This window comes from Adiantum capillus-veneris, chromosome 24 (assembly GCF_014529385.1).
Source record: "Adiantum capillus-veneris isolate H3 chromosome 24, ASM1452938v2, whole genome shotgun sequence".
Lineage (NCBI taxonomy): Eukaryota > Viridiplantae > Streptophyta > Polypodiopsida > Polypodiales > Pteridaceae > Adiantum > Adiantum capillus-veneris.
In genome coordinates this window covers 102,634,984-102,707,072 of record NC_140954.1, presented here as the reverse complement: position 1 = coordinate 102,707,072, position 72,089 = coordinate 102,634,984, and the positions used below count along the sequence as shown (strand labels likewise).

Sequence of the window (72,089 nt, the reverse complement as noted above, 5' to 3'; positions counted from 1 at the left end):
CAAAATTGATAACATTAGTATTTCCTTTGGTCATAAGTCTTTAAGTACTAGTAAAAATCTGGTAAGAATCTGTAAGGTCTCCACCTTTCTAGCTACCGGGAATGAAATCAAAGCTTTAGGAAAAAGCATTGGTCATACAAACAAGTAAAAACACTATCTCAAAAACAATTAAAAATGGTATTTTTGGAATCTTAAGCACAACAAACCTAGGGCTAAAAATGTACAGAATTAAGTTCCGATAAAAACTGACCCCTCTAGTCCCTATTCAATGTCAATGAATTTGCTAAGAACAATTAGATGGTTGTAGTAATCATTCAAGCATAGATTTTTACTAAGGCCTTCTACATATTTATGAAAATAGCCTAGAAAATTAGCAGGGTTTATTTTTTTATCAGGCAGGCTATAGGAGGAGATAGCAGGAGCTTCTAGGACCTCATTTAGCAGTAGATGGTACCTTCTTGAGGATGGGCGACTGCTTGAGTAGCAAGGAACTACCAGATGCAACCAGAGAGAGCCTGTGTGTGCCTGAAAAACTATGAATAGGACCCTAGGCCTCTCATTTTCACTTAGACTCAGAGACCTAGCCATTTCTCTCTCACATAGAGAGAAACTCTACTCAAAAATCACTAGAGATCAAAAACTTTAGCTGATTATCAACGATAATTATCCTAGTCCTTTTTTAATTAGTAAAACTATGCTAATCTACCTCTATTTTTCTAATTAATCTAATTAATTAAGAAGATTAAACCTATGTACATTATAAACTACTCTCTTAACTCTTAATATTCTATTGATTACTTAAATTAAGATTAGGAATATTAATCTAATTAATTATTAAGCCATATTAGGGATCAAATTAATCTTTTTAGTCTTAAATTAAGGGTAAATATACTAATTAATCTTAGATTAATACAAGATAACTATCAAACCTTGATTAGATTTTTAAGAAGCTAAGAAAATTATATCATAATTTTTTGATTAGTTTCTATAATTAATTAGGCAAAAATTAGATGTTTTAACCAAAAATAAATGGGAAACCTACTTAATTAACTCAAAATATTTCTAAGTTAATTATCAAGTTAGAAAACATTGTTAGAAACATGGGGTAGTTATCTCATTAACAAAAAATTATTCTAAGTATTTTATTTATCCAAAATAAATAGATTTTAGCTGAAAATAAATAAAAGAAATTAGCTAATCAAGTTAGATAATTATGTGCTATTTATTAGAGTTATTATATATCATACCTAAGCCATAATAGTTAGCTTATGGTCAGAAAAGTAATATAGATATTTGATTAAGCCAAAACAGAATGATTTTAGTTGAAAATAAATATGGGAAATTATCTTATCAAGTTAGATAATTTTGTGCTATTAATCAAACTTAGTATACATTATAAGTAGGCAGTGATGATTAGTTTATGGTCAAAAAGTTAATCTAGCTATTTAGTTAAGCTAGCTAATCAAGTTAGATAATCATGTGATATTTATCAGAGCGATTATACATCATAAGTAAGCCGTGAGAATTAGCTTATGGTCAAAAAATTAATCTAGCTATTTAAATAAGCCAAAACAAACTAATTTTTTTAGAAACTAAAAGGGAAAAATGAGCTAACCAACTTGGATAATTACAAGGTAATTACCAGAGTTATTAAATATCATTATCTACTTGTGATAATTATACCATAATTAGTTAAATAGTTTAAGTTATTACATTAGATCAAAAACTCTATTTTAAGCTTAAATTTAATTAGGATAATTATAAATTAATGCTAAAATTCTCCAAGAAAATAACTAGAAGTATAAACCATTGATATGAAGCTGAGGAAATTCCATCTTTAAGAGATAATGAATATAATAAATACTAAGCAAAAAAAAAAATCAAGATTAATAAAGATGGGAAAATAAGAAAAAAGATGTAGAAATTTATAAGAAAATTAAGAGAGCTTAGAAAACCCTTAAGGAAGCTATGATAAAGTTATCTTGTTCATATAAGCAATTAAGAAATTATTGGGTCAAGAAATTACCATCTATGACTATAAATTTTAACCTTAATTGGGTTCAAAAGAGGAACTAGATTGAATACAAAGGTTAAGTCAAGTTTTTGGATGATTTATCTAATAAATAGATGTCCTTTTTTATAAGGACAAAAACCCATGGCACCAAAAAGGACCCGAGCCAATCCTCAATGTGATGATGAGGGTAGTGTTCCTAAAAGAGCTAGAGCGTCGCACGACAATGAGGCCGATCCTAGTAGTAGGCCTATTGATAAGAGCATTCAGGCATCGACACTACAACAAATGCACGAACAGTCCAAGGTGGGTCTTTGTTATAGTTAAGTTTGAATAATTCAAGTTTTTCTTTAAATATTTACATTGCAACTAAAAGAGGGTAAGAAAATAGGAAAAGTAAAAGTGGCCAAAACGGAAGACATCTTCCCAAAAACCAACATGCACTTGTTTGTAAATTAAGAAGGAATCGTTTGGGATAAGTCTGGTTGAATTAGGAAAGAATGATTGGTCATCCTTAAGATAGCTTTTGTCTCAAGACACCTGTGATTCCTTGGAATATTTTCACTTCAGGTGATGAGTAATGATGGCTTGTTAGCCATGGATGAGTCGGTTTTCCCCATGTACGTGGAGTTTGTACCTTCTACTTTTGTATATTTGTGGATACTACTTAGGATACCGTTTCTATCATGGAGGAACATCCTAGTTGTATGGTCAACTGGTTTTGGCGTATGAGCATCCCAAACTTTGGGTGATGGGTTTCCACCCTATTTATAAATAAGGAAGGGTGTTGTTTGTTTCACCCATGTATACGTGTCCTTGAGACAAGTGGAGTACGTGTTAGGGTTTTCAAGATATATTATAAGTGATCGTACCTTGTCTTAAGTCTAAAGATGTTTGTTTTCTTAAAGACTGTTTTCAATGCTGATTTCAATGACTTGTCTTAATGAATTAGTGTGACAAAAAATTAAAAACGAATCCATTATTTTAAATGTTAAAAGACATGTGGTAGTAATTAGGAAACAAAAGGATCATGTGTGAGTGTGGGGTAGTAAGTGAGGATTGGCTAAGGTTTTCAATCATGGATGGGTGGACCTGATTAGTCAGGTAACTATCCATTCCCACGCACTAAAAAAATTTAGCAAACTTCTCCAATTGGAAGAGGAGTTCACCAGTGAGCGGCTATGCCCTCACATCTCTTAGGGGGGAAAAAGCGTTGCTCGAGACTACCTTAGTCCAAATTGTGAAAGTTATAGGGCTGAAACAGTCTTAGATTTTGAAGATGTTGTCCCATTTTTTCTGTGAGATAGGACTAGGTCTTCTTCTAGGGCTATACACCCAAGCCATTGTCACTTATAAAGGTCTTGTCATAACATCTAATATCTAACCAACCGAAATGATTTTCTCATATGAGGAGTTCATCAGCGGCGGCTGTGCCCTCACATCTCTTGGGGGGGGAAAGCGTTGGTCAAGAATACCTTAGTCCAAATTGTGGAAGTTATATAAGTGAAAAATTCTTAGATTTTTAAGATATTGTCCCATTTTCGCTGTGAGACAGGACTAGGTCTTTTTCAAGGGCGATAGACCCAAGCCATTTTCAATGGTAAAGGTCTTGTCATAACATCTAATATCTAACCAACCCAAATGATTTTCTCATATTAAACTGATCATTTAATGTGGGAGAATAAACGGAAACAAGGGTTAGAATATAGACATGTGCTTATGGATCTGTCTCAACACGGGGCCAAGGTTAAAGGGGTCCAAATGAGAGATGGTATGTTAAAGAGCAATGATACCTAATGGAGCTTAAAGACCTTAGGGTTAGCTTCACTAAAGACCTCCAAAAGTTAGTGTTAAAAAGTCCTTTGACCTTAGCCAAGGACCTTAGGCAAGATAGGACTGACCTTGAGGTGGGAACCCTACCCAAGCACAAGGTGCTTGTCGGCTTGCTAACTAAAGTGCTTAAAGTGTTTGTGGGAACCTTGCCGAAGATTGAGGTGCTTCTCATGCTTAAATGACTAAGGTTCTTGAAGTGTTCAATTCAAACGTAAACTCTCAAGAGGCATAAACGGTTTCCATGACTAGGTAATTGACTAGGTGCTTAAAGTGTTAAATTCAAACGTGATATCTTAAGAACATAAAAGACACATGTCCAGATGATCCTCCACATGTGGCCCTCATGATGTGCTTGAATCCTATTGGATAGGCTTTAAAGGGATCCAATGAGAATTTAGATGCATAAAAATAAATAATTAAGTTCTTTCTCTCAAAGAGGGAAAAGAGGACACATGTCCAAATGAAATAATTAAATAATACGAGAGAGAGAGAGAGAGAGAGAGGGGGGGGGGGAGGCAAAGCATGAGAGGGGGGTATAATCTCCTACACACGCGTGCACACACACACACACACACATTCTCTCATTGCCTGGAGTGCAAAGGCAAGAGCTCCATCTCCTTCTCCAAGCTTGTTGAGAAGATGAGAGCCTACACCAACACTCTTGACTATGGAATGCAAATCCAACCAAGAGCCATGCTTCAATGCTTAAGCTTGCCATCTTATTCATCTTCATAATTCTACTTTTGTGCTATGCTAAGCAAGAAGAGTGATGTTAAGTGAGGAACTATTTCTTTCTCCTATGGATGATTCTTCTTCCTCTTCCCTACCCTCATTCCCCGCTAGCTCTCTCCACCTTCGAAGGTGTTTGAGGGCTTGGGATTGAGGCTTGGGATAGTTAATGCTTTTTGAATCGTTTATGTTATGCTTGTGATGCATGAAGCTTTCCATCTTCATTGCATCACCTAGGTAACAAGGAGGAAAAAGATTGTATTGTATCAAGTCTCTCTTGATGGGAGAATATATAATACAAACGCCTTTTGGAGGGGGGACCGGCTCCAAGTAAATTCGGTCCTCAACTATTGTTATGTTCTCTATTACTCTCTCTCTCTCTCTCTTGAAAAAGTATTGTTCATGACAAGTTTATCAAGTACTATGTTTATGTTGCTACCATCAATTAAGTTCACCCTCTATGTTCTCAAAGTAATCTCCCAAAAAAGCTCACTCCAATTCTCTTCATTCCGCTATTCTCAAAGTTCATAGGCCATTTCCATTACATTGGTATCAAAGCATTTGGTTTTTTTTTCTTGCTTAAGAATAGAGGTCCTTAAGTATCCTATTAATGGTTGATTTTGCTAATTATATTAGGGTAAGTGGGATTGGGGTCTATTATCGGTTTTGTTGAGCCCACTATGTGGGATAAGGTGCACACCTCGGGAGCTTTGGTCTTAATAATGGGGTCTTTTTAGACTTGCCTATGGACTTACCATAATTGAGCCATAAGAAGTCCAAAAGGAGCTATCGCTCAACAATTCTACTATGTTAAACCCACCCCACTACTTTCTATGATTAACCAATTCGAACCAGGTGTAGATACTTAAGTGCTTATTTGCAAAGGCTAAGAGGAGTAGCAATTTAGGTTTTGAATTGCCAAAAAATACACTAAGTAAAAAAAATTAAGTATAATTAGCATGGTTGACAATAACCAAGAGAGTATAATGAACATTGATAAATTTGACTTTGCACATGAAGGTGCTAATGATGATGCCCCCATTTTTATCAATTATCTTGTTACTAGGGTTCATCAAGCTATGGGAAACCCTACTTTGCAAGCCGAAGTTACCCAACAACTTCATGCTTATGCGACTTCCCTTCCTTTCCAAGAGGAGAGAGAGCGTAGGAGGCCTCTTGATGAGACCCCCAAAATAAGACTCTCTCCCATATCAGAGGAGGAATCCGAAGAACAAGAAAATAATGAATCCCTAAGTTACTCTGAAGATGTGTCTCCACGAAGACGACGGTTTAGAGGATCGCCAACTCCTCCCATAAGGAATTGGTCAACACACACTCCTTCTCCTCCTCACTCTAAAAGGGAAGATACAAAACAAAGAAAGAAAAGGACAAGAAAGAGGTCACCCTCTTTTTCTTCTTCTTCACCTTCCTCCTCTCCTGATGAAAGCTATGGGTATTCTCCTAGAGAATACAAGAGGGGAGGACGTCACAAATCGTACCCTGCATGGTGAAGATCACAAAAGCTCAAGAAGTTCAAAGAGGGAGGTAAGAGTATCTCTTTTCTCACCTATGATGGCACCTTTGGTGCCATCGACAAAGTATTGACCTTCATCCAACAACTTGATGCGGCCTTTGGAGACGAGGGCTTCACGAAGTCTTCCAAGTTATGCCATGTAGCTATGCACTTCCAGAAATCGGCTCCTCAATGGTGGGCTAGCCTTCGTGGAAATGGTGAATCCCCAAAGACATAGAAAACTCTACGAGTTTCCATCATGAAGCAATTCCTTGCAAGCGATGCAAAGGACAAAGTACTTACCCCTTGTAGAGTATGCATATAATAATACTATCCATACTACTACGGGAAAAGCACCTTTTGAGATCATAGAGGGAAGACCTAAAAGTCCCTTGCTACTTAAAGTACATGGGAAGATCTTCGCTATTGACGAGTATAGCCGTGACCTACAAGAATCTTTTCATAATGTTAAGGATGCTATATCCATCTCTCAACAAAGGCAAACAGTTGATGTTGACAAGCACATAAGGGCCTTAACATTCAAAGAAAATGATTGGATCTTACTTAAGTTTCCCAAGGCTCGATTGAGGCAAATGACGTGAAAAAATCCTATGGGCCATCAAAAGTATTATGCTAAATTAACTAAACAATACTATGGTCCTTTTCAAATCTTGAAGCCAATCAATGACATGGCTTATCAACTCAAGTTGCCCAACCATTGGCTCATACACAATGCTTTTCATGTGAGCCTACTTAAGCCCTAAAAAGGAAAGCCACCAAGAGAACCACTTATTGAAGACCCTCCAGAAATCAAAGACCAAGAAGACGTGCTACAACCCGTAGCTATCCTTCGGCATGAAGACAAGGTACTACGACAAGGTAAGATTATTTGGTGGTATCTTATTAAGTTCAAAAATTATCCTTTTAAAGATGCTAGATGGATGCAAGGAATATAGCTTAAGGATGGTATGAACCTTGTCAATGCTTACAATGTTGCACTAGAGTAAGCAAATGTAAATGCTTTCTAAATAAACAAGGTTTTTGTTTTATAAGACTAATCCTATTTTGTGCACATATTTAAATAGTATCCATGCTTAGAACCATGTTTGTGATGACGATGTCACTCAAACACCAAGTAGAATTTTTCACTCTGCTTTGGGAGTATGATATGGACTAAAGAGCACACATGCTTGTGGCAGCTACGACGCCCAAGCACCAAATTGACTAGTCATCCATTTTGGAATGATGTCGCAGTGTGAAAAGGGATCCTCTACCTGCTAAGAAACATAGACTAATGACTAAGACTTTATCTCTTCTACCTCATAGTCAAGGACGACTATGATTTCAAGAGAGAGGTAATGTCATAAAATCTAATATCTAACCAACCCAAATGATTTTCTCATATTAAATTGATCATTTGATGTGGGAGAATAAACAGGAACAGGCGTTAGAATATAGACATGTGTTTATGGATCTATCTCAACATAGGGCCAAGGTTAAAGGGGTCCAAATGAGAGATGGTTTGTTAAAGAGCAATGCTACCTAATGGAGCTTAAAAACCTTAGGGTTAGCTTCATTAAAGACCTCCAACAATTAGTGTTAAAAATTCCTTTGACCTTAGGCAAGCTAGGACTGACCTTGAGGTGGAAACCCTACCCAAGCGTGAGGTGCTTGTCGGCTTGCTAACTAAAGTTCTTAAAGTGTTTATGGGAACCTTGCCCAAGCTTGAGGTGCTTCTCGTGCTTAAATGATTAAGGTTCTTGAAGTGCTCAATTCAAACATAAACTCTCAAGAGACATAAACGGTTTCCATGACTAGGTGCTTGAAGTGTTAAATTCAAACGTGATATCTTAAGAAGCATAAAAGACACGTGTCCAAATGATCCTCCGCATGTGGCCCTCATGATGTGCTTAAATCATATTGGATAGGCTTTAAAGGGGTCCAATGAGAATTTAGATGCATAAAAATAAATAACTAAGTTCTTTCTCTCAAAGAGGAAAAAGAGGACACGTGTCCAAATGAAATAATTAAATAATACGAGAGAGAGAGAGAGAGAGAGAGAGAGAGAGAGAGGGAGGGGGGGTAAAGCATGAGAGGGGGATATACTCTCCCCCCCCCCCCACACACACACACACACACACACACACACATTTTCTATCATTGTGTGGAGTGCAAAGGCAAGAGCTCCATCTCCTTCTCCAAGCTTGTTGAGAAGTGGAGATCCTACACCAACACTCTTGGCTATGGAATGCAAATCCAACCAAGAACCAATCTTGTCATCTTCTTCACCTTCATTACTATGCTATTATGCTATGCTAATCGAGAAGAGTGATGATAAGTGAGGAACTATTTCTTTCTCCTATGGATGATTCTTCTTCCTCTTCCCTACCCTCATTCCCTGCTAGCTCTCTCCACCTTTGAGGGTGTTTGAGGCCTTGGGACTGATGCTAAGGATAGTTAATGCTTTCTACACAGTTTATGGTATTCTTGTGATGCATGAAGCTTTCCATCCTCATTGCATCACCTATGTCACAAGGAACACAAATATTGTATTGTGCCAAGTCTCCCTTGATGGGAGAAACTATAATACAAATGCCTATTCGAGGGGGGACCGGCTTCATATGAATCTGGTCCTCAATTGTTGTCATGTTCTCTAAAAACTCTCTCTTGCAAAGGTATTGTTCATGCCAAGTTAACTAAGTACCATGTTTATGTTGCTACTATCAATTAAGGTTACTTAAGGTCTTGGACTCAGAGGAAAAACATTGAGGTACTAGGGGGAAATGGGTTTTGGCAAAAAGTGATTAAAAGTGTGTGTAATTGAAATATGAGAGAGAAAGAGAAAAGAGAAACATTGTCCCCATCTGTGCAAGAAGAATTCCATTAGGCCTTCCGCAAGTTTTTGGTCTTCAACATCATGTTTATGGGAGCATGCACATCCCAAAGATACACAGACGGAAGAGTGTAATGAAGCTATCGGATTACATGTTTTCCCCACCCACTCGGGGAATTAGATGGGGAAGGTCTGGTGGAGTTTTTCTCATAGATGCAGGAGAGCTGGAAGGGTTTGCTTTAATTATAAAAAGATTGAAGTGGACCAAGGAGCTTTGAGTAATTGAAGTATACTTTTTCATAGGAACATAGGATCCAAATGAAACTATAGCAATAGATGGTGGTATTTTAGTGTCACAAAACCAATGGGTATTTGATCAAGTAACTACCATAGTCTACCCAGGAAAAATTAGGCCTATGGGTGTAAGCCCTAGCTTTAGAGGGCCAAGAGATGTTGTATTTTAAGATCATGTATCCGACCCACCCATGGTGCATAGGCTTTTTATGTAGGAGTGTTGATGTCCTTGTACATATTATTTTTCTTGTATCAATCATTGTATATACCATGAGTTTTCTTGGAATACTGTATGTCATGTTTATTGGAATAAAGATTAGTGGATTTATTGTTTGATCATTGCAATGTGAATGATTACTAAATGTTTTAAATAAGTAAAGTAGAGATTTTTTTTTTTTGAAAACAATAAACTCTCTAAGTTAAATCACAGGGTAACCCTCGCATAAATAGCCTCTACACTGTTACACAAGAAAAGAAATTACTACTAAAGTAGGTCCACCTCACTATCTTTAAGGGAGAAGGGCCCAATCTAGAGCGAGATGCAGAAGCATGGTTAGAGGCTATGGATGATTATTTCATAGCCGCAGGAACTGCTCCAAAAAACCAAACAATTTTGGGTATGTTCCGTTTCAACACAAATGCCAAGCTATGGTGGAAACAACAATGTCGAGATAATCCTACTAATAAACCAACTTGGTAGAAGATGAAGCAGGCCATTATAGAACGTTATCTTCCTCTTGTGCTCACCAAACCATTAAGATGAATGAATTCTTTGGTCTACGCCAGTTAGGACTGTCACTAGAGGAGTACTATACAAAGTTTGTGTTTTTACAATATTATGCTCCTCATATGACCATGGAACAACAAATTGCCTGATTTATTCAAGGTCTCAATAAGCCCTTGAGAGCACATCTTGAAGCCATGAGACCTATATCAATCCAAGATGCCCTTCTTGGGGCCAAACCTCTTGCAGAAGAAGGAAATAACCCCACCAGAAACTATCATAACTATAACAATTATAGAGGAAGTGCTAGAGGAAATTTTAACCAAGGAAATCAACGATGTACAGTGCTATAGCAACTCTGAATCAAACCTTTCCTGATATAAGATGTTATGGATGCAGTCAAATGGGACACTACGAGCGCAATTGTTCCCAAGAGTTAGACCCTAGAGCTACGACTAGTCCTAACCACCAAACCCAAGGCAACAAGGTAACTTACAAAGAGGAGAAAGAGATGGAGGACGTGGTAGGGGAAGAGGAAGAGGAAGTGGAAGAGGATCCCAAGCTTATAAAATAGTAGGAGAGCCTACTCTAATGAATGAGGAAGATGAAAGAGCAATCCTGTTTGATTTAATTGACAATCCTGGAGTGCACCATCAATATGCGGTCATTCAAACTACTGCAAACTGGCAAGGTGAAAAGTTTGAATTATTTATAGATTGTGGTAGCACCCATTCTTTTCTTTCTCCAAAATGTTTAAGAAAACTTAAGTTAAATCAGTACTCATTCAAAAGAATGGTAGTGGAATTAACAAACAAAAAAGAAGTCTTTTCTCAACATTCAACCGAAAAAGTAGAATTTGAATAAGGAAGAGTTTCTACCTCACCTTACTTTTGCACCCTACCTATTGGAATCTACGATGGTATCTTGGAAATGGATTGGCTAATAAAAAATCAAGCACACATTCACTGTGCCGAGGGTAGTTTATCCTTTAGGAATGAGCTAGGGGAGAAAATTTTAGTTCAAGGACGTAATGGGAAGCCAAAATCCCATCTAGTTAAGGCTAGTAGACATATTAAACGTCTATGTAAGGGACAACAAATATTCATGGTCAAACTAAACAAAGCAAAAGATTTCCATGCCAACCAACTTCTAGAGTGGCTTAAGAAAATTTTAGATGTGTTTCCAGAGGACCTCTCAAATTTACCTCCCCCAAAGGAACATAGACCATGAGATAGAAACATTTCCAGGTAGTGAACCTATTTCCAAAAGACCTTACAAGATGTCTCTACCCGAAGCCATAGAACTCAAAGAACAACTTCGACAACTAATCGAGCAAGGTTTCATCCGACCAAGTAGCACATGTTTTGTTTCAAAAAAATAATGATGGATCCTTATGCCTCTGCATAGACTATCGAGGCCTTAATCAAGTATTCGTAAGGAACCAGTATCATATGAAGGAGAGGAGCCAGGAGCACAACTGAAGAGGAAGAGGAATACGCACACACACCACCATAGCCACACACACAGGTTGGAGGGGGAGAGGCAACACACATTGTGCGCCCCCTTTCTTTCTTCTCTGTCTTATGCACTAAGGCACAATACACATTGTACTTAGTGTTAGTGGCTCACACAAGTGTATAGCTATACACTTAGTGTTAGTAGCAGTTAGTGATGGGCCGTCATCCACATGGCCATTAAACCTAGCATTCTCCCACTTGATGGACAATGTGGGAGACCACAAGAATGGAAGAGAACCACTCTTTACCCACCAATGCCCATCAACTCACGACATTGCTGAAACTGATGGTCGGAGAGTGAGTGCATCCACTGTGTTCTCTGACATAGGAATCTTCACTAAATCAAGGCTCTTGTTTGCCAAGCATTCACGACTGAAGTGATAATGCACATCAATGTGTTTCATTCTTGAATGAAACATTGGATTGTTAGCCAACACAATAGCACTCTGGCTATCACAATGAAGAACTAGCGTGTCCAAGATCTTTCACTAGGCGAGCAAGCCAAATAGCTTCTTTTCATGCCTCACTCAATGCAACATACTCTGCCTTCGTGGTAGAAATGTATGTATAGTCTTGAAGAACGGATCTCCAAGAAATAGCAGAACTAGCAAATGTGTAAATCCAACCTGTTTTTGATTTACGATTGTCAACACAACCTGCATAATGACTGTCTACAAATCCTTGAATGGATGACTCTCCACGACCATAGCATAGTTGTCTATCTGTAGGGCCACTCAAGTATCTGAGAATCAACTTGATAACATCCCAATGCTTTTTACCACGGTTAGAAATAAATCTATTGACAACTCCCACTGCATGTGCAATGTCAAGCCTTGTAGCCACCATGGCATACATGAGACTACCACAAGCTGAAGCATAAGGAACCTCAGCCATTACAGCTTTTTCCTCAGCAGATTTGAGACAATCGTTCTTGCTGAATTTCAAATATGTAGGCAATTGAGTACTCAAAGCCTTCCCCTTCTGCAGGTTGAAATGATCAAGAACCTTGTGCACATACTCTTTTTGAGAAAGCTACAACAACCTCTTCTTGCAGTCACGAGTAATGCGCATACCCAAAATGTGATTGGCTTCACCCAAATCTTTCATGTCAAATTGACTTTTCAACTTGGTTTTCAAGTCAGCAATGTCCTTCTTGGAATGACCAACAATAAGCATGTCATCTACATAAAGGATAATGGAAAAATAAGTTGTCCATTAGGTTGTCTTTTCACGTAAAGACATGATCCTCATTACTGCACTTATAGCCTAGGCAACACATAAATGCATCAAACTTTTGATACCATTGTCTGGATGATTGCTTCAAGCCATAGAGACTTTTCAGAAGCTTACATACCAAATGTTCCTTGCCCTTTAGCACAAACCCTTCAGGCTACTGTATATAAATCTCTTCCTTGAGATCACCATGTAAGAAAGCTATAATGACATCCATTTGATCAAGCTCTATATCTTCAGTGGCAAACAAAGCAAGCAACATTCTCAGTGTGGTCTAGTATAGGGCATCCGACCCTTACTATCCACTCGTCAATTACATATGCTCATCTTCTAAAACAAACTTCGGTCCTTTTATGGACCAATGGCTTCGTCGTAATGAACACGACTCTCCAAATTCTTAATTGTTTTGGCTTCTTACCTTTATGTTCGGTGAAGGATTTAAATATTTTTAGAAGCGGTTATCAAGTTAAAAATCCACGCTCGGCCCAAAAAAAAGGATTTGTGACTCTATAACCTTAGGTCATTTCACAAGGAGATGATTGTACCCGATGCTCGGATACACTCCCTAATGATTTGTCTAGTCAAAGTGCCAAAGTTAGAAGAGATTTTACTATATATATAATTACGTCCGCCAGGCTTCTTTATTTTCTCGACGGATCCGTTGGATTATTATAAATTATTGGCATGCCTGAAGGAAAAAAATGAAATTCAATGGGCTGACCAACTCTATTGATTTCAAGTCATCATCAAGATCACTTTAACAATTAACGTGATCACGTCTTTTTTATATGTAACTACTAATCACACGATCATGACTAAACCTGTCATTTTGATCTTGGAGAATAATCTACATCCCATCTCGTCTCTCTTAGGGTGAAGAAAGATCAAGAGGTCAAAGAAAAGAATCAAAGGAGCAAAGAAGCCAAGGCTCTGCTTGCTGATTTTCAAGCTGAAAAGAGCTTGCCCTCAAGCTTGAGATTTTTTGCACGCTATTTTAACAACCTCTTTGTCCTTACTATATTATTGGAATCCAAAACTCTTAAAACTAATTGTACTATTTTTAAATGTCATAAACTTGAAGCCTAGATTCTTAAAGAATAACTATTCCTATTATCCCACGCTTCAAGATTCATAAACTTTAAGTCCTTAACTCAATCACCTAGGTTCAAACTCTTGCCATTGAGGAGACATTGTTTTGGGCTTATGAGACAATGTAAACACAATGAAAGGATTGTGTAATTCCTTTGACGACTATTATAACATCAAGAATAGGCATGTGCATGCTTTCTTATGTAATGAAAAAGATGAGGATATTACTCATGTTTTAGATGGAGATGGATTGTATGTATCTACATACATACATGGTTTTTTGTTAGCCATCGATGATGGCTTGATGCATGATTTGATCTTGGATCTTTAAGCATCCTATCATGTTACTCCACATTGGGAGTGGTTTGCATCATATGATGAGCTTGGTGAGCATTAGAAGATTTTGGAGATAAGTCCATTTGAAAGAGGGAATAAAACAAGCGCGTCCAAATACTAAAAATGCTTCGTTACATAGAAAATGAAAAAAACAATAAAAAGACTAAAATTACCATCTACTTATTTGTATAGAAGTACTTTTTCAGAACGATCACCTTTTCATTCAATGCAAGTGTCTTGTCCATACGATAGATGACAATCACTTGATAAGGTGTACGTCATCAATTAATTCATACACAATCATAGAAGTGTCGTATAGAGGTGGAATTTGATTATTTTGGCATCATTGGTGTTTTTAAATTTTCAAAAAACCTAATAAATGATTGTCTACTTACCTTACTCAAACATCCCAAGAGGTCAAAAAGACCAAAAAACGCCTATAAGGGGGCTTTTGACTCATGGCACATAGAGGGCTTTTGGCCTTTTTGAAGCTAAATTTTTGTGTATAGTAGTTTGAAGCATTGCATTTAATTTATGTACCCGTATGGTGGTCACATTCTCACAAGTTGTGATAGATACATTCTATGTTTAGTCTACTATAGGTTTTATATTGAAAAAAATATTCTTTCCAAACACGTATAACTATGATGGAATCAATGCTATTGTGAGTGAGAGGCTAAACAAGAACAACTTTTATACTTGAAAGTTCATCATGATAAATTTCCTAATGGGAAAGGCTATTCGGAGAACATTGAAGGTGGACATGAAGATGTGCAGGTGTTGCTCGAGCAGAACCCTATTCCTCAATAGGTGGAGGCTTTTAAAAAGTGAGCTCACAAGGTCATGGATTGGTATCTATCAATGTGGATAATACCATGATTGTTCATATACACCATGTGAATTTTCCAAAGGAGGTGTCTAAGAACTGGGTCTCTCTAGATGTGGCCAACAATAAGGCAAGGAAGATGTGATTAATGATAGAGTTCAATATTGTGCAAAGAAGGGCATGTATATTGGTGTCGTGGTTGATGATAGAGTTCAAAATTATGCAAAAAGGGCATGTCTATAAAGATTAAGGACATATGTGAATCCCTTGCATCTATTGATGTCGTGGTTGATGATGATGACAAGAATTAGGACAAGCATGCAAGCAATTTAAGACCTCTATTCAGACTTGGAAAAATATTTGAGTTTTATAGATCTTATGTCTTTGATGATTGTGGAAGAGAAGAACATTGGCAAAGAATCATCTTCACAGGTGTAGATAATTTTGAATAGAGATTTTATAATAGGAGAAGTAGAGGTAGAGGACTTGATGTAGGTCAAGGAGGTGGCAGTGGTTGTGGAAACTAGAATCATGGAAATCAATAGATGTTTGATGATCAAAGGAAAAATACTAAGTGAAAGAGGAAATTTTTGAGGTAGGGGGAGCTAAAGAGGCCGAGGAGACTTTTGCAAAAGAAAATTGTGTTGAATAATTGCAATGTATGCTAGAATCAAGACCACTTCAAGGGTGGATGTCCATGAACAAGGTAAAAAAAAGGTTTTGCAGGTAGTAGCAGGGTGTCTAGAAAGATTATCTATTATGCCACATATGATGAACGATTTGTTTGAAAATGTATCAAACTATGGTAATAATGTATGGTATGTAGATTTTGGTGCATGGAATCACATGATCAATTATGGTGAATGGTTTAGGGACCTCCAGACTTTGGACAATCCTAGTTAAGGCATCCTATTACGCATACAAGGATGTTTCGATGTCTTTGACAGATAACAAGGTGAATTATTTTGGCTAATGTATTGCCTACAGCCAATATTACAAAGAACTTGGTGTCTATTGGGCAAATGGTTGAGTAGGGCTTGTAAGTCGGGTTCAATTTTGATGGTATGTATATAGAAGAATACAAGAAGAATGGAAGGCTCATTGCAAGAGGTAAAAAGGTTGGCATAATGTTCACTCTTGATGTGGATGTACTTAAAATGGAAACTACCATGTTTACACAAGGATACGAAGGTGTTGAATAATTGACATTTTGCATAAGTGTGTTGGATGATAAACAAACACGAAAGTATTCACAATGCTTGAGGTTAGATGGAGGGGGAGAGTAATTCTTTAATAGATTTAGCAATTTTTTGAGAAAGCACAAAATCAAGGCAATTTTCATGCATGTATACTCAACATCAAAATGATGTTAATGAGTGGAAGAAAAGGTGGATAATAAAAGTTGCAAGGGCAACAATAGAAGAACATGCCTCATTATTATTGGGCTAAGGAAATATCTACAACCACCACATAATGAATAGGAATTTCAGTGTTGTTGTACATACAATGACACTCGAGGATAGGACTTTCATTGTTTCTATACAAAAATTGTCACCTAATGAGCTTGACTCTCACTGTTGTTGTACATAAAATGTCACTCAAAGAGAAGTTTACTGGCAAAAAGCCTGATTTGGCACACCTGAAAAGTGTTTGGATGTATTTCTTATATGCATTTTCCAAATATTTATGAATAAAATTGAACCCAAAAGCTGAAAAATGTGCGTTGATCAATTATTTCCTTGAGAAAAAAGGGTAAAAATGTTATAACCCTTGCCATATGTGTCAAGTGAGGTGAGCAAGGGTGTGGTTTTTGATGATTTGAAGGGTTGGTACATTGATATAAAAGATGATCTTGGGATGATTTAAGGGAATGTAACTACCAAAAAATGCAAGTGCACAGTCATAGGTTTTGAGTTGACTACAAGGGTCAGCTAGTTAACGTCTTGCTCAAAATTCATGGACTGTCATGTTGTGTGAGGGAGTAAGTCCTCCAAATTCATCAAATATGTTGTCAAGGAAAGGGGGGAAAATGATTGATGATTCCCCAAAGGTTTCGAATTTGAGTGCAAGTCATGATGACGGTGACTTAAGTTGCTTGGAGCAAGGTCTTGATGAGGATTTTGGTATATGCTTTGTGAAGAGTCTGAGTGCAAGAAGGATGCAAACAAAACATAGTTAACCTGGTAGTGATCTTGGACCACAAATATCTAGGAGAGTAAATGATCATGTACAAAGGTTAACTTACAACAATTATGTGGCTTACCATTGTTCATAGATGGTAGAGATTGTGTAATATGTAGAGCATACTTGCTTTGAGAATGCTATCCAACTATGGTTGAAAAGAGCTATCCTTGATGCTAATGAGATGTTAGATTTGGTTCCATTTCCAGAAGGACAAAAAGTGATTGGATGTAAATTGATTTACAAGGTGAAACACAATGAAAATGTTTTACTGAGTTAGTATAAAGCTACATTGATAGGAAAGAGTTATTCTAAGACTTATGGTATTGATTATGAGGAGACATTCAATCGAATGGTCAAGATGGCTACTATCTGTTTCATTATTGGAGTGGCTGTACCAAAAGGTTTGGTTTTACATCAGATGGATGTGAATAATGCATTCGTGCATATGAAATAGCCACAAGAATATGAGGAAATAAACATCCCAAGTATGTATGTAAGTTGAGGCAAGCACTTTATGTGTCAAAGCACCTAGAGCTTGGCATGAGAGGATTGCAACCTATTTGGTTACTACTGGTTTTGTATGACTGATGTGTACCACTCTATGTACGTGTAGGAGTTGAGGCAAGTATTGTGATCATATACATCTATATGGATGGTTTGATTGTTGGGGAAAATATTAAGGCTGTGTACCACTCTGTGTACGTGTAGGAGATGAGGCAAGTATTGTGATCATATACATCTATATGGATGATTTGATTGTTGGGGAAAATATTAAGGCTGAAGTTGAGAAAGTGACGAATCTCTTAAAAAGCAAGAATTTGACATGAAGAATTAGGGAGCGTTGCATTGTCTTTCGGACATTGGGATATGGAAGAGGGCATATGGCTATCACAAAGGAAACACGCATTGGATATGCTGCCAAAGTATGATATTGCTAGTTCTAAGCCTATTTCTATGCTCTTGTATCATAGTTTGATGTTGTGAGCTGATGTTGGTGATGTGCTTGAGAATCTACCATGTACAGGAAGATTGTGGGTAGTTTAATCTACTTGACAATCTTGCGACCGAATTTCAATTATACGATTGGGCTTGAGAGCAAGCTTATGCAGCTTCCCAGGAAGCCATGTTTGGATGTGGTGAGGTGCCCATTGTACTATGTGAGTGGTACCTTGGATTATGCACTCTTTGATGAGGATGGTGTGGATGTGCAACTGTATAGTTACTGCGAATTGCAATGAACAAGCAATCCCCCTCATCTCTACAAGCTCTGCCTACCACCCAAATCTCTAGCTTACTAAAAGCTCCCATCCACTGTGGAGCATGCAGCTCAAGGTACATGCTAGTATATCAAAAGCACCACTCGTGCATAGCATGAGCCTTTTCATGCATGTTATTGTGAGTTATGTTGAAATTTTTCATCATGCAATCTCTTGTAATGTTTTTTGAGATTGTAAGGGGCTTTGGGTGATTTGGTTTGAGGAACTCGTCTTGAGGTGTCTACTCATAATTAGTAGTGGATAGGTGAGAGCAAGTGTGTGTCTGGTAAGGTTTTTGTTTTAGAGAAAAACATAACCATATTTCTTTTGTGAGCATATTTTCTTTTATTATGGTGATAGTGGGTGGTACATAGGCCACCCCCTAAATCCATTACACAGATGAAGGCCCGAGCCGACTAATGCTTTTCCATATAGGGACCATGTTGGACAAGAACAATACAAACATAGTAACAAGTTGGTCTTTATAAAGAAGAAAGAAGACAACAACACCTAACATCTTCTCCATACCAATGTGGTACTTTGAATCACCAAGACACCCAAATCTTGGCGCCTCTAAAACAAGCTATACATGGCCATTATGAGCGGAGGAGGGTGCATCTAATGCATTGCGACTTCGCGCATCTGCAACAAAAGACTACGACGAGAATGGTGCTCCACAACTCAAACGCGATAGGAAATTCGAAAGCTTTGTAACAAAAGAAGGGTCATAAGCATACCTTCAAGGCGGTAATTAGAGACGTGCATGCCCTCCGCCTACGCGAATGAGCACCCGACACCTCTACAGTTAGCCAACTAGTTTTGAGGGCGTTGTGTACTACAACTGGTCCCAATTGGTATTAAAGTAAATTTTGTTTTGGGGGGGGGGGGGGGGGGGGGCACAGGGACTAGTCCTTAAATTGGACCCCTGTTTTTTTTTTAAAAAAAACTGGCGCCTCTACCCTAGTTTTTTTTGGTTTTCTAAAACAAGCCTTAGGGAACAAGGAAGCTAGAGATACTTTTGAGTTTTGCATGTGAAGCATTAAATGTTTAATATCTTCTTCAGTACTTTAGTTTGTAGATAGGCCTTTCATTAAAGAGCCTCATATGGGTCCTTTTTGTTTTGTTTTAGAATTCCAATATGACCCTTCACCACAAATAATCTCCACCCCCCCAAAACAAACACACACACACACACACACGCGCGCGCATGAAACATAACCTCATGAAAAATGAGACATCATTAAATACTAATGAAAGATATGAAATTTCATGGAAGCTAAGAGATTAAACTAATTTTTAAATAAAACAAATCAATAAAAAAATTATGTCAACCTTGCCTTTTTATTTTAGAGATACAAAGAGAACATTGTAGTCACTGTTACAAACCTTTTCCCTATAAGACCTAAATGTCAAAAGATATAGACTATATTTCGAGATTTTACATCAATTTTTTTGCGAAGTGTGGGTTCTCACCTTCAAATACTGAACTACCCCTTAAAATTTGTGGGAATTCCCAAATTACATCTCATTAACCTCACAAACATCTCTACGACAATTTTATTTGGAACTCTTCATAGGAAGATTGGTTCTCCTTCAATAAAAGATGATAGAATTGATTTTACGTGGTGGCGTGGGCTCTCAAGAGGTAATCGTTCATGATTTTGACACAAATGCCTCATGTTGTGAGATCGTTGGTGAATAGTTTTGTCTACGACACTTAAAGATAGATCTCTATTGTCAAAAAGATTAGACTATGCAAAAATTGGCATCCAAAAATGATACAAGGGTATATTGGAATATTTGAAATTTTTAAGTGGTCTTTTGGGAATTCCCAAGGATGTTTTTGGTTGTTTTTGCTTGGAATTTAGTGGTGGATGTCAATATTTATTGGTGGGGTTAAACTTGTTTTTCAAGAATTGGAGTTCACCAAAAAATTCTTAACTGCCATCATCATTAGACTTAGCTTGCCAAATGGCAAGAGGCTATATGAATGCATATTTTTTTGGTAAGAGAAAATAAGAAATGAAAAAAAAAAATTCCTTCTGTCGTTTTACTATGGGCAAGCTTCTCGAAGATTTATATCGATAGATTACACTAAAGAAAATGAGTAGCCAATGCCATCTTTCAATTGGGTAATTGAAGCAAATTTGTTTACTGCATGCCAACTTTTGCAAAAGATGCAAAATTGACTTGATAAGGAAAATTCAACAGCCATACTTCTATAAGAGCTTTTTGATGCAGGCCAATTTCCCAACCACATCATTTTTACCACATTTGCTACTTGGCTTTCTGCAAGTATAGTATCCATTGTGTGCCATTCATCACTAGCAAAGTCATTGATCTTACTCCCAGGTCATTGCCTTCCATTATTACCCACACCCACCCAATTGCATCTTGCACAAGTGCATGTGCGCGCACACATACACACAAGTCTTTGTGTGCATCATCTTAGACTTCTGAAAGAAAACCCTGAACACTTAACCCCCTCCCCCCACTTTTTTGCTCGTCCGAGTAAGTCTATGTATGGGAAAAGTTTGGGGTTTTGCAATGGTTACTTGAAATGAGTATTACTTAAGCTAGACATATGGGTGCTGAAGGTATTGCATTGATGTGCTATGCACAAACAACCCAAGGGCCAAGTGATTCCAGTTAACCTCTAAATAGAAAAGAAACATACTTGATGTATACAAATCAACTCTCAAACAGACATGACTTAAATCATTTCTAATCAACATCTGATACAGCCTGTTATATGGCACCCTTCAACTGTCGTACTTTACTGGGACGAACATATGCACAAAATCAACGTCCACGAGAAAATTCTTTTCATTTGCCTTGATGAACCCTCTTGTATCTGAACATTGATATAGCTTTTGCACAACAGTTAATTTATTGATACTTCACCAATACTTTTGCTATAAGAACTGTTACAAAGAATTGCAATTGCAATGTTGTTTACAATCGTTACACATCATCAATATTTGTGCAGTCTAACAAATTCAGCAGAATGTGGCTTTGAATATTATACAAGGTTTTGTAAATGACAACCCTCTACACGTATTGCAAACCTGCTTCAGAGCACGCACTTATGTTGCATTTGACTGATCACAACTTTCTGTCACAGCGATAATCAGCATCAGCTTACCAATTGCACATGAGATAGATTGTGTGTGTGTGTGTGTGTGTGTGTGTGTGTGTGTGTGTGTGCGCGCGCGCATGTGTGTAAATGCAGAGATAGATTTTGTGTGTGTGTGTGTGTGTGTGTGTGTGTGTGTGTGTGTGTGTGTGTGTGAACGAGTGATTCCTCCTCGCTTTCGGACGCTGACCTTAATGCACTCGTACTACTATACGGCACAATGATGAAAGGAAATTGGCTAAATGGTAGACTCGTGCAAGGCGACCTGCTTTTGCTGATAAAGGTTGTGCCTCCAAACAGTTTTTCAAGCATTTACATCATTCTCGTCAATCTCAGGACATAAAAAGAGTCAAGCTTCCCTCTAGGGAATGGACATCTTCCCCGCAGCAGTTGGCAGAGGCTTTAGTTGCTCACTATGAGAATATCTTTGAAGCACCGCCCCCTCTTACACAACAAGCTAGAGAGGTACGCAATCTTTTTCTGTCGCATGTTACTCCCATCCTCTCAGTACAGCAAGCACAAAATTTGGAAGTTGCGTTCACTAACACAGAGTTGCATGCACGTTTACGAGAATTGGGTAGATGGAAATCTCCTCGTTGGGACGGGCTTACTGTTGAATTTTTCCTGTCTTTTTTGGGAGCCGTTACTAGTTATGATGAATACGGCTTGAGAGAAGCACGATGTCCCCCTTTCATGGAAGGAAGGGTTGCTCAAGCTATTGCCAAAGCATGCCTCTTGTGATCAGTTTTCTCACTGGAGGCCTATCACTCTTATGCCGGTGGTTTACAAATTGATGGCCAAAATGATAGTCAACTGTATTAAGGATTACTTGCATCAAGGACTTATCAATCCCAATATGGTTCATACCTCGTCGGCACATTATTGACAATTTCGCGAATGTCATTATTGGCATGGAGTATGCGAAATACACTCAGCAAGATGTATTTGTCATGCAAGTTGACATTGAAAAGGACTTTGATACTTTGTTTTGGGATTATATTGCAGAAACAATGCAGAGGCTAGGGTTTGGGTCAAAAATCTCATAGGTGGTCTTTCTCTTGTTTGCTCAGAGCACTTCTTCAAGTTTGCTAGGTGGTTCTCTCAAAAATGCTTGGGCTTTAGGGTGTTCAATCAAACAAGGGTGTCCTCTTAGTGCTTTGCTTTCTACAATTGCTTCGCACCCTTTGAGGTTGCATCTTGAGGCCCTCACTTCCTCAAGCCGTTTGCATGGTCTGGCTCTACCTTCTCGGAAACACTGATGGCTCTCTTTTTATGCCCAAAAATGATAAGGAGGATGTAGAGCAGATTATGTATGCTCTGCATTTATTTCGCTTGGCGGCCTGACTACATGTTAATTTTTGTAATTCCAAGTTGCTGCCTCTTAATGAATTCGATTGGCACAAGCTTTTATGGCCCCTTAAGCCATAGTACGCCACCTAGGATATCCGATCGGTTGGAATGTGTCAACGATGCAAAAACTTCACTGGGTGCTGCAAAGATTACACTTAAAGCTCAGCTATTGGAAATTATCAACCTAGCCATTACGTGTGCGTCTCAGAATTTTTCAATGCATTATGATGGCTTATGTGCAATTCTATTTACCGCTTTTATCCTAGCCTCAACGGTGCCTTGGGTCTCTTATGTCTGGTATGTTGAAGCATTTCTGGCGCAGATCCTCCCACAAGAAGGGATTGTTATTTTATCCATGGATAAGTTATGCACACCTAAACGATTGGGAGGAATCAATATTTTGGATTTTTGTCGGCATGTTTTGGCCCAGAAAGCTATGCTCTTGCCTGTTTTGGTAGATCAGCAACAGCCTTAGACAATCATGGTTTCACATTTATGGGATGGTATTGGTACGTCGTCTTTTGGTCACTGGCACCCTTCGTATTGGGATGTCATTTTTGGACAGCTTGATGGCCATATTCCACGATGTCCCTTCACTTCGTCTCTTGTTGCAGATTGGAAGGATGTTACCTCGCACTTATCTTGGCATGGTCGCCAATCCCTTCAAGGTACCTCACTACGGTTGGAGAGCATCCACTGGAGTAAAGCATTCTCTCTTACTTTGGTCCAATGCTCTCCTAGACAAGCATACTTTCTTTTGCAAAATGGGATTTGCCACGTTGCTCAAGTGGTGGATGATGCGGGACATGTTGCCGCGCTTCGTTATGGGCTGGGACCTCATTATCAGCATTTGTGGCAGCAAATTCAGTAGTTACTTGCTGATGTTTCTCCAGTGCCTCCATTATGTGGGGATTCTCGACTTTCTAATTGGCATCTTGCCCATACTAGGTTGGATTGCATATCGGTTGGGTCAAATTATGCTTTGCTGCAATCTGATGCATGGATTGTGTCTTCTGTGGTCAGTGCCTCCATTATGTGGGGACTCAACTTTCTGATCTTGTCAATACTAGGTTAGATTGCATATCAGCTAGATCAGATTATGCTTTGCTGCAGTCTGATGCATGGATTGTGTCTCATGGAAATCAAATGTGGTCACTCTCCAAGTCTCAGTTGTGGTGGCAAAGAACGCTATCTCGCATTTGGAACAATCACCTACCACTCAACGAACGCATTTTCTTATAGCAATGCATAGTGGGTGCTTTACCGGTTGGTACTTTGTTGCATGTAAGACGCATCGTCTCCTCTCGTTGTGTCCAATGTCATGGAATTGACCAATCTATTACGCATTTGCTTTGGGATTGCCACTACTCTCGGATTTTCATCAAACAAGTGTCCTCTGCTCTACGCCTTCGTTTCCATCCGGAATCTTTCACAAACTCTAGATTTTTGGAGTCCTCCAACTGCCACAGTCTTCGTTTGAGGTCTTCCTCAACCGGGTCACATTTTGGGTTATGTGGACCATATGGCACCAACGTAACTCTCAAATGTTTCATGTACTAGAAATTGACCCTCTCCCTTACTTCAAGTTTTCCCTTGGACAAGCACTACACTATGGTTATGATGTGGGAGACATCTCTCTTGAAACCTATAGGATTTTCTTTGATTGTTTCTAGCGTTCGGAGCATCACGATGCTCCGTCTTTTGTATCTCTTTATTGTGGTTTTTCCTCACTTTAAGGTGTAAATTAAATCAATGTGTGTTCCCCTGGGTGGGATGGGCTCACTGTAGGGATTTTATCTCCTTTTGAGAGCCTCTAAAAGAATCTTTGTTGTACATGATAAATGTTGTGTGGTCTAAACAGAATTTGCCATTATCTTGGAAAGAGGGTTTGCTGAGAATGTTGCCTAAACAAGCGCTATGTGAGCAGTTCTCACATTGACGGCCGATTACTTTTATACCCGTTATTTATAAAATCTTGGCTAAAATGATTGTTGATCGTGGCGTTGTTTGTTGGGAGTTCTCCCTGTTGAAACTCTCCTTGTGGCGCATTGCATCAGCTCCTCGTTGTTTCAGATGTTACCCCAGTGATAAGACTGTAAGACATCTGCTTTGGGATTGTTGCTTCACCATGGCTCTCCTTGACTGCATATCTACCTGTATGTGCCTCCAATTTCCCTCAGCGGTCTTCCACAAAAGATTCTGGGTTTTTGGCATTCTCCCAACCTCCCTTCAACAATTTGCGACCTTCTTCACATGGGTCAGATTTTGGTCACTACGGTCTTTGTGGCGCCAATGCAATTTTTGCATGTTCCATCAGCAAGAGGCGGATCCTTTTCCTTCGTTCAAGATTTCGCTTAGGCAATCCTTACATTTCACCTTTGACATTGGGGATAAATCCCTGGACATCCTACAGCTCTTCTATGTTCGCTTGTAGAGCTTTCCCATTACGGAACACTTATGTGTTCCACCCTTTGTATCTGATCTTTCTGGTGGGTTTTCCTCATTTGGAGGTTTCCCACTTGTAAATTAACCAAAATGGATTTACAAAAAAAAAAGTGTGTGGGTGTGCATGCACGTGCGGGTGCGCATGGCACCCGCATGGGTGTGTGTGCACAGTGTTTTTAAAATGGCTTACCTTTTGGAGGAACGAGGACTAGTGGACACGGACAGTGATGAGAACAGTACTCGCTGATGCTCCCATGCAAAACGCTGTTTCATCAAGATACAAAATCTCAATATTGACAGCCTTGATTTTTCCAAAAAATGGACAAATGTCTAGTGTTCAGTGCATTCATAGTCTGTAGCTCTTACTCCACTATTACAATTTTGGCTCATGCATCTAGAGGCACGTGCGAACGGTCTACTAAGCCCTACAACATGTGCATACATACACCAGGTGTTCTTGTGAGTAGAGAGGACACACAGAGAGAGTTGAAAGAATAACCTAACCTCTTAAGAAATCCGCGACTGTTTTTTCCTATCACCACTGCTATGGGGCTAATCCTTCTTGCTTCTTGAACTATTGCCTTACCAACTTCGCCCCCAGTGAGTATCAGCACCTCTGTTTTCACCTGCAACAAGCAAGATCTAGCTTTGAAATGATTCAATAGCCTACTCAAGCAGAAAGGACAAAACATTATGGATTCTGTATGTTTCACAATTTATCAATTATATAACGGTAAACAACAGCCTCTCTTTTAGCGGTTTTTGCATGAACACTCTCCTCAAGGACAAGTGCCTATTGCTTTTCATACTTTATCCTGAAATTATTCCATTAGCTGACCGTTTGAGTGAGGGTAATCGGGAGTACTATATCATGAGAAACAAAACTTAGAAAGAAGTATCCATCTTTGCCACACACCATTATATATACCTTCTTAAGCTCCGAAAGCTCTGACTTATGAGCTATACAAAAGGGCTGGAATACTTGCACACATCACATATATCAATGAGACCTCTTGGAAGTTGACTTACCATAGCAGTTTCATAAGCCTCCACTGCAAACCTTTCCATCAAAGCTGACGTAGACTCGAAAACGGCTCGAGGAGATCCCTCTGCTGTGTTGAATGATTTATCATTTGGGCTATCTGTCGGCATTAAGAAAAATTGACACGGTCAGTGAAGAGATGTCATACCTTTGTGTAGTATCGCACAGTAGAATTTCCTTAGGAAAATATTTTGCAAGCTATCAATGTATTTTGAGGGATTTTTAATTAACAAGCATAAAAGAGATAATCATAAACCTGCAAGAACTTGAGTTGTTAAAATTGATTTTTCGAGCAAATCAATGGTGAGCACACTTTAATTGGCCTTAATTTACAATCGAATTGCCCACTATGGCCGATTTCAAGTCATCAAGTTAAATCTTCCAATTATCCATAAATTCGGATTTTCTGGGTACGTTATGCAATAAGCATCTTCAAAAGAATTGAGACATCCGAATTGGTCAAAACAGATACACCAAGGGAAAATTGACATTCCTAGTTCCAGGAGAATTTTAGAGATTTTCCTCTGATTCTTCTAAATTTTTTCGACATTTTTAATGCTAAATTGACTAAAATTGGACCCAAGAAAAACGAAATTTAAAAAAATTGTACGTCTGTCATGTTCATTTGCTCTGCACCACACTCACATACTTTCCTTCTCTCTCATTGCTACTATCTTCCTCTTACGCCCTCTACACACCTTCGCGCATGAAGCCCAGCCACACACACCCCTCTCTCTCTCTCTCTCTCTCTCTCTCTCTCTCTCTCTCTCTCTCTCTCTCTCTCTCGCGCATAGTTACCCGGAACAGGAAATCAGAACGGGAACGTGGAACGGCAACATGCATGAAATGTCTTTCCTTGTTTTGGATACTCACATCTGAAACACGGGACGGGGATTAGAAACGAGAAATTGGGATGGAAACAAGGAAGGAGAACCTGAAAATGGTCATTCCCTGTAACTATGCTCTCTTGTTGTCTCTCTCCCCGTCCACCTCATTGACTAACCTCACCACCTCTTTTTAACCTCCATTTTCCCCCCTTTAACCCCTTGAATCTCCCTCCTCAACAACACACCATCTGTCATCAGTTACATCGAATAGATTCGATAGATGAACAATGCGAAGCAAATTTGGGATCAAGTTTCTTCAATGAAGCAGATTGCTTTGGAGGTGCGGTTGCGGATCCTAGATGCCAAAGAGACGTTCATGAGGGACCATATCAACAAGATGCAGGAACTCCAGCAAGAGATACTTCATATGGGCAAGAGAATCAGTTCAGAGGACAAGCCAATTTGGCTTTTGGCCCGGTTGCCTCCTTGGTACTTCATATGGGCAAGAGGATCGATTAAGAGGACAAGGCAATTGCCTCCTCAATATTTCAACTCTCTACTCTTCACTAATTACGAGTGGCCAATTGAATACTATCACGTGGGACAAGATTGTCCCAACGGTATCGGACCAAAAGGAGCGGTTTAATATGGGGAAGAAGCTAGGCTCCAAAGCCTTGGCTGGTTCGTCCAACAACAACAACAAGATGGATACTAAAAAAGAGGCTTTGACAGTTGAGCGGCATTGCAAAAATTGTGGAGAAAAAGACCATTATTTTCCAAAGCGAGTTGGTAAGGCTTCTACTTTTTTGGCTGTAGTAAAGACCCCAGCCTTTGTTCATTTAGAGATGGTACCTATAGAAACTTCTCCAAGGACATCGGAGGTTGAGACAACTCTTGCGATTCAAGCGGCCATGACACCTTCGCAGGACCAGTTAACCAACATGCGAAGACACTGTGGTTCCATTTTCATTGGTGACAAATCAGAGATTCCTATTCACAGCGAGGGTAACATGGAGTTGATTTCAGACAACTTAGGGGATATACACACCTCCAAGCTTCTTTATGCTCCAAAGTTGGGTTTCCATCTCATATCGATGTACAAGTTAGGCATGAAGATGGTCTTCACCGAGGATGTAGTGTCCATATTGGATCTAGACTACGACAAGGAGGCCAGAGGGGACACAAGCTCGAAGCTCTTTCTTCACTTATAGGTTCCCCTATAGATAATCTATCACAAATTTGCGATGGTTGCATGGCCTAACTCGCAAATTCTGGCTTGAAATCCGGCGCGGGAATTGAAGAAAAGAATGAAGATTTGGGCAAATTTTTCGACGGAGAATGTCAGGTGCAACGGAAGAGAATAAGGATTTTGCTCGGATCTAGTACTCCGCACACAAACACGAGGGACACTTTACTTCACTTGAAAGAACTGAACTGGACTGACTCAACCCTGATCATGCTGTAGCTTGTCCACGGACACATAGGGTTGGATGTGTCACGTGACATCCCCTCCTTTTCAAAGTGAGGTACTGGTACCGAACTGTATGGCGTCGAGGGAGATCGCCAATAGCATCCGAAATCCTGGAAGGAACTCTTCGCCGGCCCACTCTGATGTGTGGGTCGTGCGGTACTTGAGCTTCATAAAGGTCTGCAACGCTTGCTTCTTTGAGCTGCACCGAGAGCGACACAAAGTCTTCTGTGGCTCCTTCGATGCTTCAACTTCGTCGAGAGTCATGCTTCTTTCTTCTTCAAGAATCTCCATGGGTGAAAATTCCTGAAACCACTTCCAACACAAAACCATGAACATACCTATGCCATGTAAAGTGAGTGAAAAAAATATTGTCTTCTCTAAAGACTGTGCATGCAATGTAAATGAACCAATAGACGGAATGCCAAACCGTTCACCACATACACGCAAACAATGAGATCAAATCTTTCTCTTATGATCTAGAGCAATCAACTGTGGCGAAACACAATGGAAATGCCCACGCTTGGTGCTCATACTTTCATGTGCTCGTTCGGAAACTGTGTCATGCCAAGGAAGAGACATGGAATGTGACTTCCTGACATACATACTTTTCAGCTTTTCACGAAAAATCCGCATACATTCGTGCTCATCCATGAGAGAAACGTGCTCAACATACAATATGTCATGCCTAGGAAAAGGGATCACATAAAGATGTTGACTAAAATACAGGAAACAATCACGAATGAAACATTCGAACAATGCGTGCGTATCAATCATGCGAACACATAATACTTCCTGTGAGGGTTCTTTGGATCTAGACTCGAGAGCCAAGATCGATCCTTCGTGATTGATCGAATCTGCAACGAGGTTAGCTTCGCTAGAAAAAGCATCCACTAACACATCATCCTTGTGAACAATCACATCTTCTTCATGCAACTCATCATGCTTGTGAGAAATCACATCTTGATCATGCAAATCATCATTATCATTCAAATAATCATGCTTCTCATAATCATGCAAATCTTGTGTGTCATGCTTTGGAGAAAAAAAAAATGAGGAAGTCTCCTTCTCATGAATCCATTCAATCTTGTCCTGCATATTAGCAATGAGAGATGGAGAATGAACAATGTCCTCTCCATGAATGAAAATGGGAGAATCACTTTTGGCATTGAGAGTGAAAGTGTTAGCCTCCCAATCAATGAGAGGGTTAGCATCACGAAACCATCAAATGCCCAAAATCATATCACATCCTGAGAGAGGAGAAACAATAAATCTTTTATTGAAGGCAGCTTTTTGAATTGCAAACAACACATCAAGGCACTCCTCCGTGATGAGAGCGTCCATACCGGGAAGAAAGCCAGAGACCTCGATAGGAGATCTCTGAGTAACTTCGAGGCGGGCTCTCTCAACAAGAGAGGGACTGATCACATCATACATACTACCTGGGTCAAACAATATGACAAAACGTTGCCCCGACATACGACCATAACATTTAATGAGAGAATCATCAATGGGAGGGTCATGAGAAACTTGAGGCACACTCGTCTTATCATTAATTGCATTGACAGAGGAAGTGGGTTCTGTGGATTCATTAGATTCATTGGATTCAAGCTTAGGACATGTTCTTTTTTATGTGACCCTTAATGTGACAATGAAAACAACGACCTTCCTTAGAATAAGTGCTTTGCTCTTCCGACGTGATGTATCCTCCTACAATTCCTTGTGCTACCTTTTCATCTGGAGTCAGCTTAGGTTTAGCAATTGTGTTAGCCTTACCCTTAGATTCATTGGAAGAATTCTTTTCTGAGAGACTGTTGGAAGATTGGTTAGAAGAGTTACCATTCTTACCGTTCTGAGGGTTCTGAGAAGTCTGCGAGGTACTTGTGGAAGTCTTGTTCTCCTTAGGCTTTCCCTTGTTGTGCTTCATCTCCTGTGCGAGAGCAATCGCTACCGCTTTGTTGAGATCAATTGGATCGAGCACCTCGACATCGTACTTGATATACTCGTCCAATCCATAAAGGAATGCCTCTTTGCGTTCATCATCCGACTTGCGTACCTAGCTGCAAAACACGATTAGAAAAAGAAATAACCGGCATACTATTTTGCTTGAGAGCGCGCCAATCGTCCTTCAATCGTGCAAGGTACTGAGGTGGCATAAACCGCGCCTTGAGCTTGTCTTAGAAATCAGTCCAACTAATAGAGAGGGACGTGAATTCGTCGGCTTCCTCTAGGTGCGTGGCTAGCTGTGCCTCTTGCCATGCGTGGTACCAATTGATGGCATCACCAGCAAGGTACATAGCTGCCGTCAAAACTTTGCTATTTCCTGTCTTCTTAGTTGTCGCAAAATAAGCATTAAATTGATGCAACCAAGAATGAATAACCGTAGCATCCATCTTACCATCATACTTACTGAAAGTCAACTTCTCTGTGACCGGGTTCTTGGAATCCGTATCGTGGCTTGCACCACTTGATGAACTCCCACGATCCTTGGGTGGTTCGGATTTTGAGGCAAGTACCTGTCGAACCAATTCTTGAGTTCGTAGTTCTCTTTGAGCCTCTCGCTCGATCTCCAAAGCCGAGCTTCGTGCTGCCGTTTCCTCCTTTCTTAGTTCTTTTCTTTCTTTTCGTGCGTCGCGTTCGCGTTCTAAAGCAATGCAATTTTCTTCTTGTTGTGCGGCAATTCTTGCGTTTCTTTCGTCGCGCTCGCGGTCCTCAGCTTCTTGTTGTTCTACTTTGCTTGCAAGTTGTGCCAACACAACTCGATTCGTTTCTTGTTGTTGTGCCATCATGTCCAACATCGACTTGACCATCGCTTCCATAGACGTGGGTCCAACTCGTGGCGTAGATGGCGAAGGGGGAGGATTGGAAAAATCTCTTGGTGGGGGGAAACCTTCGTCGCCTCTCTCATGCTCATCACCCGTATGCGAAGTATCCATTCCGCTTCGGGTGACGACCATGCACTATGATCTTTGGTTCTTAAGTTCACGAGGAACTTGGGTTCTTGAGAGTCTTGAGGTTCTTGAGGTTTTCTTTTGCTTGCAAATCGCGTTTGAGAAGGATCTTCTCTTCACCCGAGTTCTACTCTTTTCCGCGGGCGCACCCCTTGGCGGCCTTGCGCTCACACCAAGGTTGCTTTTTCCCACCTCACGTCGATTGGCCGGCCGCTAAGTGCACGTTCTGCTCTCAATGAGTGAAAAGAGACACAAGGGGAGGCTGGACAAGCCCTTCTTTCTTGGGATTCCTGTCACTCTTCAAAAACACGATTAGGAATCGACACGCCCAAGCGAACTTGGGTTCGTGCGACCGCAACAAGCAAAAAAAAAATCTTGTGATTCTTATGGTTCTTTCCTTGAGTAATACAGAACACTGCCAAAACTCTGATACCAATGTCAGGTGCAGCGGAAGAGAATAAGGATTTTGCTCGGATCTAGTACTCCGCACACAAACGCAAGGGACACTTTACTTCACTTGAAAGAACTAAATTGGACTGACTCAACCCTGATCATGCTGTAGCTTGTCCACGGACACATAGGGTTGGATGTGTCACGTGACAGAGAACTTTGCTAGAGCGAAGTACAAGCGTCAATTGCAGGTTGACACGTGTGAAAAGGTTGATCAAGCACTCCAAAGACCCGAGAGATGGCGTGAGGCCATTGAGTCTCCTCTCAGGATGGGGTGGAAAGCTGAAAGGCCATACGGGTGCAGAAAAGCGAAAGCTTTACTCGCAAGAAGAGCTCGAACAAAACTGTTGACCAAAAGATGAACCAGATACTAAAAAGGACACTAAAAGGGATATTGATGTACTGACAATCAGGTTGTTTGTGACAGATAACCGGAAATAGGAGCGAGGAACTCACATCTATATGGATTGGGAAGCATGGAGCTGGACATCCACTCTTTTGCAACGAGGTGAGCCATCTCCTTGCATGTTTTGTAGGTGAAATCGAGGATGAGATGGTGAGATCGGGAGCGACGGAAGCTCAAGAATAGATCCGTCGATTCAAGATAAGAATGATGAATTTGAATGAATGGATGATGACGCATGTGAATGATTCTAGTGCATCAAGATTCCCATATGAATGAGATGATTCGATACTATGGTGAGCGCATCAAGAGTTCCTGCGGGATGAGATGGCCACACAGGGATCTAGGTGCATCAAGACTTCTAGACGGATGAGAAGACTAGATGATTGAAACATTGTGTTCAGTATGAACTAAGTGTGTGAATAAAGAACTTTGAAATGGAAATTTCCCAAGGTAAATCTGATTTATATATGAAATTAATGTTTTCTAGAAGAACTTGCTAGATGTGTGCAGATAATAGGTGAAATCAATGATAATGGATGACGAATTGGGAGCAATGAACACTCCAGAATGAACCCGATAAGTATCATGAATTTTGAATGAAACTAATGTTTTATAAAAGATCCTGCTATTTGTGAACAGATAACAGGATTAAGAATGAGATGATGATCATTTTGGAGCAGTGACAGCTCCCGAATGAACCTGATAATAAATCATGAATATTGAATCACAACTGATTCAATGGAACTCTCGTGAGTGCATCAAGAGTTCCTGCGGGATGAGATGGCCACATAGCTAGAACTGAATGATTGGACCACTCTATTCAATATGAACTTAGTGATGGATTGGGATCCCCGGAAATGATTACTCGCACACGACGATGCTTGAGGACGAATGATTACTTGCATATGACAGTGCTTGAGTGGAAAATCTCTATAGACATGATCGCAATAAGGATTACTTAATTCGACATCAGTGAGGTCCGGGATGGATCTAGATGTGATTACTAAATACGTTGCTGGCAGTCATGGTCTGAGATTTGGAATGAATTTTTCTGTGATTGATCTACCATGTGATGTGATGTGACTGTCATCTTTGTACAAGTGCTGGATTTGTGTCGTCTAGTGCATCGATACTTAGAGTCAATGTCCACTGAACTGGTTTATAGCGTATGTCTGATTTTGCACGCGTAATCGAGGCCGATTACAATTCTTTCAAGAGGGGGGTATGTCACAAGGATGACGTGGCAGTAATGCCCGAACACACACTGTGTACGGTAGGACAACTGCTGACGTGGTGGAACAACAGTAATGACCTCCAAAAATTGCGCTGACTACTGACATGGCAGACTGTACGGCCTTTTGTGATTTGCGATGACAGCTGGTGATGTGGCAGGCTGTACGGAATTCCATATTTTGTGCTGGCTGCTTTTTGGAGCACCATATGCTTTTAGGAGTTGAATTCTTTTAAAGCTTATTGCTTTTGGGCCTAAAATTTTTGAAACAAGTTTGCTTTTGAGTTTATGGCTTTTGGGGCTCTACTTTTGACATCCCTTACAAGAATAAAAGGAGCCCAAGGGCCTCACCCTTTAGAGCATCTGGACGCAGAGTCTGAGAGGCGAGGACCCACAGGAGTTGTACTCTACTCATTCATTAATATAAAAGAAATATCGAAAGGGGCGCCAGTCTTTGGGGCCAATACCTCTGGGCACGGAACTACGTTGGGCCGTGTCGACCAAATTGAACTCTGATTTTGAAGTTGTGAAGTATTTTAAGTGATTCTCTCGGGTGTCGTGCCCAATTCCCAGCTTGGGGTTTCGAAGTCTTGTGACAAAGCCGAAGCAATTTTTGCTGCATCGCTTTCGGCGTGGCTTAAAGAAGCAAGCGTTGCAGTCCTTTTTGAATTTCAAGTATCGTAGACCCCATGTAGCAAAGTGGGCGGAGGAAGAGTTCATAGATTCCTTGGAGTTGCTAGGGAACTTTTAGGAAGCCATGCAGCTCGTTACCAATGGCTCACCATAAAAAGGGAGGGATGTAATGTACACATCTAACCCTATGTGCATGTGGACAAGCTAACTCCTACTTCTAGGGTTTAGGACAACCTAGAAATGGTTATGCCACCCTTGTGAGCCTTTACAGTACCGTTTCTTTCAAATGAAGGTAATCATGTGTTTGTGCAAGTACTAGATTTGAGCTAAAATCCTTAAACCCTTCCATTGCACCTGACATTCCCATACAGTATTATTCAGCCTAGGTAGTTACCGAATACGAACCACCGCTTCATCAACGTTTAATAAGTGACGTATAGCATCCTTTCATAAAGTCGTGGGCTATTTCATGAGGTCCTTGCTCGACCGAGCTTTAAATACCTATAAGGGTGACCCCGAGGGTCACCATGAAACCGGCCCGTAGGGCAGTAGACTTTAGCTTTCACCCAATCTTTAAACTGTTAAACTTTACGACACAAAGGAACTTCACGAATGAGTTTGTGGCTGGAAATTACACTTCAAACAAAACACGGCCTGGGAGCTAGAGTGCTTCCAAGCAAACAGTGCCACTACATTGGCCCCAAAGACTGGCACCCCTTTCGGTATTTCTTTATTCTTATTGCACTTGAGAAAAACCTATAAACTTCTACAAGTTGTCCCTCTTTTATCGGCTGAAATTCCCCTACTCTAACTCGATTTCGGCACCATAACCACAGTAGAAGTCTCCACGGATCCACACACTTTACAAAACCTGGCGAGAAATTACAGCACGCTGAAATCTCTGTTTTTGGCCTCCAGTTTGTACCAAAACACCCGTTCAGTGATTCCCTAGCTTCCCCGAAGCTCCTGGGACCTGTAGCCATCAAATCTAGGCAAAACCCTAAACTTGCAAAAAATACAACAAGCTGTAATTCTCTATTTTGCGCTACAATTCACGTGTCGATCACTCATGTGGGTAGCCCTCGAATCCTACACTTGTAGGGTCACGTGCCCTTAGAATTAGACGAGATTCCTCGTAGGAAATCTCTTTAAGTTGTTTTGTACAAGCACCCATGGCTTTCCCGAGGCTCCCCTAGCAATATCTTGTCGTTTAGGTGCAAAACCCTAAACCTGCAAAAAAAACACAGCAAGCTGTAATTCCCTGTTTTGCATCATTTTGAGCGAAGCAAACACCTCTACGCGTGTGTCAAGAGCTCTCGCACGCAATGGGATAGTTCCCTTGTAAATTGGACGAGTTTTCACACGTGAGAAAACTCTCCGTTTTCGCATTCCTTCGCGATGGAAGTGTGCATACTTGAAGGGGATTAGCAACTAGCTAATCCGGTTCCTGTACAAAAGGCTCTTTCCTTGGCAAAGGCACATAAAACCCCGAGAACTATACGTGGTCATTTGAGAAGCCCAACTAGAGGGGCATTACCATATGTCCAAAGGGGGGAGAGAGATGCGCAAGAGCAAATCATCGCGCTGCATGAGGCAAAGGAGAAGGCAAGCTTTTCATTAAAGCTGTGATCACCTACACCCACTACTCACACACACACACACACACACACACACAATAGAGCACACTTTTTAAAAATCAGCCTTCAACCTCATTTTTCGGTGCCCCGGCCCCCCTCTTGGATGAGACCTTCTAGACCATGTGTTGATCTGTAGGTTTCTCTCCTATTGCCATGTTTCCAGTTTGCTCCTTTTGATTTAATCCCTAGTACCCACCAACTTATAAAGTCCTGCCACGGGGCCTAAATGACTTTAACTGAGCCTAGCCACTTCTTTACTAGTCGGATTCTAGCGCCGATCATCCCGACCATCTTGTGGCTTCCTGGCCTTGACTCCTGCGGGTGAAACTCTCAGCCAACAGCAATTTCACACTGGCCATGCAATGTCCGGGCATTTGTGATTTTAACAAGAAATTAAATAAAAATCAAGGGAAAGAAACCAGCAAATATATATAGTGGTTGTCATAGTCTCATGACATACCCCCCTCTTAAAATCGCAAACATCCTTAATTGCATGCCATATATACATGTCATAAATGATTTAGTGTGGTAAGCACCCTTTTATCATCGCATGTATCTGCAAGAAAGACTATTAAACATGTGTCCTCATGACTTAATGAGACCTTTATACTTTTGTCAAGCAATGTACACTTCTATTGCACTGAATCCTTAAACATATGAAGTGCTAGCTCTATCATCACCCCTCTTTTGAGCACGTGTCAAGCCCTTTGACCTTTGCTCTATTGAAGTAATCTGAGTTGGAGAATACATGGGTTGTAAACCAAAGCTTCAAGGTGAGGCTGCAATACACTTTCTTCCATCCAATTTGCATTCATAGGTGGATAGTTTTTTAACTTCACCCCCTTTCACGTTGCCCTAAAACCCACTGTCCTCTCCGTTCAACAAGGCATGACTAGTGTTGGCAACTTCCATAAGCTGAGTAAGGGTGGCCACTTTATTCTTTATGCAATAGTTCCTGAGCCCTTCAGGCAGCCCACAACAATACTTCTCTATCTGCTATGTCAGTGGCACAAACCTGTAGGAAGTTACTGAGAGAAACTCTTCACAAAACTTCCGATTGTACACATCTAAGCTTTTGTAAGCAGCCGCATTGAGTTGGTGCCAATCCGTCATGACATTGGCTTCAAATTCATTTGACAGCCATGCAGATGTCAACATTTTCTTGAAGTAAACCCATGTGGCGGGTGCCTGTCCTTGCATCAACAAAGTCGTCCACCATGAACACGCATTTCCTTTCAAGAAAGTGGCAGCTTTCCTGACCTTGGAGGCCTCTGTAAAATTCCCTCCTGCATAAGCTGTATCAAACTGCTGGAGGAAAGTAAGAGCCTTCGTCTTGTCCTCAAATTTGCTGAAAGTATCAAACTTCACAGGTGCACCACCTTCTTTGTATGGTTTTGGCTTATCGAGTGCTCCCAAATTATCATAGGGAAGTGTTTGCAACATGGGTACAGTGGTGGGGATCTTCTGTGCCCCTTGGCCATTAACATTTTGGTTCCCTGGTGCCATATTTACCTACTTGTCGAAAAAAACCAGCCATACCAAAAGCGTCCAAATTAGCATTGCTTGCACTCAAACCCTTGTTGTAAGCCGATATTACCATACATGGGGTTTGGCAAATTGGTATCATGTCTTGCATACCCCCAAATACTGTTCCTGGCATGTACTGTTGGTTTCCAGGCGCATAGCCAACCATGCTTTGAAACACAGATCCACCCCCGAAATACCGAGGATGGTGGAAAAACCTGACGCATAGCCTGGAAATTAGTTCCCTGTCCATTTAAACCAACATTTGGACTCCGAGAGGTGGCTAGCTGAACTGGCAAAGCCTATGGAATACGCGTCCTAACCACCTGTTCATGGACAGAAGGACTTTGTCTTGGAGTCCCAACTGACTCCATAACATGTGAGTGCCTTGCCCTGCTGGGATGCACAAGGGACCTTGGCTTGAGCCTCAACAAGCTCTTCTGCATGAGACAGTTTCCTTGTATGTTGTGACACTCGTGGCGCTTGTAGAAATTCCATAAACCTAATATTCTGCACCAACCGAGAAAACACATTCACAGCAAAACCAACTGTGTCACTCGACCTTGTGGAGCATTTAAATCAAACAAAAGGCACACACAATGGTGGCCGTGAACTCTCACCAACCCCAAACACTAGAGGTACAACCTGTCTGTACTGCAAAGAGGAACCCTCTTCCCTCGCGTCATTTGTCTTGTCAACCATAGTGTGATTCCAAGTTCTTGTGCTTTGTGTCTTCGCCGAAACAAGCCAAGGCTCACTTCTTGAGGAAAAAGTGATTCTGTCCCCGCGATGGAACCATGAAACCGGCCTGTAGGGCGGTAGACTTTAGCTTTCACCTGATCTTTGAACTGTTAAACTTTACGACACAAAGGAACTTCACGAATAAGCCTGTGGATAGAAATTACACTCAAACAAAACACGGCCTGGGAGCTAGAATGCTTCCAAGCAGACAATGACACCTCGTTGGCCCCAAAGACTCACGCCCCTTTCTGTATTTCTTTATTCTTATTGCACTTGAGAAAAACCTGTAAACTTCTACAAGCTGTCCCACTTTTATCGGGCTGAAATTCCCCTACTCTAACCGAATTTCGGCACCATAACATCAGTAGAAGTCTCCACGGACAAAATCCCAAGTAAACAGTGGCTTTCCACGCACTTTAGAGCACTTTACAAAACCTGGCAAGAAATTACAGCACGCTAAAATCTTTGTTTTTGGCCTCCAGTTTGCACCAAAACACCTGTTCGGTGATTCCGTAACTTCCCCGAAGCTCTTGGGACCTATAGGCATCAAAAATGGCCACAACCCTAAACCTGCAAAAAATTACAGCAAGCTGTAAATCTCTGTTTTGCGCTCCCATTCGTGTGCCAATCACTCATGTGGGTAGCCCTTGAGCTCCCGCACCTATAGGGTCACTTGCCCTTGGAATTAGACGAGATTCCTTGCGGGAAATCTCTCTAAACTGTCATGTACAAGCAGTGCCATAGTTACACGGAACAGGAACGGGGGCCTCCAAAACGTTTCCAGAACGGGGGGCCCCCAAAACAGCAGAACGAGAACAGGGGCTGGAACGGGAAACCTAAAATATGTCATGGGGGGGGCCTGATTTTTACTCTTGAGAGCTTGAGGGTTTGGATTATCTAGGAGAGGGTGGGAAGGATACCCACGTTCCCCCCCAATGAAGCTTTGTAGGTTGTGCCATATTGATGGCACTTGAGGCTTGAGCCATATTGATTGTTGCCCGTTCCACTTGAGCCATATTGATAGCTTTTAAAGACAAAAGGACCCCCCCTCCCCCCCCCGGGATGCACAAGGGACCTGGGCTTGAGCCTCAACAAGCTCTATTGCATGACACAGTTTCCTTGTCTATTGTGACACTGGTGACGCTTGTAGAAATTCCATAAACCTAGGATTCTGCACCAACCGAGAAAACACATTCACAGCAACAACCAACTGTGTCACTTGACCTTGTGGAGCATTTAAATCAAACAAAAGGCATAGACAATGGTGGCCGTGAACTCTCACCAACCCCGAACACTAGAGGTACAACCTGTCTGTACTGCAAAGAGGAACCCTCTTCCCTCGCGTCATTTGTCTTGTCAACCATAGTGTGATTCCAAGTTCTTGTGCTTTGTGTCTTCGCCGAAACCAGCCAAGGCTCACTTCTTGAGGAAAAAGTGATTCTCTCCCCGCGACAGAACCATGAAACCGGCCTGTAGGGCGGTAGACTTTAGCTTTCACCTGATCTTTGAACTGTTAAACTTTACGACATAAAGGAACTTCACGAATAAGCCTGTGGCTAGAAATTACACTCAAACAAAACACGGCCTGGGAGCTAGAATGCTTCCAAGCAGACAATGACACCGCGTTGGCCCCAAAGGCCCTCACCTCTTTCCGTATTTCTTTATTCTTATTGCACTTGAGAAAAACCTGTAAACTTCTACAAGCTGTCCCACTTTTATCGGGTTGAAATTCCCCTACTCTAACTGGATTTTGGTACCATAACATCAGTAGAAGTCTCCACAGACAAAATCCCAAGTAAACAGTGACTTTCCACGCACTTTAGAGCACTTTACAAAACCTGGCGTGAAATTACAGCACGCTAAAATCTTTGTTTTTGGCCTCCAGTTTGCACCAAAACGCCTGTTCGGTGATTCCGTAACTTCCCCGAAGCTCTTGGGACCTATAGGCATAAAAATTGGCCACAATCCTAAGCCTGCAAAAAAATTACAGCAAGCTGTAAATCTCTGTTTTGCGCTCCGATTCGTGTGTCAGTCACTCATGTGGGTAGCCCTTGAGCTCCCGCACCTATAGGGTCACTTGCCCTTGGAATTAGACGAGATTCCTTGCGGGAAATCTCTCTAAATTGTCATGTACAAGCAATGCCATAGTTACACGGAACGGGAACGGGAACGGGAACGGGGGCCTCCGAAACGTTTCCGGAACGGGGGGGCCCCGAAACAGCGGAACGAGAACGGGGGCTGAAACGGGAAACCTAAAATATGTCATGGGGGGAGCCTGATTTTTACTCTTGAGAGCTTGAGGGTTTGGATCATCTAGGAGAGAGTGGGAAGGATACCCACATTCCCCCCCAATGAAGCTTGTAGGTTGTGCCATATTGATGGCGCTTGAGGCTTGAGCCATATTGATTGTTGCCCGTTCCACTTGAGCCATATTGATAGCTTTTAAAGACAAAAGGACCCTTCCTCCCCCCCCCCCATGTGAGTCTTGAGAGGTTTGAAACCTCCCCCAAACGGCCACTACTCTCACTCTCTCCCACGCCCGGAATCAGCTGAAAATTCAATATAGAAAATTGGCTACTTTTTTTGAATCTTGCTGCCTGTTCCATCCGCCAATTCCGGCTGCCCGTTCCGCTATTACGTTCTGGTTCCAGAACGTTTTGCCGTTCCCGACATCGTTTCGGCACCCAGAATCGACTGGAACGCCGTTTCGATACGGTTACCCTCCGTTCCGCGCGTTCCCTGTTACTATGACAAGCACCGACGGCTTTCCCGAGGCTCCCCTAGCAATATCTTGCCGTTTAGGTACGAAACCCTAAACCTGCAAAAAAATACAGCATGCTATAACTCTGTCACAAACTGCTGACGTGTCAAAGCCCTGAAGAATGGAGCCAACTTGCAGATCCCAACCGAGGGGCCTAAACCCTAAGAAGAACAAGTAACAGAAGAAGTCCTACCAACTTATGGGGACCCCGTCCGATGGGGCCCCAGTGACATGAAGGAATTACAATAAAGCAGAACCCATCCACACACACGCAAAAGCTGATGACGTGACAGCTGTACGGACACTCCGGATTTTGCGCTAACAATGTTGACGTGGCATATTTCCGCAAAAGGCGTTGACAATGCTGACATGGCAGTTGTACGGAATTTCATAATTTACGCTGGCAGCTTTTTGGCATTGCTTTTGGACCAGAATTTTTTGAGTTTGAAGGTTTTTCATGTAAACTGCTTTTGGGACCTAGGGCCTTTAAATATGAGGCTAGGGCTCATTCTCTGGCATGCTTCCTGGAGAAGGTGCAGAGTCTGGAGTATCGGCTTGTACTATGTTGATGCAATATAAAGAAATACCGAAAGAGGCAGGTTTGGGGCCAATGCTCTCTTGGGTGGAATTCCGCCACTCCGTGTCGTGTGTCGACTCTCTCTCTCAGTTCAATTGTTATTGAAGTGCTAAAAGTCTGTTCAATCTATTCTTTTCTATTGGCATGTGATGCCCGTCTTGTGACAGTGGTATCAAAGCATCAAGCGTGTGCTTTTCTCGAAGCATACCGGTCCTACAAAAGAGGAGACAGAGCTATTGGAATTTTACTTTAAGTATCTTCAGGTCCCGACCCTGGACTTATTAGTGACTCCCACCCTTACTAAATCGCGCATCGGGCGCGCTCCTGTCTTCATCGCTCTATCTAACAGGGCATAAGCCATAAAGAACCCAAGACATGGAATTCATGGATTCAACAGAATATTTGCAGTTTCTGCTCAACAAGCTTCACGACATTCTTTTGCAGCATCCCCAGCATAATCTTCCGATGCTGTAAAGTTTTCAACGATTTTTGAACTACATGTTACCCCCTCTGATGCCCTAGGTGGTACCTCCTCCTCCGGCATCAAAAAGTACGAGAGCTTCCAACCGGCAACCTTCTCAGCCGTTTGTTCCGATCAAGGGAGTCTTCAGGAATATCGTGCAGCATCTGACCGTGATCCAGTGCAACCGCCTTTGCCACCGCCATTGCCCCCACCTCCACCACCCCCGTCACCAAGCTACAATGGTTGGAGCCCATACGAATACCCTTATTATCAATACCCTGGATATGCGTCTAACCAACCTAAAGATTTCAAAAATGGCGGCATGACAGTCAAATTTTCCACTTTTTCCGGGGTGAAAGATCGCAAGAAAGCATTGCAGTTCCTATAGCGATTCGACAACATCTATGCTTTGGGGAACTATTGTCACGTGACACATCTAACCCTATGTGTACGTGGACAAGCTACTTCATGACGAGGGTTGGGTTCAGTTCAGTCAGTCTAGAATAAGAAGTGATCTGGCACTTTTCTAAATCTATTCGCAGACCGTGCATGTCCAGACACTTCCATTAGATGCATGTCCTCTGGTTGCGCACAGCATGATCATCAAACTTCCATCAGAACCTATCAGGAGAATTTTTACAGTGCATCGACCTATTTTCCCTATTTTAGCCAATTTTCACTTATTATTTTTAAGTGACTTTTGTTGGGAACTAGGTAGGGCAAATTTACCAAGCATGTATATAAGTAAAGCTAGCGCTAGCACAATCTCGCAGAAGAGGCAGCAGGGACCAGGCACCTTCTCAGCAAGAACCCCCCCCCCCCCCCCCCCCCCCCCCCCCCCAGAACATACCTAGCGTTTTTGCCAAGCAGAAGCCTAGCGTTTTCACCAACAACAGAGCCTTGGCATTTTGCATTGCAGATCAGCCCCGGCGACAGCAGGACCAGCAGAAGCCTAGCGTTTTTGCAACAAACTCCAAATTCAGCCCTAGCTTTTTGATCAATAGAGCAACTCAGTGTTTTGCAAATTCATCGCGACAGAACCTCAGTTAGCACCAGCGTTTTCAGTTTTCAACATCAAGACTCCGTAGTAGAAGTCCCAAACCTCGCAAACCTCACCTTCCTGCAGCAGATCCTCGCCGCACGGTTAGATCTAGCGTAGTTTGCAGTTTCAGCCCGGAAAACGCAGATTTCAGCATCTGTGTTTTCAGCGTGTTGACGTCGCATCATCGTCATCGCCGTCATTACTGACATAGAGTCAGAATTCAGCAAATAAAGATTTATAGATTTCAGCCATTAGCATTTTCAGATTTCAGCCCGTCTCGTCGTCGTCGACATCGTCAGCAAGTCCAAAGCATTGTAGAGATTTGTGCAATCAATAGTAGACCACTCTCTCTATAGAGAGTGGGGCCTTCGGAGGAGGGTTTTGACAACATTCTGGTGTCGTATTCTTCTCTCTCTATCTCTCAGTCTCATGCACCTTCATTCACAGTATTTATCCACTTTGTTTGTAATCACTTGCACTCTCTCACTAAAGGAACGGAAGGCTCTCCATTCCGTAAGTAAAAGGAACCTTGAGCATTGTTCGGAGCACTCATCTTGAGCAAAGTTCAACATTCACTTCCGCAGCACCTTACAATGTTACATTGGTATCAAAGCTTTGGCAGTGTTCTGTATCACTCAAGGAAAGAACCACAAGAATTTATTTTTTTGCTTGTTGCAATCGCACGTAACCCAAGACCTCTTGGGCGTGTCAATTCCTAATCGTGTTTTTGAAGAGTGACAGGAAACCCAAGAAAGAAGGGCTTGTCCAGCCTCCCCTTGTCTCTATTTTCACTCATTGAGTGCGGACCGTGCACTTAGCGGCCGGCCAATCGACGTGAGGTGGGAAAAAGCAACCTTGGTGTGAGCACAAGCCGCCAAGGGGTGCGCCCGCAGGAAAGAGGAGCTCGAGTGAAGAGAAGATCCTTCTCTAACACAGATTGCAAGCTAAAGAAGAACCGCAAGACCCTCAAGAACCTCAAGAACTCAAGTTCCTCGTGAACTTAAGAACCCAAGACTTCAGTGTATGGTCATTACCCGAAACGAATGGATACTTCGCATGGAGGTGATGAGCATGGATGTGGTGAAGAAGAATTTTCCCCACCAGGAGGTTTTTCCTCCCCCTTCCCCATCTACGCCAAGGATTGCACTAACTACTATGGAGGCTTTCGACAAGATGATGATGGACAAGAAGCTAGAAAGTGACGAAAGAATGGCCGCCATAGAGCGTAAATACGAAGAAAGAATGGCAACCATAGAGCATGAGAGTGAGCAAGCACGCTTGGAAGCCAAAGAAAGACGAGCAGAATTTGATCGCGAGAACAAATCAAGGAAAGCGATGAGCGACCAACACATGAAAGAGTTGTTGCGACTTTTTTCTAATGTGCAGGCGCAAAATACAAAGGATCAAGAGAAGGAAACTCTCTCAGTCTCTTCTTTTTCAAAGCATGACACGCATGATTTGCATGATTATGATAAGCATGATGATTTGAATGATAATGATAAGCATGATGAATTGGCTCATAATGATGACACACATGATTTGGATGATAATGACAAGCATTTTCATTATCAAGATGTGATTATTCACGAGCATGATGATTTGCATGATCAAGATGTGATTATTCACAAGCATGATGATTTGCAAGAAAAAGATGTGATTGTTCACAAGGATGATGGTTTAGTTGATACTTTGTCTAATGAAGCTAACCTCATTGCAGATTTGATCAATCACGAAAAACCGATCTTAGCTCTCGAGTTGAGGTCCACAGAACCCCCACAGGAAGATTCGATCAATCACGAAGAACCGATCTTGGCTCTTGATGTCGCGTGACACATCCCAACATTAGTTAGGGGAATTTTCCAGTGCATTTAGCCTATTTTCCTATTTATTGGTATTTTCACTTATTATTTTTAAGTGACTTTCCAACAAAAGTAGGTAGGGCAATTTTAATATATAAGCAAACCCAAGTTAGCACTTTCTGGCAGAAGAGGCAGCAGGAGCTTCCCGCTCAACAGGCAACTTCTCAGCAGTAAACCCCCCCCCCCCCCCCCCCCCCCCCCCGCAGTAGACCATCGCCATACTCCCCCATCTCTTGGCGTTTTCCTTCCACAGTAGAGCCTCGCCATCAACTACCATTGCCTGGCGTTTTCATCCCAAGCAGGCATCGCCAGCAAGCTTTTGAAGCTAGCTTTTCTCCTGACACACTTCAGCGTTTTCAGCCATTACTAACGCCAGGAAGACATCAGCAGGGTTAGCATTTTTTATCATCAACAACAGCAGCAGATTTCAACGTTTTCCAGCAGCGTTTTCAGCAGGAGATATCAGCGTTTTTGCAGCATTATTGCAGCGTTTTCAGCAGATGCTTAAAGCCATAAAAACGCAGCCTAACATCAGCATTTTCATCTTCAGCAGGATCCCCAGTATAGCCCCCATTTTCAGCCCTTAAAGACAGCCATAAACAGAGAATTCCAACCCCGAAACAGTCCAAGAAATTCAGCATAAAGTGGATCCCAGATTTCAGCCCAAGTCGCCGTCGCCGTCGTCGTCATCGGCATAGTCCCATTGCATCAGTCCATTGCATTCGCATTGTACACCTTTGTGCAATCAAAGTAGACCACTCTCGCCGACGAGAGTGGGGCCTTCGGAGGAGGGTTTTACAACCTCTCGGGTGTCGTATCTCTTCTCTCTCCTTCTCTCAGTCTCATTCACTTGCACGCACAATATCCACTCACTTTGTTCGTGATCATAGCACTCTACAAGACGGAAGGCTCTCTCCTTCTCTAAGAACTAAAAAGAACTTTGAGCAATAAAGATCACTAATCTTGAGAAAATACATTCATTCATTCCGCGGCACCTTACACTCGAGTCGAGGTCCAAAGAACCCCCACAGGAAGTATTATGTGTTCGAATGATTAGTCAGCACGCATTGTTCGAGTGTTTCATTCGTGATGCTTTCGTGTATTTTAGTCACCGTCCTTATGTGATCCCTTTTCACAAGCATGCCATATTGCACGATGAACACGATTCACTCATCAATGAGCACGGATGTATGTGGATTACTCATGAAAAGATGAAATGCTTGCACCCAAGGAGTTCACATTCCATGTCTCTTCCTTGGCATGACACAGTATCCGAAAGAGCACAAGAAGGATTGAGCATCAAGTATCGGCATTTTCATTGTGATTTGCCACAATTGATAGATTAAGATCAGAAAGACAAGTTTCGAATCCACTGTTTGCGTGTGTTTGATGAACAGTTTGGCACTCTGTCTATATGTTCATCTACATTGCATGCACAGTCTTTTAAGAAGACTATAATTTTTCTAGTCACTTTACATAGAATGGTTATGTTCATGTTTTTGTGTTGGAAGTGGTTTCAGGAATTTTCAGCCTCAGAGATTCTTGAAGAAGGTAGATGCATGACTATAGACGAAGTTGGAGCATTGAAGGAGCCACAGATGACTCTCTTTCTACGCAGCCCAAAAGAAGCAAGCGTTACGGACCTTTATGAAGTTCAAGTATCGCATGACCACGCATCAAGTGGGCCGGCGAAGAGTACTTTCCAAGATTTCAAACGTTGTTGGCCATCTCCCTCGACGCCATATAGTTCGGTACCACTACCTCACTTTGAAAAGGAGGGGATGTCACGTGACACATCTAACTCTATGTGTATGTGGACAAGCCTTCATGACAAGGGTTCAGTTCAGTTCAGTTAGTCTAGAATAGGAAGTGATTTGGCACTTTTGTGAGTCTGTTCGCAAACTGTGCATGTCCAGACACTTTGCATATCCTCTGGTTGCACACAGCATGATCATCAGATTTCCATCACCCATCAGGAGCATTTTTACAATGCATCGACCTATTTTCCCTATTTTAGCCAATTTTCACTTATTATTTTAAAGTGCCTTTTGTTGGGAACTAGGTAGGGCAAATTTACCAAGCATGTATATAAGTAAAGCTAGCGCTAGCACAATCTGGCAGAAGAGGCAGTAGGGACCAGACATCCAACAGGCACCTTCTCAGCAAGAAACCCCCCCCCCCCCCCCCCCCCCAAGCATACCTAGCGTTTTTGCCAAGCAGAAGCCTAGCGTTTTCACCAACAGCAGAGCCTTGGCGTTTTGCATTGCAAATCAGCACCGGCGACAACAAGACCAACAGAAGCCTAGCGTTTTTGCAACAGACTCCAAATTCAGCCCTAGAGTTCTTGGGTCAGCAGAGCAACTCAGTGTTTTGCAAATTCATCGCGACAGAACCTCAGTTAGCACCAGCGTTTTCAATTCTCAGCATCAAGACTCCGCAGTAGAAGTCCCAAACATCGCAGATCTCACCTTCCCCAGCAGATGCTCGCCGCACGGTCAGGTCCAGCGTAGTTTGCAGTTTCAGCCCAGAAAACGCGGATTTCAGCTCTGCGTTTTCAGCGTGTCGTCGTCGCATCGTGGTCATCGTCGTCGTCACCGACATAGAGTCAGAATTCAGCAGATAAAGATTTGCAGATTTTAGCCATTAGCATCAAATTTCAGCCCGTCTTGTCGTCGTCGACAAGTCCAAAGCATTGTAGAGATTTGTGCAATCAATAGTAGACCACTCTCACCATAGAGAGTGGGCCTTCGAAGGAGGGTTTTGACAACATTCTGGTGTTGTATTCTTCTCTCTCTATCTCTCAGTCTCATGCACCTTCATTCACAGTGTTTATTCACGAACACTCTCTCACTAAAGGAACGGAAGGCTCTCCCTTCCGTAAGTAAAAGGAACCTTGAGCACAGTTCGGAGCACTCATCTTGAGCAAAGTTCAACATTCACTTCCGCTGCACCTTACAACTATATAGAAGAATCTAAGATTTCTCGAGCAACGGGATTTCTTAAAGATAATGCTATGCAATGGTGGAGTTCAATTGCGACACAACCGCATGCTCCAAACACTTGGCAAGCTTTCAAGACAGTTTTTGCACGTAGTTACATGACTCCGATGTTTGAAGTCCGGATTTTGGCAGAGTGGGGCAACTTGAAAATGCTTGCCACCTGAACCATGGACGACTATAACCAAAGGTTTCTCGACGTGTATCTTCCGGTGTCCTTCTTTAAGTTCATTTCCTTGGAGGACTAGTGCGAGCGCTACACCATTGGACTACCATCACCATTGCAAGAATATTGTCTCTCCAAACAAGTCTCTACCATGCAAGAGCTTATGGACCATGCTGCGGTAGGCTACAAGCTCATGAAGGGAAAGTTGGAGTTTACCACAGAAGAACCTCCGGCCACTAACCAAAACTCTCGGCAACAACGAACAAATTCTCAAGAATCCGGTGAAACCAACCTCAACGGCCTCGTCTGACACACCGTCAAAGAGACGCCTTGTTACAAGAAGGCCGATGCTTCGAATGTTTCTAAACAGGGCATACGTTCAATACATGTCCTGAGCAAGCCTCGACGTTCTCAGTGCAACCTTCTGCTCCCACATCCCCGGGGCCACCTCCGACCAAAAGGGCTAGACCTGCTATTGGACTAGTACCCGATATTTATGGTATACACCTCGAGAGTTTTAATGAATTATGCAGAGCTTATGGAAAAGTCAACGGCTTGAAAGCCCTTTGTCAGAAGACGGGCACCACGTGCCAATAGAAAAGAACAGACTGAACAGACTTTTAGCACTTCAATAACAACTGAACTGAGAGAGAGAGAGAGAGAGAGAGAGAGAGACGACATGCGACACGGAGTGGCAGAATTCCACCCCAGAGAGTATTGGCCCCAAACCTTAGCGCCCCTTTCGGTATTTCTTTATATTACTTGAACTCTGTACAAGCCAGTACTCCAGACTCTGCACCTTCTCCAGGAAGCATGCCCGAGAATGAGCCCATGGCCTCATATTTAAAGGCCCTAGGCCCTAAAAGCAGTTCACAGTAAAAAGCCTTCAAACTCAAAAGCATCTGGTCCAAAAGCAAAGCCAAAAAGCTGCCAACGTAAATCACGGAATTCGGTACAACTACCACGTCAGCAGCCAATGCAAAACGCGAAAATCCGTACAATCTGCCACGTCATCAGTCAGCGGAATTTCCGAGTTTTCATACAGCTGCCACGTCAGCAGCTGCTGCGCTAGCCTTTTTTTTTTGTGTGTGTGGGTCTTGCTTTATTTTAATCCTTTATGTCACTTGGGGCCCCATCGGACGGGGTCCCCATATGTTGGTAGGACTTCTTTTATTACTTGTTCTTCTTAGGGTTTAGGCCCCTCGGCCAACATCTGCAAGTTGGCTCCCTTCTTCAGGGCTTTGACACGTAAGCAGTTTGTGACATCTCCCCTTCTTGAAAAAGAGTAATCGTCCCGATTATATATACCTAGATGAATCCAAGATAAGCCCAGATTCACCCTTAAAGGAAAGTGCAAGGTATAGACCCATGGTAGCCACCCACAAGACAATATAACCATCAGTTCCATCATGCATAGTATTACAGCATATCTGCAAAACAGCTCAAGTTAGCTCAAAAATTTATGAGGGTCATTCCGAGGGACAATCAGTTTTCTCTTTTTGTTAAGGAGTTAGCTCCTCCTTTTGGTTCTTTTGATCAAGGAGTTAGCTTCTCCTTTCGTCCAGATTCAAACTCTTGATATTCTGACGTAGTAAAATTAGCCATCACACCCAGACCGTACTGATCTTCCATGGGTGTCTTGATGCACTAAAATTACATACCCAGGCAATCTCATCCAATTAGGAATAATCAGTGGTTGGCACATCACAATGCAACACAAATGCTTACATATGCATGTTACGAGACATAGAAACATAAAATCGCCAATGAACACTCCTCCCGCATAACCTAACAAGGTCCGGGCTGGGAGATATTCAACGACTACCTCATCACTCCTCCCGCATAACCTAAAAAGGTCCAGGCCGGGAGATATAGAGGCCTTTTACAACCGAACGCCCCCCAGACCGCAGCCTGCATCGTTTGGAGGTGCTGAGAGTAACCATTGCTCAGACTTCTTAATACTCCTCCCGCATAACCATCCAGGTCCGGGCCAGGAGTCACAACAACAATTATTTACAAGCATACAACCAAACGCTCCCCAAGCATCGACCTGCGTCGTTCGAAGGTTTTCTAGCATACAACGAAACGCTCCCCAGACATCGGCCTGCGTCGTTCCGAGGTTTTCAAACATACAATGAAACGCTCCCCAGGCATCGGCTTGCACCGTTCCGAGGTTCAAACAATACCAAAACAATATTTCTCACTTCTCCACCCAGGAGTAAAATCACCAATCAATGAAACCAATATTAGAACCAGAGTCAAACAATTCAAATCGGCACCAAAAAGGGTTCAAAACAGATACCATCCATTTCAAACAAATTCCAACAGGATCACCAAACAAGTTCTCAAACAGATTTCAAACTTAAAAAGCAATCTCGACATCAGTCGAGATCGAAAAGTCGACTGACTTTCCATCCTGAAACGTGCACCAAAAATTAGGGTTAGGTTCATTCCATAAGGTCGTAGCCAGGCACAGCATGGTCCATAGCTCTTGGACAGACAGTGTCTTCTTTGGCGGTGATGGTGGTCCCAAGATATAGCAGCCACACCGGACCTCCAAGGTCATCTGCTCGTGAAGGGACATCTACTGTGAGTTGTTGAAAAATTTTAAGATATAATCTACTAGGGTTTCCATGGCAAGCATTTTAGGATACCCCACTCTACCAAAAGTTGCACTTTGAAAGAAGACGTCAAAAACCATATAACTTCGGGCAAAAATTTTCTTAAAACCTTGCCAAGTCCTTGAAAGTGTGAGGTTTGGTAGCTATAGACATCAACATCTGCATGGCACTCCTTCTGAGAAAAACAGTGACTCGAAACAAATCTAGATCCTTCTCTTGCAAGTGATCTTTATGGCTTATGCCCTATAAGACGAGCGGTGAAGACGGAAGCGCGCCCGATGCACGATGAAGTAAGGGTGGGAGTGGCTAGTAAGTCCGGGGTCGTGGACCGAAAATACCTTAAATAAATTCCATAAGTCTCTGGTTTGCTCTGTTTGCTCTTTTGTGGGACTGGTATGCTTTCAAAAAATCACACACCTGATGCTCTGATACCACTATCACAAGACGGGCACCACGTGCCAATAGAATCAGAAAAGCACACGCCTGATGCTCTGATACCACTATCACAAGAAGGGCACCATATGCCAATAGAAAAGAACAGACTGGACAAACTTTTAGCACTTCAATAACAACTGAATTGAGAGAGAGAGAGAGAGAGAGAGACGACACGCAATTCGGAGTGGCGGAACTCCACCCCAGAGAGTATTGGCCCCAAACCTTGGCGCCCCTTTCGGTATTTCTTTATATTACTTGAACTCTATACAAGCCGGTACTCCAGACTTTGCACCTTCTCCAGGAAGCATTCCCGAGAATGAGCCCATGGCCTCATATTTAAAGGACCTAGCCCCAAAAGCAGTTTACAATAAAAAGCCTTCAAACTCAAAAGCAACTGGTCCAAAAGCAAAGCCAAAAAGCTATCAGCGTAAATCACGAAATTCCGTACAACTGCCACGTCAGTAGCCAGCGCAAAACGCGAAAATCCGTACACTCTTCCACGTCATCAGTCAGCGAAATTTTCGGGTTTCCGTACAACTACCACGTCATCAGCTTCTCCGCCAGTCTTTTCTGTGTGTGTGTGGATCCTACTTTATTTTAATCCTTTATGTCACTTGGGGCCCCATCGGACGGGGTTCCAATAAGTTGATAGGACTTATTCTGTTACTTGTTCTTCTTAGGGTTTAGGCCCCTCGGCCGATATCTACAAGTTGGCTCCCTTCTTCAGGGCTTTGACACGTCAACAGTTTGTGACACCCTTGACCCCGGAGCTATGGAGAACTTCATCCATCCAGAATTCTTGAAGCAGATGCACTTTGATTATGATGCAAAGGGAGGAGAAATTGAAGCTGAGCTAGCCACGAGGCAAACTCAGAAAGTGGTATCGCTCATTGGTGCTCTTCCGGTGACTATACAAGATTATCATGGAAAAGCTGATTTCCACATTATGAAGTTGGGCAATTGCGACGTTCTCTTGGGCATGCCCTGGCACGACAAGAATGATGTAACTCTCCAAGTTCGGAATCGAACCATCACCATGATGCATAAGGGCAAGCCAATTGTCCTCAAAGTTCGGTTGTCCGAACAAAGCCCTGAATGACCTCTCTAGTTGTTTTCTAGTTAGATACTTTTGAACATTGTTTGAGAAAGTATTCTTGAAATTTGTTTGAAATGGATGCTATCTGTTTTAAACCTGTCTTGGTGCCGATTTGAATTGTTTGACTCTGGTTTTAAATATTGGTTTCAATGATTGGTGATTTTACTCCCAGGTGGAGAAGTGAGAAATATTGTTTTGGTATTGTTTGAACCTTGGAACGACGCAGTCCGATGCCTGGGGAGTGTTTCGTTGTATGTTTGAAAACCTCGGACCGACACAGGCCGATGTCTGGGGAGCGTTCCGTTGTATACTAGAAAACCTCCGAACGATGTAGGCAGATGCCTGGGGAGTGTTTAGTTGTATACTTGAACCTCCAAGCGACGCAGACTGCGGTCTGGGGAGCGTTTGGTTGTACAGTCCTCTGAGCTCATGGCCCAGACCTTTTTAGGTTATTTGCCGGGGGGAGTGACGAGATAGTCGTTGAGTAGCTTCATACAGCATACCGTTTGTCTTGGAGGAGTGCTCAGCGGCACTGATTGTTGTGTTTGTAACATGCATATGTGAGCATTTGTGTTGCATTGTGATGTGCCAACTACTGAATATTCCTAATTGGATGAGATTGCCTGGGTATGTAATTTTAGTGCATCAAGACACCCGTGGAAGATCAATGTGGTCTGGGTGTGATGGCTAATTTTACTACGCCAGCATATCAAGAGTTCCGAACTGGACGAAAGGAGAAGCAACTCCTTGATCAAAAGAGCCGAAAGGAGAAGCCAACTCCTTGATCAAAAGAGCCGAGAGGAGAAGCCAAGTCCTTAACAAAAAAATAGCGAGCTAATTGTCCCTTGGAATGTCCCTCGGAATGACCCTCAGAATTTTTGAGCTAACTTGAGTTGTTTTGCAGATATGTTGTAATCGTAGACGATTACTTTCTTTCAAGAAGGGGGGATGTCACAAACTACTGACGTGTCAAAGCCTGAAGAATGGAGCCAACTTGCAAATCTCAGCCGAGGGGCCTAAACCCTAAGAAGAACAAGTAACAGAAGAAGAAGTCCTACCAACTTATGCGGACACCGTCCGATGGGGCCCCAGTCACATGAAGGAATTAAAATAAAGCAAAACCCACCCACACACACACGCAAAAGCTGATGACGTGGCAACTGTACAGACACTCCGGATTTTGCGCTAACAATGCTAACATGGCAAATTTTTGCAAAACGTGGTGACAGTGCTGACATGGCAGTTGTACGAAATTCCGTGATTTACGGTGGCAGCTTTTTGGCATTGCTTTTGGACCGAAAGCTTTTGAGTTTGAAGGCTTTTCATGTAAACTGCTTTTGGGGCCTAGGGCCTGTAAATATGAGGCTAGGGCTCATTCTCTGGCATGCTTCCTAGAGAAGGTGCAGAGTCTAGAGTACCGGCTTGTACTGTGTTCATGCAATATAAAGAAATACCAAAAGGGGCGCCAAGGTTTGGGGCCAATACTCTCTGGGGTGGAATTCCACCACTCCATGTCGCGTGTCGTCTCTTTCTCTCGGTTCAGTTGTTACTGAAGTGCTAAAAGTATGTTCAATCTGTTCTTTTCTATTGGCACGTGGTTCCCGTCTTGTGACAAATTCACTGTTTCGCATCATTTTGAGCGGAGCAAACACGTCTACGTGTGAGTCAAGAGCTCTTGCATGCAATGGGACAGTTCCCTTGTAGATCGGACGAGTTTTCACGCGAGAAAACTCTCCGTTTTCGCATTCCTTTGCGATGGAACTGTGCATACTTGAAGGAAATTAGCAATTAGCTAATCTGGTTCCTGTACAGAAGGCTCTTGCCTTGGCAAACGTGCATAAAACCCCCAGAACTGTACATGGTCATCTGAGAAGCCCAACGAGAGGGCATTACCATATGTGCAAAGGGGAGAGAGAGATGCGCGAGAGCAAATCATCGCACTGCATGAGACAAGGGAGAAGGCAAGCTTTCTATTAAAGCTGTGATCACCTACTACTCACACGCGCACACTGTGGAGCACACTTTTAAAAATCAGCCTCCAACCTCATTTTTGGGCGCCCCCTCTTGGATGAGACTTCTGGAGCATGTGTTGACCTGCAGGTTGCTCTCTAACTGCCATGTGTCCAATTTGCTCTTTTTGGTTTAATTCCTAGTACCCACCAAGTTATAAAGTCCTGCCGCCGCGGGACCTAAATGACTTTAACTAAGCCTAGCCACTTCTTTACTAGTCGGATTCCAGTGCTGATCGGCCCAACCATCTTGTGTGGCTCCTTGGCCTTGACTCTTGCGGGTGAAACTCTCAGCCAACCGCCCTTTCACACTGGCCACACAATGTCCGAGCATTTGTGATTTTAACAAGAGGGTCCTAAAATTAAATAAAAATCAAGGGAAAGAAACCAGCAAATATATATAGTGGTTGTCAGAGTCTCGTGACACACCACTTGAGGCATAAGTCAATACACTTAGTACAAGCACCAAGTGCCTGTAGTACCTCAACATGCTAGCGTTTTCCATCAGCACCATAGCGTTTCCATAACCCTTGTAGATCAGCCCTAGCGTTTGCAACCCCTTTTTCCATTGTATATACATTCAGTTATTCATTGCCAAGGTTGATTGGTTCAGGAGACTTTCTCTTTCGTTCTCTTTCTCTCTCTCATGCTCACTCCCCTTGGTCTCTACGCTTCCGCATCGCCGACTTTGACATGGTATCAGAGCGTCTTGGTGAAGCTCGTGCCTGAAGCCCTTGGCGTAAAGGAGCAACCCCCAAAGAGAAGAGAAGAGCACCCGACGCAAGCATATCTCTGCAACAGCATTCCAAAACGCTGCCCTCCCTTTCCCGCCGGCAGTTCCCCTTTGCAGCCCATGAAGTCACTCCCCTCCTACATTTTGAGACGCTGCAGTGCAGCGGCGCCGGACATCAGCTCAATGAGCGTTTTGAAACGCACAGGTCGTCCTCCCCTTGGCGCATGAACTCCCCTGCCAGCGAGCGTTTTGAAACGCTGCCGGCAGCAAGCTCTGGCTCCTCATCGCGCTCAGCGTTTTGAAACGCTCACAGCAGCGTTTTAAAACGCTGCTGGCTGGAGCTGATAGATAGACAAGGGCAGCAGTGAGAGAGTGTTGCAGCCTAGTCGAGCAGGCTTCATGCCAATTGAGGACTTGAGGAGGGCGTTGTCCTTGGAGGTTTGGAGCAGTTTTGGGAGCGGGATTGTGTGGAGCCTTCATCTGTTCGAGGGCTCCCACAGGAAGTCTGTGCGGCTTGGGAGACGGACCTTGGAGTCTCGGACTCCAAAGAGGGAAAACGGAGTTTGCAGTGCCGATTGGGACTTGCAAACGATTGGACCGGCTTGGGAAGTGGCTTGAATTTTTTGCGGCTTGGTTCGTGCGGCTACACTTTGGAGTGCGAGAAGGTTCCCAGAGTTCAAGATCTCGCAACTTCACCATGGCCCCACCTTGCTCAAGCTCCAGCGACAAATTGAACGGGAATAACTACGCTCATTGGAATTTGATTATGCGACTGTTGTCGACGACTCGAAGCCTCGTCCCACACAGGATTCCCACAACAGGTACACCCGCCTTCAAGATGACGGATATCTCAAATCGTGTGTCAATTGGGTAATGCAAAGGTAATGTCAGCCATTGCGGAATCTCTTACAAAGGACCTATCTCCAGCTATTCAGACCTTGAAGACTGCCAACAAAATGTGGTTCAAGCTCGTAGGTATGGGATTCTATGATGCGAGCAGTCACCCTTCTTGGACAGTTGTTTGCCATCCACTTTCCCCGAGGAAGTTCCATGCAATCATTTCTTATGAAGACTAAAGTTATTCATGATCAACTATCGGCTATGAAGAGTGCACTGACGAGTAACCAGTTAGTTGCTTTGGTTCTCGCGAAGTTGCCTCAAGGTATGAAACAGTGGCTAGGACACTTCGGCTACAAGTCACGAAGGAAAAGCTGGAATTTTATGATCTCAGCTCTTTTCTCATTGAGGAGGAAACCATGTTGATAACTCAAGGCAAAATTCAGATTTCTGAGATAGTGGAAGCACATGGTGAAGCACTTGCTGCTTCGGATTCCAAAAAGAGGACGAAGTACCGTTGTTATAAATGTGGAAAGCGTGGTCATCTGACCAAGGATTGCAAATCCAAAGGCAAAGACAGAGATTCTACAAAGGACAAAGGTAAAAGCAAGCAATAGGAGGAAAGCAGTGATAGTGACTCATGGAAGGACAGCAAGGAGGCTGCTTGTGTGGTGGTGACTACACTGGCAGGGACTCCCGCCTTCTAGTCACATGAAAATCGGTGTCACCACTAGCTTCAGCCAGAGAGAGGCTTGTGAGTGGCAGAGCGGGGCAAGCAATGCTCCCTATAATTAATTTGGACCCTTGTGTTGGAGTTCAAGTTATTGGTGTTTAGACCCGTAGGTCGGAGTTCAATGCACATGCATCTGGCAGGGAGCCAATCAGACATCTAAAACACTATGGATGAGTGCACCAATCCATTGTTGTTGGCCGGATCATGGACAGGATGTGTTCCAACAGTTCATTATCTTGGAGTTTTATATTTTGGACGTGATGTGTTCATAGTTCACGAATGGAGATTATTGGACGTAGTATAGTCTACAGTTCAAAGTTTCTACAACAGCAACCCATGCTCAAGATGGCATTACTTCAGGTACAAAGTTGAGGAGAGCAACACCGAGGTGTCCATGGTAGCTTCTTCATCGACTTGGTCTCACTATTGATGTCCACTATGAGCTGCAAAGAGGGTGTTGAAGTTTAGGCATCTCAAGTGAACTGCCCAATGTGATCCCATTATTTAGTTTGGCTTTTAGGTATTTATTTTACTTAATTGTCAAAGTCTTGGGGTTGGGCAATTTACTGAGGTTGCTATAAAGCAGCCCCTTGCCTCCATTGTATATACATTCAGTTATTCATTGCCAAAGGTTGATTGGTTCAGGAGACTCTCTCTCTCTCTCTCTCTCTCTCTCTCTCTCTCTCTCTCTCTCTCTCTCTCTCTCTCTCTCGCTCTCTCTCTCTCTCTCTCTCCCCCCTTGGTCTCTACGCTTCCGCATCGTCGACTTTGACACTAATGTTAGTCTTCTTTCTCTCCCTATCACTCACAAAATCTTCAATCAGTATCTCTTCTCTCTCTTGTCTTTTGCACATCTATCTCATGAAGGAACCTCACTACTTGCTCATCCTGAGCATTCACCATCAATCACTTCCGCTGCACAATACAAAGGTCATCCCACGATAGCACCAAATCAGTCCCAAGTAGGTAAAAAACAGAGGCAGCCAGCCCACACTCCTCTTTGCTGTGAAAAATCAGCCCCTAAAACTTGTTCCAATCGTCAAATCGACTCATGACCACACCACGTTTCTGATACCATTTCAAAGTGGCAAGAGGAAAAGCAGAATCCAATGACGAACATGGCCACTACCGACAATGACAACTCTCTCCAAATCTGGACAGCAGCCTGCGCTCACACAAAAAACTCCCTAGATCTCAAACTTGATCAGCCCAATCTCATGTAGCAATGAAGGATACCGTCGAGGGATACAAGGGCAGCTCACAAAGCCTTGTTTGGTCTGCACAAACAGGGCTGATTGATTCTTGCCTTTTCCTACTATGAACACTTACATAAAGCAGAAACACTAGGAGAGGGTGAGAGAGATGGGGCAATGTCAGGTGCAACGGAATTGAAATGGTAAAGATCTAGGTTTTACACTTCCACAAAATTCCTTTCTTTATTTCCTTGCGTTAGTGATTCCTTTTAGCTTGAATGATGGTTCCTTTTACTTTTCCTTGAAGAGAGGGAATGAGAGTGCGGTAGAGATGTGTAGAGAGAGAGAGAGAGAGAGAGAGAGAGAAAAGAGGAGAATGACACCCGATGGGTTCCCAACCAACCCTCTCAAGGGCCCGCGGGCCCCCACACCGTTGCCGATGTGGTATTTTCTTTAGATTGCGTACATAGAATGTGCACACATGCAATACCTCAAGAACACTCTACTGACTCGAATGGAGACTATTGCTGCAGTAACTCCTCAAGACGAGGCAACTCCGAGGCTGATTTGATGCACCTTCGGATCCTTCTTGATGAGGGATTGCGGATGGCCACCAAGGGATAGATGTGGGGCTGGATTGCACTATGAGGGGCTGAAAAATGCAGATGTCGATGATGGACAGCAATGGAGCACTCGATGCCAGCGAGGGAATGGCCGAGGGGAGGCTCGATGGGCTGCCAAAGTACAGGACCGCAACGGGATGCCAACGAAGACAAATCCAAGACGTACCGTTGCGAGAGATGGGCTGAAAGCTGAAAGTGCTGGCTAATCTGCTGGAACTGTAGCGCTAGGGCTGATCTGGCATCTCCAAGCAAAAATGCTAACCCTTCTGCTGCTAGCTTAAAACGCTAGGGATCTGTGATGCAAAACACCATGCTCTACTCTGCACTCTACCAGCCCTAGACTGAACTTATATAAAACGTTGGCCTTCATGCTCCCTTTATAGGTGAGGAATAGGCCTTATTAATCTGCTAAGGACTGGATAGGGCAAACCCTCCACCAGACCCAACAAATAACTCATAAAATTGATTATTCAAAAGTTAAGGCAGGGGGGGTCAAATAACTGTTGCACATCTACCCACCCGAAAATCCGTCGATTGATGCAAGGAATGGCTCGTTGGATTCCTCTAACCTAGAACTACATGCACGTCGTGTCATATGCCCACAGTGGTGTAATAACATATGTCGAAACGCGTGTAGAAACCATGTATGCAAGAGGGTTCCAAAATTGGAAAACCTAATCTGATGGACTTGTCCGGACATGCAGGTCCTGCGAATAGGCTCACAAAATTGCCGGTACTAATCCTCCTAGGATACTAGACACTCCTATCTAGGAAGAAGGGGAAAACGGTCTCTGGAAGTCGATAAAACATGTCCATGTGGCACACAGTCATGTGCACATGACATCCCCTCCTGCTTAAGGTGAGGTACTAGTATCGAACTCCATGCACGCGATAAGATGGTCTTGGATGACGTTTCTTCTAGATTATGTCCTCCACGGCGACTTTTGAGAGAGAGGCTCCCCTAGGTGATGTGGAAATGTCCAAAACACAAGGATGGTTATGATGCATCTACTCGCAAACAATGGATTGCCTCTTGGATCAACGATGCCTTGCCACGAAGGTTACCGGCCAGCCTATGCTGCCCTTCGTGGGAAGATTGGCGAGAGCAACAATGCGATCTGTCATGTCGAAGAAGGATGCTAGAATTTCTGTATGTCGAGGCGGTCGAGCGCGCACACCAAGTCAACTACCCTCTCGCAGGCGCACCACAATTGTAACCCCTTGTATACACCGTTTGCATTACCCACGTTCAAGGCGCACAGTCCTATGCGCAATGGCAAGTCCTGCAATTCCCTGAGTGGAAGAATCATCCTTCACCGAAACGCTAATACACACTCTTAACACTCCAAAGAACAAAAATTCCAAAGATTAGCGGATTAGTGTAAAATCTTCAAAGCTCTAATACCAATGTCAAGTGAAGCGAAATTGAAATGGTGAAGATCTAGGTTTTACACTTCCACAAAATCCCTTTCTTTCTTTCCTTGCATTAGTGATCCCTTTTAGCTTGAACGATGGTTCCTTTTACTTTTCCCTGAAGAGAGGGAATGAGAGAGTGCGGTAGAGATGTGTAGAGGGGGAGAGAGAGAAAAGAGGAGAATGACACCAGATGGGGTCCCAACCAACCCTCTCAAGGGCACCCACACCGTTGCCGATGTGGTATTTTGCTTTAGATTGCATAAATGGAATGTACACGCATGCAATACCTCAAGTGCAGACTCTACTGACTCGAATGATGATCGTTGTCGTGGTAACTCCTCTAGACGAGGCACCTCCGAGGCTGATTTGATGCACCTTTGGATCCTTCAAGCTTCTTGATGTGGGATTGTGGATGGCCACCAAGGGGTAGATGTGGGGCTGAATGGCTCTCCCAATGGGAGAGGAATGAAGCGCTTAAAAACGTAGATCTCGACAATGCCGATGATGGACAGCAATGGAGCACTCGATGACGGCGAGGGAACACTCACGAGGAGGCTCGATGCCAACGAAGACAGATCCAAGCCGTTCTATTTCCAAGGATGGGCTGAAAGCAAAAAACACTCGCTAATCTGCCGGGAGCTACAGCACTAGGGCTGATCTAGCATCTCCAAGCAAAAACGCCACTTTTCTGCTGCTGGCTGAAAACGGTAGGAATCTGTGATGCAAAACACTAGGCTCTGCTCTGCACTCCACTAGCGCTAGATTGAACTTATGAAAAACGCTCGCCTTCATGCTCCCTTTATAGATAAGGATTAGGCCTTATTAATTTGCTAAGGGCTAGGTAGCGCAAGCTGTCCACCAGACCCAACAAGTAAATCATAAAAATGATTTATAAAAAGTTAGGCCAGAGAGGGTCAATTTGGATGAAACGGTCGCACATATGCCCACCCAGGAATCCGATCGCCGCGAAGAATGGCTCATTAAATTCCTCTAACCTAGAACTACATGCACGTCATGTCAAATGCCCACCGTAGTGTAATAACATCTATCAAAACGCGTGTACAAACCATTTATGCAAGAGGGTTCCAAAATTGGAAAACCTAATCTAATGAACTTGTCCAGACATGCAGGTCCTATGAATAGGCTCACAAAATTGCCGATAATAATCCTCCTAGGATTCTAGACAATGTTATCTAGGAAGAAGGGGAAAACTGGCTCTGAGAGTCGATGAATCATGTCCACGTGCACGCTGAGCCATGTGCACGTGACAGGCAATTCTTGCAAAAGGTGGATCGTAGGAGAGAGGAGAGATCCTTTGGCAATCTACTAACACAAGAGATCACGAATGCTAGAGAGAGAGAGAGAGAGAGAGAGAGAGAGATGCGAACCCAAACAACTGGCGATAGTTGCAGATGGATAACACAACTGAAAGCCTGAAGGTACCCTATATAGGGAGCCCTCTAGCACTAGTTCGATAGCTAACAAGACATAAAAGTTTCTTTTCACGGCCTTTGGGAAACATTTGATACTCTTGTTCAGCATATCATTTGTTCTCATGCTTACCTGAGCTTGACGCTAAAGGAAAAATCTATCTAGAAAAAATAAGTAATAGGTAAAGTGTCTTACCATTTGGTCATGGCAAACCTCCAAAGTGGATGTACTAATGCATTTAAGCAAAAGTAGCAAAATAGTATTAAAAAAATCCACATCCTCGAAGAACTTCAGTGGGTTGTTGATCATGACATATGGGTTTTATGGCACCATAGTTTATGTTTTGAAAATACAATTAGCTAGAAAAATATCATGTTTTCCTCAATCAACTTACCTATTATTGATGTTTCTATACTAACGCTCACAACGGCCACTAAGATCTTTTCATGATAAACTTTCCTCCTTGTCTTGGCACATATTGCCATAGAAACTCTCAAAAGCATTAAAAGGTGCCAAACTAAGAAAATTTTGAAGATACTTATAAAGTATCTCATTACTCAAAATTCCCTTAGTCCTCTCATGCGACAGTGTGGTCTATAGTTATTCCCTAGTCTTTCTTTTCCTATGATGGCAGCAAGTGCTTCAAAGAAGATATCGATGAGCAACTTCATCTCTCATGTCGAATCCATAAGAACAGCTTGGCAATGATCAAACAAAGGACCAAAAACCATCTCATTATCTGGATTGATAGGCTGATGGGGACACAACAAATTACTTAAAAACAATCTTGGCATTGTCTCGGCAAGGTCATTGCCTTCAAGGATAAGAACAAGTTTTACCTTCCAAGAAAAAGGCCCAAATCCTTGAAAGAGCGGCATCAATCGTTGGCATTAGAAGAACCATTGAGAATAATATAAGTTTCCATCATGAGAGCAGACACTACATAAAACAAGTCGTGGGGAGCCGCAGGAAAAGAATGTCAGCCTCAATCCACTAATTTCTACAGCAAATAACCAACCAGCACCTCCAGACTAAGCATGGCGAGTGCTCTTTGTGATCCAAAATATAAAAAAGTTAGTAGCCTTTACTTTGACAATCGAAAGAGGCATCATGCAAATGAGCATGTTCAGTGTTTGTTGAGATGCGGGCCGAAAAGAAGCCCCCTTTTCCGGGTAAGTCGGTAAATAGAGGATCACGTCTAAATGAACGTAATCACATGATTAAAAAGAGAACTAATCGCAATAAAGACTATAATACCAGCGCTTGGACTCCCTTGAATAACCACGATATCTCTAATAATATGTTGAGAGTGAAAGAGAAGAGAGAACATGAACGCCATGTACACTGCAGAAGAATAATTCATTTGATAGATGAGACCTAGGTCATATGGCAACAAAAATGCATTCAGGAGTCAGATGGCACAAAACAGTAGCAGATGTATAACATGTACACGGGCTCAATGTGCTCCGTGGACACGCTACTACACCCAGAGCCAACCCTTAGCCTTGGAAAAATCTAGCAAACCTGCTACCAGCACCTTTGTCAGCCTATTCATGCCTTGACAAATTTCTTAGACTAGTGAGCACCCCTGTCTACCCTAGTGCATAATCAATCATTCAAGGCGCAGTCGATTGTCCATGCCAATGCCAATCTGAGGGTGTCACAAATAGCCTAGGACTAATGGGATGTGTGATTTCTCTTCACTCTAATCTAGGTTCAAAGCTGTTCAGCTCAATTCCTCATATTCGTGGTTAAAAATTTGGATAATTTTACGGTCCCCTCTTTGGTATTTCATTTTCCGAGGCACATGTGGCTTTATGGCTTTTGCCAAGTCTGTATTTCCTTGTTGCCATGCTCCTGGTGCAAAATTTTCCACCAAGAAAATCTCTCTCTCTCTCTCTCTCTCTCTCTCTCTCTCTCTCTCTCTCTCTCGCTCTGAACACTGCATAAAACGGCATCATGCAAAAAAGGAGAGGTGCCATGGCTGACCTGGAAGCACATGAAGAAGGTGGAGGGTGTCATGGGGGCGACAGAGGTGGGAGACAACCCAGTCAAAAGCGTGCTTGCTGTGAAGGGAGTGATCCACTGCTACGAGAATGGATCGCCCACCGTCATGATGCCCATCATGAGCATGCTGGTGATGGTGATCGTTCTGCTCCATATCCTACGAAAGACTCGTGAGCAGCCAACTGCGTTTGACTTTGATGTATACAGTATATATTAGATAGATGGCCTCCACACGATGAGTTTCACAGTTTGGTTCCCATGCATGAAAAGAAATGCTTAAACTTCACATGGAATGAAAACAAGGCCGACACTAGCGTGTAGACGGCGGCACTGCCTGTTGTTAGAGAGAGAGAAAGAGAGAGAGCTCTTGACTGCGTTGATCGGCAGAGCAAAGCAGAGAAACACACACACACAGAGACAGAGAGAGAAAGACTCTTGACTGCTTTGAACGACAGAGAGAAAAATTTAATCTATTTTTATTAGGGACCTAAAAAATAGCTTAAAAGAAAGCCTAAAAAATGTGTACACAAATTGATAGGCATCACCCCTATATCACTACCTGCAAGCAGACAGTGCCAACAAGTGATAAAATCACAAGGCCTGCCAAATTAAGGAAACTAATAAAGAACATGAAAGTGAAACAAAAAACTACTAGGATGGTAATCATATTGATCCATAGAGAAAGTGATTTACAGATTACACCATAAATGTTGATCACGATGAAGGATTGAAGAGTATCAAAGTGGTGTTTTGATAGGATAAACACAAACATAATGTATTTTATCATGCCAAGCCTGATAAAATTTTCTTCTTGAGATGCAATTTTTGAAGTACCCTTTTATATGCTTTGTGTAATGCAATCAATTTATATAATTTTCCATATATATCGTTAACTTAAAGATATAAACACAAAAAATGATAGGCAATTTTGAGATTCTAGCATGTCAAATGACATGAGTTTTTTTTTAAGCACATATTTTGATAGGCAAAATAGCCCTTGACAAAAAAAAAAGCGTCAATTTTAGGCCTTGATCTAAGGCTAGATCCCACTTTAAAATCTCTACGACTCTAAGCTTTTTAAAAAAACATAAGCATAGTGAATTTCTTTTAAAAAGCACCCTTAAGCTCTACACCCTAAGCTTTAGATCCCTATGCTCTACACCCCACTTTAAAAATTCTACATTTTTAAGCTCTAGAGCGCCTTTTACAAATTCAAATTGTAGATCCCTAAGTTGTAAATCCCACTTTAAAAGCTTTAAAGTTCTAAGTTAGTAAGCCCTAAAACTCTAACGTCTCGGGGTGACCCTCCCTCCCCCTACCTGTGGATCCATGTAACATTTTCACTTTCTTTAATTCAAATTTTTACCTTCTAATAAAAAAAAACTCTAGTTCCTCATTGGATTAGCTTTAAAATCTCAAAAAAAAAATCTTTAAAGATTAAAGCTCTAAAGGATAAATTCCTTCCATAAAGTTTTAACCAACAAAAATGACAACTTTAGTTATTACCTAACCCTTGACAAAAAAAAGCGTCAATTTTAAGCCTTGATCTGAGGCTAGATCCCACTTTAAAATCTCTACATCTCTAAGCTTTAAAAAAAAACATAAGCATAGTGAATTGATTTAAAAAAGCACCCTTAAACTCTACACCCTAAGCTTTAGATCCCTATGCTCTACACCCCACTTTAAAAATTCTACATTTTTAAGCTCTAGAGCGCCTTTTACAAATTAAAATTGTAGATCCCTAAGTTGTAAATCCCACTTAAAAAGCTTTAAAGTTCTAAGTTAGTAAGTCCTAAAACTCTAACGTCTCGGGGTGACCTCCCCCTACCTATGGATCCATGTAACATTTTCACTTTCTTTAATTCAAATTTTTACCTTCTAATAAAAAAAACTCTAGTTCCTCATTGGATTAGCTTTAAAATCTCAAAAAAAAAAAATTAAAGATTAAAGCTCTAAAGGATAAATTCTTTTCATAAAGCTTTAACCAACAAAAATGACAACTTTAGTTATTACCTAACCCTTGAAAAAAAAAGCGTCAATTTTAGGCCTTGATTTGAAGTTAGAACCCACTTTAAAATCTCTACATCTCTAAGCTTTTAAAAAAAAACATAAGCATAGTGAATTGAATTAAAAAAGCACCCTTAAGCTCTACACCCTAAGCTTTAGATCCCTATGCTCTACACCCCACTTTAAAATTTTTACATTTTTAAGATCTAGAGCGCCTTTTACAAATTAAAACTGTAGATCCCTAAATTGTAAATCCCACTTTAAAAGCTTTAAAGTTCTAAGTTAGTAAGTTCTAAAACTCTAACGTTTCGGGGTGACCCTCCCCCTACCTGTGGATCCATGTAACATTTTCACTTTCTTTAATTCAAATTTTTACCTTCTAATAAAAAAAAATTATTTTATCATTGGGTTAGCTTTAAAATCTCAAAAAAAAAAAATCTTTAAAGAGTAAAGCTCTAAAGGATAAATTCCTTCAATAAAGTTTTAACCAACAAAAATGACAACTTTAGTTATTACCTCAAGTTTCAACTGTGAATGATATTCTCAAAATGAAAAGATGGGTAAAAGAACTTCTCAAATTTCAAAATAAAAAAGTGACTCTTGTGATTTGTGGAGCCTCTAAGCTTTATCATTTAACATATAAGGCTGTCAACGTTTCATGCTTTCTAAGGCATTGGGCAACACAAAATCTTTTCTTTGATATACGAGCGTTCGTTTCATTTTTCAAAACTCAAGACATGTCCATCATTAGATTTACACGCTCTTCATTTCAATGAGTGCCCACTATCTTATTTCAACCAATCAACATTTGAAGTCTATCAAAAAATACTTAAAAATACAACTCAATTTTATTCCTATTTTAGTCAGCAAAAAGAGAAGTGATCACTATAGCCTTTGCCCTTTGGGCATGCCAAAAAGGCTTTTAAAAATAGTGAGGAACGCGCCTTTCTCACCAAACATAGGTTTAAGATTTAGGAAACTACTCCAAGACTTTTAAACTTTTGCATATTTGCAAAAGTTTCCCAAACGCACCATTTCTCCCTTTTTCCAAAGAAACAACCTTAGATTAGTGTGTATTATGAAACTCACCGTGAGAAGACTCTCTTACAGCGTTGTGCTTTTTGTCTGACCGTTAAGTACCTGTAGGATGAGTAGGTGATACAATCTTCAAAAAACAAAAGAAGAGGTGAATCAAGGTAGATGCTTCAGTCGCGCAGAGAGAGAGAGAGAGAGAGAGAAAGCGCCAATGAGCGAGAGCAAGTGCTTTCTATCTAGGGCATCATCTCTTGGAGTCCATGGTGGATGCGTAGATAAGCAAGTGGTAGGCTGCAGCGCAGAAGGGAGGGGATGCAGCATGCGAAGCCGACGAGCATATCGAAAGCAGGATTTGTTTTTTTTAATTACACTCCAGGCCCTCTAGAGCAGGTAAGCCGGGCACTGAAGTGCCCGGGAACAGCAGTAGGGTATTTGTTGGATTGGTGGGGGTTTAAAACCGAAAAATCCTTTTGTAAGGGTAGTGAAGCTTTCACTTGAGAGGAGCGAGTAGGGAATCTCAGAGAGCATCTCAGCAGTAATGAATAAAATAGAATGAATACGGGACGTAAATCATTCTATTCTATTATTCTATGGTTGGGTTTAGACGGGACGGCGGCAGAAATATGGGAAGGGAGGCGGGGGGGGGGGGGGTCCACATTATCTCGCATGGGCATGCTCAAATGGGATCGACGGCTGAGATGATCTGCGCTTGGTAAATTCGGGCGTTTGGTAAATTCAAGAAGAAAAGTAAATTTGGGCAGGCTTGTAAATTTGGGTCAATCCGCACCCCATGCCTCGAACCCCCGACCTCCCCACCACGAGCCATGTGCACTAATCACTACACCCTCATGTGTACGTTGAAATAGAGGCGATTCGAGTATGTCATATTGTAAATGTGAGCCAATTAGTAAATTCAGGACAAATTTGTAAATTCGGGCAAATTGGTCAATTCGGGGCAACCTCAGATCTGACATCCATAATTGACGCGCATAGCCTTTTCCTCCTCCACCATTGATCCCATTTGACCATGCCCGTGTGATATAGTGATGGGGGGGGGGGGGGGGGGGGGGGGGGGGCGCCATTTCCACCTTGCTTTTCAGCATGGAATGCAAGCATGAGCTCCCAACCAGAACCCACAGCATGCTAGCTAGTCGTTGCGCCACGATCCTCTCGGTGATTGGTTGCTACCCCGGGGAGGTCACCTAATAAAAATGTAACCTATCACGTGAGTTCAACATAAGGGTATTTAAAGTTCTTGAAACTTACAGAAATATATATATAGAAGGGCATTATTTTTTCAAATTTGAAAAAAACTTACAGATTTTAAAAGAAATGGGTACATTATATTCTTGAAACAATTCACAGATAAGGGGTTTTACAAACATGTCTTGAACGCACGTGATATGGTATTTTTACACATAATGAACCCCCCAGGTTGCTACTGCAAACAAAAATCTTGATTTAAATGTGTTGTCGCCTCGTCTAAACTAGACAGCACAGGTAGAAAAAACAGACGAGGGCTGTCGGCACACTCGTCTGAACCCATCCATATATATGTCTATTAACATAATATGGCACTTGTGAGACCCTTTCCACGTGTCGGTATCTGCGAGTTGAAGGCTTGAGACAAAAAAAAATTGAGCTGGCAAGAAAGAGCACACGCTGACTATAGCCGGCGACTTCGAATGAGTATGTTGACGCTTGGTGGTGGCTCTACCAGGATTTCAAGTACATTTAGTTTCTTGGTGAGGACCGAAATTCAAATTCCTTGCAGCAGCAGCACCCCGCTCTCAGACCTGGCAACAAGCACCATCCCGCCCTCAGACCTGCTACCTGAAGTACACACACACACACACACACACACACACACACACACACACACACACACACAGAGCAAACTCATATTCCCTGCTCTCGAGTCCCAGTGCTCCGTGAAGTGAGAGAGAGAGAGAGAGAGAGAGAGAGAGAGAGAGAGAGAGAGAAGAAGAAGAAGAAGAAGAAGAAGAAGAAGAAGAAGAGAGAGAGAGATGCAGAGGGCACGTCGAAAATATAGGCAGGGTGCGACAACAGCAAGGTATTTCAAAGGCCACTGCAACACACTCTGTGTGTGTGTGTGTGTGTGTGTGTGTGTATGTGTGTGTTTGTGTTGCAGAGAGAGAGAGAGAGAGAGAGAGAGAGAGAGAGAGAGAGAGCACATGAATAGAAGAAACCCGCCACTGCACTGGCTATGGGCTGTTGCTCCAAATTGGCAAGCTCCCAGCACCTTGAAGAAACATCGACTACTGTGTAGAAACAGTAAGCGCGAAACAGGTTGGTATTGTGTGTCAGTAGTAGTGAGCTCCATGCTTCAATGTCAAAACACAACGCAGATTTTTCTAGGCAAGGCAACAACCAAACAAAGCTAAGTGAGGGCCAGAGAAGCGCCCTCACCTCTTTATATAGAGGAGGGAGGGAGGCGGCCCGCCAGATCGTAGTCATGAGCAAAATCGCCATGAGTGTACTGACTCCATTATGCGACATGAGGCCGCCCATGGTTGCATAGAGAAAGCCCATGCGCCTTCACGGCAAGTATTGGTAGTAGGGTAGTAAACCACTAAGTAAAACCTACTTGCAAGTACTAGATACGGGCCTAGTCCCATGGTGAAGAGGTGAAGTTAAAAATATAAGCCAGAAACTATATTAAGTACCACTGTCTGTGTGTGTGTGTGTGTGTGTGTGACTGCCAAGACCTGTGAGGCACAGAACGAGTTGGCGGAAGTTGTCAAAGCTATGACCTCGGGGGAGTATGTGTGGATGATTACAGGCTGGCAATGGCGGCCAGGTCGGAGGGCGGGGTGCGGGTGTTGTTGTTGTGGTGATGGCGGATGGTGTGGGTGCGAGGGTTGTTGTTGATGATGATAAGGATCAAAGGGTCTTGAGATCTTGAGAGGGGGGGTCTGTCCTTGGCGAGATCTCTCTTCATGGCAAAGAGGGGGTGTTACCATATACATGTGGTAGTGATGTGTGTGAACACACTTAAACCGTCGGGGGATTTTTTCCCTCTCTAGGAGGTTTTTTCCCCCATGAAAAGTATATGCGCCCATTCATTCTAGGGCTATCTCTCTTTCTATTGCACCTAAGTGATACACTCTCTATTGTGTGCCTTGAGCTTCCTTCATCTTCTCCAAGCTGTGTGTGTTTTCCTGCAAGCCTAATTCCAACAATTGGTATCAGAGCAAGTTGCATCCTCTCGGACTTAGTCGCCAGCAGCTCCAGCACACGCGTGCTCACTTTCTCCAATTTCAGTGAGCTTTGCCGAGCGTTCGCAGGTCAACAAAAAGTTCAGGCCGAAAGCTCTTAGAGCTTAGTCTGCTCAGATTTCTGATTCGGGCTCATTTCAGCCTCCGTTTCCACTACAAGCAGTACTGTGCATAGGCTATTTCATCATTTTGTGCAAAATTTTTGTCAGTGCCATTTTCTGCATAATAGGTCCCTTACAATCGTCTTCTACGGTTTGTGCTAGATAGCACGTGTTGTTCCCGCTTCGTTTATCCTCTTTTCGGGTAGTTTTCACATCAGGTGCAGCATTTACCATGGCTGACAACAACACGGATGTGTTCAAGATGTTTGATGTTGAGGAAAGATTGGATGGGGACAATTACCCTATGTGGGCTTACATGATGCAACATGTTCTTGTGTCAAAGGGTGTCTGGAATATTGTGCAGGGCATTGATGTACGTCCTGGTTTTGAGGATGTAGGCGATGTTGAGGATGTTGAAGGTCTTGTTGCAAGGCTGCTATTAGAGTTGTTTTGCCTACGGCAGAACAAGCTCGTTGATATGTAAAGCATGTGCAGGCTCATACGTCGATTGCGTTGTCTGTGAAGCGCACCATTACTCCTCACATTCGTTTAGAGAAATCTGCAAAACAGACTTGGGATATTCTGATTGGTCTTTATGCAAGCCACAATAATGAGGCAAATTTTTCATTGTTGCGTAAAGAACTGGAGTCGAAGATTATGCATGAGGAAGATGATATGGACACCTTCCTTGCTCGTGTCAAGGATATCAATGAGCAACTTATCTCTGTAGGTGAAGTCATTTCAGACAGTTCCCTTGTGCAAATTGTTCTTGATGCCTTACCAGATTCTTACCAGACTTTTACTAGTACTTGGAGACTTATGACCTAAGGAAATCTTGAAGTTGTCAAGTTTGATGCATGATGCACATTGCTGTTGCAAGAGTCACTTTCCAGAAAGAACTGGACTAGGCAGCATACACTTGAACAGGCTTTTATTGCAGCTCAAAGAAAGGGTGGTAACAACAATGCAGCCACTGCTTATGGTTCTTCTGCGAGTGGAAAATCACTAGTTCTTAATGCTTCTGTTGGCAGCAATTCGTCTGGAAATTCTACTGATAAGGGAAAAAAGAAGATGCGTTGCCATTATTGTAAAGCTAATGATCACTTGAACAAGCAATTTCCTAAGTTGAAGGCCAAAGAGGCTAAGAAGAAAGAGGGTGACTCCACTGCAAATGCTCGTTCCACTACAAATGCAGCCATTGTTGAGTCTTCTTTGAGAGGAGACTGTGATGCTGATGTTGATGCAGAATGGGCTTTTAGTACAGAGTGCACTCACAATCCTGTTGTCCATGATGCATTTATGCCAGTTCATGTAGATTCACATGTGTGGCATTTTGACAGTGGTGCTGCAAAGCACATTACCTCACATCGTTAATTGTTCACCTCTCTCGAGTCTATCCCTCATGGGAATTCAGTCACTTGTGCCAACAATGCCTCCTATCCGATTCAAGGAGTTGGAGAGATTTTCCTTACTACTGTAAATGGCAGTTCTTTCGCACTTGTTGATGCACTTTATGTACCTGGGATCAAGAAGAATCTTTTATCTGTATCTGCACTTGCTAGAGTTGGACTTGTAGTCAAATTTGTGGATGACAGATGTGCAGTTCATGATCTCAGTTTTGGTGATGAAATTGTTGCATCTGGCTTTTTGTGTCGTGGGCTGTATAAGCTCACTTTGTATAACAAGTGTGGACAAAATTTTGCAAATGCAGTTGCAGATTCAAGGGGCATGCACGTTTTGGGCATCTGAAATTTTCTAGCTTGCTGCGTTGCAGAATTCTGATATGGTTGCTTCTTTTCCGCCTCTTGAAGCACCTATCAAACATGTTTGTGAAGGCTATATTTTGGGTAAAATGCATCGTGCTAAGTTTCCAAAGGATGGGTCGGTTCATGCTACATGCAGATTGCAACTCGTGCATAGTGATGTTTGTGGGCCTATGCAAACTTCGTCCTTGGGAAATTACTTGTACTTCGTGACTTTCATTCATGACTACTCCAACCATGCATGGGTATATCCGCTGAAATCTTAAGTCCGAAGTGTTCATGTGCTTCAAGCAATTTCTTGCTATGGCTGAAAATGTCTCAAAATGTACTATGGGCACCCTCCGTTCTGATAAAGGGGGGGAGTATATGTTTCATGAATTTAATGTGTTTCTGGCTAGTTGTGGGATAAAACACCAATGTAAAGTGTCGTATACGCCTCAGCAAAATGGTGTTGCTGAGAAGAAAAACATGTCTCTTACGGAAATGGAAAGAAGTATGGTCAAGAGTCAAGCTTTACTGCATTCATTTTGGCTCGAGGCTGTCATGTGTGCCACTTATGTACTCAACAAGTGTCTTACAAAAGTGTTGCAATCTACGACTCCATATAAAGCATGGCATGATAAAAAGCAATCTATTGAGCACATGCGCGTTTTTGGCTGTTTGGCTTATGGTTTAGTGCCACAAGCACAACGAAGAAAATTGGATGATAAGGTTGTCAAATGTATTT

At 42.3% G+C, this 72,089-nt stretch overlaps 1 protein-coding gene across 1 annotated transcript; it reads right to left on the bottom strand.

The window, feature by feature from the left end:
* Window positions 1-21,245: 21,245 nt before the first annotated feature.
* Window positions 21,246-63,443, bottom strand: RD2 (Adenine nucleotide alpha hydrolases-like superfamily protein). Its single transcript, XM_086498915.1, has 5 exons — window positions 63,200-63,443; window positions 26,339-26,451; window positions 25,814-25,935; window positions 25,500-25,573; window positions 21,246-21,493 (listed from the first exon to the last, which is right to left on the bottom strand). Exons 1-5 carry the CDS (start codon window positions 63,369-63,371, stop codon window positions 21,465-21,467), a joined length of 510 nt encoding a protein of 169 aa, XP_086355041.1. The 5' UTR covers window positions 63,372-63,443; the 3' UTR covers window positions 21,246-21,464.
* Between the last annotated feature and the right edge of the window lie 8,646 nt (window positions 63,444-72,089).

Excerpts from the sequence above, each read along its gene's own strand:
- RD2 (XM_086498915.1), bottom strand. The coding sequence starts at position 63,371 with ATGGAGCAGAACGATCACCATCACCAGCATGCTCATGATGGGCATCAT. Across the intron at positions 25,936-26,338 it reads AGGCTTATGAAACTGCTATG|GTGAAAACAGAGGTGCTGAT; the intron begins GTAAGTCAACTT and ends TGCTTGTTGCAG. Across the intron at positions 25,574-25,813 it reads AGTCGCGGATTTCTTAAGAG|CGTTTTGCATGGGAGCATCA; the intron begins GTTAGGTTATTC and ends TTGATGAAACAG.